Below are 72,089 nucleotides of genomic sequence, written 5' to 3' on the forward strand. Positions count from 1 at the left end.
TTGTTCAAAACATTACAAAGCTCTTGACATCATATTTCATACATTAGATTCAAGTGGGTTATGAACTCCCATTTTACCCCAAATACAGATTGCAGAATCACATCGGTTACACATTCACATTTTTACATAATGCCATATTAGTGAGTTTTCTATTTCTAAGTGAATGATATTTACTTTTTCATTAGTGCAAACTTCTTAAACTATTAGCACCTCAGTTTATTCATTATAAAATGAGGATAATAGGACCAATTTCATAGGCTTATTGTTATAGTTAAAGCTTTGTCCCAGGGTTTCATAAACTGACTTCCAGACCACTCACGTATAATCGAAATCAAGCCTTTATTGAAGCACACTGGTGGCGGCTGACCAGAACATAAGGCTGTTCCCCTGATCAGCCCCGAACAATTGCAAGGGCGCTCCTTATAAGCCTGAAAACCGCAGAAGGGATGTTCAGGGGGTCTAGCCAATGCAAGTAAGACAGGTTACAGAAGTGGGACAGTGCAGTCAAGCAGCGGGAAGCCTAACCAATCACAGTTAGCCCAGTCACCCCAGTTACAGAAACAGAGCCCCGTTACCCTAGTTACAGAAACAATGCCCCATTAGGTAGTTCCGTGTTCTTAAAGGTTTCTATAGCAAAAGGAAAAGAACATTTTGCCCGTCATGACTCTTCTGCTTGGCATGGTTGTTTTATAGGATGAAGTCATAAAACAAAATGGATCACATTTGCTCCTACTATCACATTATCAGAAAGATTGAATTAATACATGTAAGCCCTTCAACAGTTACTATGACATAGCAAATACAGGATAAACACAACTACTGTTGTCAGAGAAAATTTTTACCCTGTGTATAGTAGCCAACCTCCAAGATGGCTCATGACGAGTCTCATCTCCTCTCATTCATGCTCTTGTATAGTTCCTTCCACACTGAATAGGGCTGACTATAACCAATAGGATCTGGAGGACCAGGTAAAGTGTGATAGCTGTAGGTCATGAAGTCATTTCAGCTTCTAACTTGTGCTCTCTGGGATCATTTTGATTCATGCTCCAGCTGCCATATTGTGAGGATACTCAAGCAGCCATGTGGAGAGTCAATTTTCCAGCCATGTGCCTGAACCACCTTGAGAGAGGATCCTTCAGCCCAAGTCAAGCCTTCTGATGAGAACACCTACCCAGGGGGACCTCATTTAGAGAAGATAGGAGAATTTCCATGTGTCATGCTGGAACAATAAACTCTTTCATGTCAAAGAAGACCTGTTTCTTTATGCATCTTCACAGACTCAGGAAGGTGAAAACCTTCCCCAACCCTCCTCCAGGGAGGGTGAATGTGACAAAGTGTGGAACAGGTGAGGACAGTGCACCAAGAAGAGGAACTCACCATCGTTTACCTGTGGCCAGGTACTTTCTCTCTACTCACTAGCCCATGATGTCATTGTCCAGGCAGAGTAAAGACCCAAGCTCTGCCACATCCCCATCTCCATTATATTTTTCTGTGCTAAAGATAGGAAGCATCCTATTTATGGATGTTGTATCAAAAGGGGCTTTTGGTGTGTTTCTACTGTGCCCAGAATCTGTCAAAAGACCTTGCCAGGGTAGACCAGAGGAGGGATTACACGTGGAACTCTTCAGAGACTTCACAACATGGTGGGAGCCTATCCATTGACAGAACACAGCAGATGATGTAGGATTGGGCTTGAACAAGGGAATATGGTGCTTTGGGGGCAGAGAGTTAGGAGTAGTCCATAAAAGAGAAAAGGAGATGTTATAAAATATTCTCAATTGCCACAGTCCGGCTGCAGCAAAATAACCGGGGGCTGACGAACAACTTGTGTACATTGATACAGCAGGAGTGGGAGCCATTTATTGTAGGACAGGAGTGGTATATATACATTCCACACAGCTTATCTTAATTAACATAAAATAGATACAGCAGTCAACCAATAAGGAATCACCACACTTAATGGCTCACTGGCATTACTTCACAAACCACTTCCTCTGGCAAAATGCCAGGTGCCATCCTGACTTGTTTACAGACTCAACACTCAATCATACTGTAAAATCTGTTGTTTTATCCTACATTAATTTCTTAATCTTGCAAGTCTATATTTTCTTACAAGTACCAAGCAGATACTTTCTAAACATTTTGCCCCTTATGTGAATCTTTTCCTAGATGTTGATTTTCTCGATATCTTCAGTCTATATTCTTGTGTTTTCTTAGGTTATAACTCATCTTTTTAAAAAAAATCAATTGCTCAGCTCTCAGTGATTTATTATTGTTCACGTCTTGGGTCTGCTGGAATTTGACTGATCTAGGTGGTCTCAGCTGAGAACTCTGCTTCACACATCATGGCATCTCTGTTGCTCACTACGGGTCTGAGAGCTGATGGGTGCCACCCTACTCCATATGCATTTCATCCTCCTTTGACCAGTGAGCTAGCGTGGGCATGTTTATCTTATAGTGATAGTAGAGGTACCAAATGACAAATGGAAATATGAGCTTAGTGTGCCAGCTCTGAGCCTGTCACTTCTACCTATCATTAGGCCAAAAAATTGCATGGCCAAGCCCAGATTCCAGTTGTATGAAGCTGTGTTCTGCCATTTTGCCCATAGAGATAGTGGGAGGGTCACAAAGCCACTGGGGAAAGGAAGCATAAGGAAGGGATAAAGAAGTGAGCCCTATAATGCAATCACTTGTGGTGGTTCAAAGACAAATATGGATCTAGAAGCTCAGAGTCTGCCTCCAAGGCATCAAGAAAAAGACTGAGAAGGGATATTCAAGAGGAGGAAGGGTTTCGGGAGGAAGAGAGCTGGGCCCCAGGGAACACAGTCTGGCCTCATACTACCCATCTTTCCACTTGCTCCAGGTTTCATCTGATTCTTCAAAGAACTGCTCAGTCTGCTACCATCAGAGCCTCCCACAGAGCATGCCCGGCTCCAGGCCACCAATTCCTGCAAAGAATACCCAGCCAGGTTCATGATTTCCCGGCTAGCCCAACACACGAATAGACCCTCAGTCTGCATATGGACTAGCTCTCTCACATGACTAAGTGTACTTGCAGACTGTGACTTCCTGAAAATGTCACTGCTTTTAATTGCTAGTGCATGCTCACCAACTACTACACAACAGCAAGTCCCTTGAGGGATTCATTACCTTAATAAGCAGAACATTTTGTACAGGATAAAAATAGTTTCCCCTAAGAATGGAGCCCAGCCTCCTTTTAAGGGCTTGGTCTCCAGTCCCAGCTGTCCCAGAGAATGACACAGGATCCTTTGGGCACAAAGATGTTGTGCTGAGTTTTTTAAAGAAAATCAATGTGATACAAGATGGGTGTTAACCTGAGGGAGTCGTGGGGGTGTCATGGAGGAAGAAAATAAAAGGTCATCGTAGTCTGGGGAACTGGCAAACTTTTCTGTAGTAAAGATGTTGGGTATTGTGGGCCATACTGTCTGGTTGCCCTCCATTGTAGCAGGAAAGCAGCTATAAACCATATGCAGACAAATGAACAGGGTGGTGCTTTAATGAAACTTTGTTTACAGAAATAATTGACAGGTCAAATTCAATCCACAGGTTGAGTCAGCTCTACCTGGCTGACCTCTGCTCTGACCTCTCATTTTACAGATGTGGAACCTGACCCTTGGTGGCTGCTTCTCCTGCCAGCATGGATCCTCGTGCAACCTATGTGATGGGAATGGTCTTTGGATATCTTCTCCTGAAAGCCCCAGTACGAGTGTGGTGAGCGGTGGTGTCTGGGCCTCTATGGTTGTGAAACATTTGTAATATCACAGTTGTTTGTTGATATTAAGGGTTTCCCAAAAGACTGAGAGCTCTTTGAGGTTGGAGACCTTGAATCAGCCAACTCCTAACCCCAGTTATTTCCCAGCCCAGCCTCTAAGGCATTGGAAGGACAGCGTAGAAGTGAATAAATGAGGCCCAGAGAGGGGAAGGGTTGGAACAAGGTCACTAGTCTAATTAGCGGTCAGAATCCAAATCAGGACATTGCAACTTCTCTGTTTTCATATACTATAATCTGCCATTGGTTAAATATAAAGCTGTTCAAGGCATTGCAGAATTGTAAGCATGTTACTTAATTCATCAAGGAATACCTATTCAAAGCACCTGCAAGTCAAGAGGCCCCCCACTGAATGCTGTGGGCAGGGAAGGGCTCTGAGCACCGAGCACCATACCATGACTCTGGGAAAATAGGTTTCACCTTTACTTTCCACCTCTCCCTCTCCCACAGATGCATGTGCACACGTTCTCACACACAGAGGCATATGCACAAGCATACATGGACACACACAGAGCAGGACTGTCACTGAAGAGTCAGTCCAGGGCCTTTGAGCTAGATTTCTGGGAATAACCTCCACCCAAACTCCAAGACTTTCTGGAGCATCCATAAATCACACATAAACCCATGTGCCTTTTTTAGATTATTACAACAAACCATGATTTCCCAAAGCTCAACTGTACTCAGAAAGTGACTTAAGATACCCTTCCCGATTTGGGGTGTGCTGTAGTGTATTTGGTGTCTGTTTTAACACTAAGATGACAGGCAATGCCACAGTGCACCAAATAAAAAGAGCGGAAGCAAGTCCTTTTTCTTACAGTGTCCTCTGAGCACCAATGAGGGTCGCTCATTTGACATCAGCTCTCAGGTGTTCAGAGTTGGATCTGTAGGCTCTAGACTGCTTTGGCATCAGGGTTGAACATTTCTGCCACAGAGTGGAAAAAACAGGAACGAGGAACCAAATCTGAAGGCTGATTTCGCCACCTTCCACCAGCTGGGAGCTGTTCTCTAACTTAACCTCCCTCAGATCCCTTCATGCATCTTAGCATCTCGATTCACCTGTCTGCAAAATTAAAACACCTGCCTCACAGACCCCCTGTGAACACTAAATAAATCATGCAAATTTTTAAGGGTCTAGAACAGTCCATGGTAAGTACTCAGTCGGTCTGGCACATTTAGCAGGTATCTAATTAGGTATTCTCTATTCCTCCATTTTTGTTTTTCATGTAAAATAAAATACTTTGCAGAATGAATATTTTGCAGTATACTCCCAGAAGGATTTTTTAAAATTTATTTTGTTTTTGTTTTTTAATTCAGAAGTAGTAAAAGCACAGAGGTGCTCCATGACATCTGTGTCACCCGTCTGCTTTCCCTGGCCTTTGAACAAAGCAAAAAGAGGCAACTACAGAAAAGGGGGGGAAAAATCCAGACTCAAACTGCAAGAAAAAAGCCCAAACCCCAATGTTTCATCAGCTGCCTTCATGTGGAGTTTGGCTGATTCAACAAGACTATTTCATTTTTTTCTTAAAATATTCTCATTCCTAGGAGCACAATTCCATTCAAAAGCACAGTTCACTTGGGAAGTTCACCAACCTGTCACTCAATCCATATCATGCCTTCTTTTTGGAAGGGCCTTTGCAGCCAGGCTGTGAGGCCTGGAGTGACAGTCACACGTCAAGCTCACCTGCACTGCACTTCTCCCAGGCGGGCTCTGCACACACCTTGAGGAGCCCCACCTGGACACCCTGCCCCGTACCAGGCTGGAGACACAGAGCAGGCCGCAGGCTGTCCTTCCAGAGCTGCGTTCCAGTGAGTGGGACAGAGACCAAGCAAGGAAGGATGGCAGAGATGCCAAGGTTTGTAACAGAGGGGTGCAAGACCATGAGGGTACCCAGAAGGGGACACCCCGTCAGGACGTAAAATCGGGGATGGATTCCTGGAGGAAGATCAGCAGGAGCAGGCAAAGCCCCTGGGCCTCTTGTAAGAAGGTGTCTTCTTCCGCAGCCTTTTCACTGCTGCAACCAAAAGACCAACCAGAACAACTGTAGAGGAGGAAAAGGTTTTAGGAGCTCACGGTTTCAGAGGTCTCACTCCCCAGACAGCAGGCTCCACTCCTCAGGGCTCCAGATGAGGCAGGACATCACGGGGGAAGAGTGGGAAGACAGCGGCTCACAGGATGATCAGGAAGCAGAGCGACTCCCCTCGCCACACACAAAATATATACCCCATGGCCACGCCCCCAGTGAACCACCCCTCCAGCCACACCCACCTGCCTCCAGTTACCACTCAGTTAATCCCACCAGGGATCAATTCACTGATTAGGATGAGTCTATAACCCAATCATTTCTCCTCCAAACCTTCTTGCATTGTCTCACACGTGAGCTTTTGGGAGATGCCTCACATCCAAGCCATTACAGAAGGGGAAAAGCAGATGTCCACTAGGCGATGGGCAGCCTGGTCTGGGCTGGCGGGCAGGCTCCTGACGCAGAAAGCTGCTATTACTCTGCAGCTTCCTATCTGGCCAGTCCCCAGAGGATCTGGCAGGGCTCTCCCCACACATGCCCACCAGCATCCAGGGTGGCATATCCAAGAGCCTTCTGGCTTGGGGACAGAGCCATGCTTAGAGACCCATACAGGCAAGTAGGGAACATGGTAGTAGCTGTTCTATAGGCCCCATAGCCCAGAAACCTGGGGTGTGGGAGGCCGCCTGCCCATGAGCTAAGCATCCCCTCTCAGTCTTGAGTAAAGGGGGTGTTGGTCTGGCATCACATGCCACATGCTGTGCAAAGCAGTGACCTTCACCTTTGCTCCGCAGAGAAGATTGCTCTAGCCCTGGGCTTGGGTGTTACTCGATGGGATTGGACAAACCCCCCTCCCCTGAAACCTTATCCCTTGTCTTATTTGGTGAAGAACATCCTATGGAAACTCCTTTGTGTGTCCCCCCCATAAAAATAAAGAGATTCCGGGTGCACGCTCTCTTTTCCAGCGCCTTCCAGGGTGGAAGCTGACCCTTAAGGTCGCAGAGCCATCCTGCCTTGATATGAAAATGACTTCTGTGTCCGGTGCTTTCTCGCTGTTTTCTTAGCTTAATGGTGCAGCCAGCTCTTTTGAACCCAGTTCATCTTCAGCGTGGGTCACTGGCGAGACCAGGGAGTTACAGAGAGTAGCAGGGTCACCTGATGAGACCCACACTGTCACTCCTACTCTAGGCTGTTCTTCCCAGAGCATCAAGGTCCAGACACAAGGCCTCTTCTGGGTCACGAGCAGGCACAGATAGTGATGTTGGAAGTGCCCATAGCTCCAGAGGCCCGAGGAGGGAAGCATGTCCCCCAGCTGTGAGAGCAGGCCCTGAGCCAAGCCACACCTGACAAGCTGCAGAAGCCCTTGCACTCCTGACCCCAAACTTCCCATGAAGAGCGTCTGTCTCGGTGAGGAGGGGGCCGGGGAGGTGCAGAGGGCTCTGCAGCATTCCCAGGTTGGAGTATTTGCCTCCAACAGCACTGGGAAAGGAAAGGCCCTGAGAGCTCTGTCCCTGGGGTGAAGCTTCTAGAGACACAGAACTGAAAAAGAGCAGATGGGGAAAACCGGCCGGGGAAGACAGAGAAAATGCTTTGCTGAACCGTTTCTAGAAAATATGCTAGAAACCACGTGCTATGTTTTGTTAAATATAGTTTATTAAACATATATTTTAAAATAGGAGAACTCTTTTTTTTTTTTTTTTGGCAGGGGGTGAGGGGTGGGTCTTGAACCCAGGGGTGTTCAACCACTGAGCCATTCCCTTGTCCTTTTTTATATTCAGAGAGGGTCTTATTAAGTTCCTGAGGCTGGCTTTGAACTTGTGATCCTCCTGTCTCAGCCTCCTGAGCTGCTGGGATTACAGGCGTGCACCTCAGTGCCCGGCTAGGAGAACTCTGAATGTGATATATTTTTTCACAAGAGAAGATACTAGACCATACTTTGGGAGTTCTATTTGTAAAGTTAGATATTAGTCCATGGTTGACAATATGTTGGGATCCCCCAGGAGGGCAATTTCACTTTAAACTCTGTTCAGGAAGTCCCTAATTCCCAGGGTTAGTCTTTGAGATTCATAACTTCAATTTTGCATTCTGCTTTGGCTTAGCCCCTTGAACACAAGCCAGATTGTGCTGTACAGAGCCTGGACATCCTGTCTGTAGTCTTCTTCCATAGTAACAACTCTCTGGCTGCCTGATTGAGGCTGCTTCTCTGAAGAGTGGAATTGACATATCTCTGACCCACAGCCTGCCAAGTGCAGCCATAGCATCTGCCGAGGAGTATAGAACTTCCCTTGGAAATCCGGCCACTGCTCTCAAAGTCCATCTAATGAGAGCAAAATTTGTAGGCTATGCATCAGAAGAGACATTGTAACAAATTAATTGCAAAAATCACTCGGAAAAGTAATCTGGGATGGTCTCTATTATACACCCTGTCTTTAAAACTTTTCAAACAAGTATCTTTTTCGAAAGTTTCCAAGAATATGAGAAAACCTAGCCAATGCTGTTGCAAACCTATAAGGATCCATTTACTTCATGCAGCAAGCCGTCTAGAAGGAAATTCCTGGTGTGACCACCTAAAGAATGCAAGAAGGAGCCAGGGCGGTGATGCATGCCTGTAATCCCAGCATCTCAGGAGGCTGAGACAGGAGGATCGCAAGTTCAAAGCCAGCCTCAGCAAAAAGAGAGGCACTAAGTGATTCAGTGAGATCCTGTCTCTAAATAAAATACAAAATAGGGCTGGGGATGTAGCTCAGTGGTCGAGTGCCCCTGCATTCAAATCCTGGTACTGCCCCACACACACCCCCCCCAAAAAAAAATAAATGCAAGAAGGACTTACATCCTCTGAATTCTTGTGTCACATGTCCTGTGCAAGCCCAAACAGCCTCCATAGCCACAAGATGGGTGCAGCAATTTCCAGACTTGCAGGAGGAGAAGGATGAAGGGCAAAAGGGCCAAAATGCCTTTTCCACAGCAGCTGTATTTCCTAACACTTTATTTTCACAATATCTTAAACGTATAGTTGAAAGTAATTTATAGGAAACATTTGTATACCCAACACCTGGATTCTATTAATATTTCGACATATCTGTTGAATCACACATCTGTCCAGCTATCCATCATCAATTGTCAGAGACGTTTCAACATAAATTACAGAATCGGTACACTTTCCCCTTACTTAAGCATCCTCATGAGTTTTGCCCTGTCCGAGACACTTTCACATCTCATTGGTCAGAAATGTCAATGGCGAACTGTGCGGACCAGACTCGGCTACCGCAATGGCCACGCAGCTCAACCGAGCAGAGCCAGCGAAGACCGGCAGGATCTTTGGCAGGGAGTCGGCAGCTCCATGGAGAACGAATTCACATATGAAGATTATCAGAAGACCACAGAATGGCTTCTCTCTCGTACCAAGCACCGACCTCAAGTGGCAGTGATCTGTGGTTCTGGCTTAGGGGGCCTGACCAATAAATTAACTGAGGCCCAGTTCTTTGACTATAGTGAGATACCCAACTTTCCCCAAAGCACAGTGCCAGGTCATGCTGGTCGACTGGTGTTTGGGTTCCTGAATGACAAGGCCTGTGTAATGATGCAAGGCAGATTCCACACATATGAAGGCTACCCCCTCTGGAAGGTGACATTCCCTGTGAGGGTTTTCCGGCTTCTGGGTGTGGACACCTTGGTGGTCACCAATGCAGCTGGAGGGCTCAACCCTAATTTCCAGGTTGGAGATATCATGCTGATTCGTGATCACATCAACCTACCTGGTTTGGGTGGTCAGAACCCTCTCAAAGGGCCTAATGATGAAAGGTTTGGAGTTCGTTTCCCTGCCATGTCTGATGCTTATGACCGGAACATGAGGGAGAAGGCTCTCAGTACCTGGAAACTAATGGGAGAGAATCGAGAGCTACAGGAAGGCACCTATGTGATGGTGGCAGGCCCCAGCTTTGAGACTGTGGCAGAGAGTCACCTGCTGCAGCAGCTGGGGGCAGATGCTGTTGGCATGAGCACAGTACCAGAAGTTATAGTTGCATGGCACTGTGGACTTCGAGTCTTTGGCTTCTCCCTTATCACTAACAAGGTCATCATGGATTATGAAAGCCTGGAAAAGACAACTCATGAGGAAGTATTAGAGACTGGAAAACAAGCTGCACAGAAACTGGAAAAGTTTGTCTCCATTCTTATGGCCAGCATTCCCCCCCCCCCCCCCCGACAATGCCATTTGACCAGCCCTGGAGTGGTCCAACCGCTAATGGGATCCAAGTAGTTACTACCTTCTTTGGCCCTTTTCTGGGTCATGTGCCTCTACCCTTCCATAATAGCAGAAAGGAAAGGAGTGGAAGATCCCCGTCCTTCACCTTCTCCACTTTCCCACCAGATACTTCTGGTACTAGAACCTCTTGCTCAATTGTCTTCTCAGAGCAGTTTGTTTTCACCTCCATTCTTTGTAAGAGACAGAGCCCATGCTCTGTCACACCTGGGGATATACCCATGGTTTGACATAGGCCTTTGACTGTCACACAGTAGCTCCTACTACTGCCTCACCTAAAGCACTAGAGACCAAAAAAGACCAGCCCAGAACCTCCTGGAATTTAATTAATATCATAATGTTTTTACAATAAAGAGAGATGAAATAAAAAAAAAAAAAAGAAATGTCAATGGCCATCTTGCTGCAAGGAAGGCTGGGAGATCATGTGTTTTAAGTCGTCTTGGCATTCCAGATAAAACCAGGGTTGTGTGAGTTAAGAAAGAGATGGGCAATGGACATTGGTTGGGCAACCAGCAGGGTCTGCACAAAAGGGGCAGCTCTTTATAAAGTTTAGCCTTACTGGAATTTTTATCGTTCTTAACCTGAAAATGTGCCCAGAGCAGAGAACCAACCCAGCAGCACTGGTGTGCAGCTCTGGAGGCTGAGGCCACATTTGCGATGGCTTAGTTTCACTGTCTGACTTTCACTGGCTGACTTCTCTGGGGACAGGAGCAAACCCGGAACTGGCCCCCCTTTCTCCCTTCCAGCTGCTGGTATACTTTTTGGTCTCTCTCAAAATTTCAACAGAAGACCCAGTTAATGAATATTTATGTAGTAAAACATATCAATCTGTCAGCTATGCTTCCAGAAACTCAGCTGCTCAAAAGGTAGCCATGAACCTGAGTACCACTGTGTGTTTCTACTTTCTGAAAATAAGTTGTTGGGGAAGGGAAGTCCTGGGGTCCAGATTGGGGAATTTAGGTTCTGGTCTTTGTTCTGCTCCCAACTAGCTCACTCCTTTTTGGGCCTCCTTTTCCTCATTTGGGATATAATCTATGCATGCTAACAAACAACCTTTGATGAGCAATCCTACACATGGGGTCTGGAATGATTTCATTAAGAGAAATCCTTTGAGATTTCTCTCAAAGAAATCTCAAAGGTCCCCACCTTTGAGAATGTGATGTCTACTCTCTCTATAGGGCAGGTGGCAGCAACCAGGCACCGTGCAGCAAGAACTGACAGCCCGAGGAGAAAGGAAATCAAAGTATATAAGCCCAGCTACAGAGGGGCGTTTGGTGGGGTGAGGGGTGGGGTAAAAGCTCTGCACCCTCAACCGCCCCACGGACAGAGCACACCTATTCTTGATGATTATGGTGAGTACCCTGACCCATGAAAAGGTCCAAATTAGCTTCTAAGTCTGGGTAAGAAAGCAGAGGTATTTGAAACTCATTTTAGAAATATTTCATAAAATGGTTTAATATTTTAAATGCTATTACCTTTATGTTACCGGATGACTCACACGTTTTATGGTATATACCAACATCACAGGGTCAGACCACGATCTGCTGAATGTGTCCCAGACACAGACTCATAACCACACTCACTCAACTATTTAACAGGAGGCATTCTCCTCTGTGCAAAAGCACTGGGTCCATGAGGGGCACACAAAGGGTGACAGGAAACTAGAGGAGGGTCAGAGAGCCACCTTGAACTTCAAGGAGAAAATGGTCCTTTTTCTACACCTTCTTAAACATCAGGTGCAGAGCATCCAATGGGGAGGCTTTCTGAAACAACAGGCAGAGGGTCCAGGAAAAGGCAACATGCAGGAGAGTGGGATTTGTGGAGACAGAGGAAAGGTGCCAAGTGTTTATTAAGTGATATAGAAAGAAACATGGATGCTCTTGGCAACTAAGAATCTGACCTTTACTTACAGACTATGAACTACCATTGAGGGTCTGACAGGATCAGAGATGTGCCTTTGGAAGAATGTTCTAGAAGCAATGTGTAGGCTGTATTAGTGCAGGGTGAGGCTAGAGACAGCAAGATCCAGCAAGAGGCTACCAAAATCATCTCTTAAAATCACTAAAATGAGCCAGGTGCAGTGGCACAACCCTGTAATCCCAGTGGCTTGGGAGGCTGAGGAGAAAGGATCACAAGTTCAAGTTAAGCTTTGCCTACTCGTAGCCTTTGCCCAATTTTCTGTTGGGGTGTTTGTAGTTTTGTGTTTTTTTTTTTTTTTTGATGCCCTATGTTTTATGTTCTATGTTTTTACATGTTCTGTGTACAAATAATTTATTAGTTTTATGCTGTACGTGTGTCCTTGTAAAGACCACGGCTGCTTCTAAGCTGCTTATGGTATCTTGTACAGAATTTTGATCTGGTCAAAATTACCAGCATTTTCCTTTGTGAAAAAACTAAAGTAAAAGATTAAATAATGAAAATATAATATTAATATTAAATAATGAAATTATAATAATATAATAAGACCTTCATTTTATTTATTTATGTGTGGTGCTGAGAATCGAACCCAGTGCTTCTTACTCTTGGTTTTTGTTTTGTTTTGTTTTGTTTTTATAAGTTATAAGTTGTGGCTCAGTGGTTGAGCATCCCTGAGTTCAATTCCTGGCATTTTTTCAATAATAAAAAATTATTGAAATTAATAACTAATGAAAAGGTCCTTGCAAAGACTGATACACAAATGTTTACAACAACATTAGTCACAATAACCCAAACTGGATATGACCAAATGTGCTTCAAAAGAAGAATGGTTAAACAAATTGTGGTATATCTACACAATGGAATACTACTCAGTAATATAAAGAAATGAACTACTGGTACATGCAACAACATGTCTGAATATCAAGATCATTATGATGTTGTAATAAAGAGGCCATTCCCCCCCGCCCCCGGCCCCGAAAGTATATATTGTTTGATACCATTTGTGCAAAATTACAGAGTTACAAAGTAATCTGTAGTGATAAAAAGGATATCAGTGGTTGGAGAATAGGAGTGGGAGATGAATGGCCAATGGGGTCACAAGGAATCTTTTGGGGCTCATGGAAATTCTTAGGAGGTTTTTCAGTATATAATTCTATCTAAACTAACCAAATTGCTTATTTTAAATGGATGTGCCTTGCTGTATATGAATTATACCAAAATAAAATTTATTTAAAAAGTTAAGATTTTTGGATAAAGATGGTGGGTGGAACTTAACTGTTCTATTCTTTCCTTGCAATAATAAAAGTGTTGTTTTTAAAAGGCACATATCTAAAAGGGCAATAAAATGGAAAGAGAGTCATTAGCAGCAAAATTAGTAGAAGCTAGAAAGGAGCCCAAATAGAGCAGACCTGAGATGATGGGATCCAGATGAAATCTGCTGAAGATTTTCTTTCCCATTAAGTCTCAGGTTTTCTTTCTTTCTTTTTTTTTAAGGCTAGTCATTTTACTACAATTTGCTTTGCTGTTGGGCAAGACCAATAATTGTCAGGCAGTATGTCCTGAAGCTGACGATTCTGGGTCAATATTCTCAGCCACACAAGATAGGTCTTCAATATGTTTTCGAATCTTTTTCTTTCCAGCTTTTGAAAACATTGCTTGAGTGCAGGGTTTTTAATAGTTATTTTTGTTCCTTGTATTGATTTTCCTCTTCTGTTATCTATATCTTGTGTCTTCTTCTCTTAATTTCCAAAATTTGTCACTTTCTTTTTTTCTCACAAATTCTTTTGACATCTTTTTGCAAAACTGTTTTGAAATTTTCTTCCTTTCACTTCCTCTTCATTCCTTCTACTTTACTCCTCATTTCTGAAATTGTCTTTTATTTCTAATTCCTTCTTTCATTTTGTCACCTCATCCCTGAGTTTTTCTAATTTTGTGTTGGTTGTTTTCATATCATGTCATTGTCTGTTGTCTTTTAACCTGTCTTGAAATGGTACATTACAACTTTTGTGAGCTTTTATTCTTTGGGGTAAAAGTTTCATTCTTTGTCATTGCTTATAGGGATGTTATCCTGTTTCTTACTCTTTTTTAAAAAATTTTTTTTTAGTTGTTGATGGACCTTCATTTTATTTATTTATGTATGGTGCTGAGAATCAAACCCAGTGCTGCTTACTCTTGTTTGTTTTTTTTTAATAAGTTTAAACATTCGACCCCAATGTTTCTGATGTTTAATTATATATAACTTTAGTTTTCCTAAACTTTTAGAGAGAAGATTGAGTCAAAGTGCTTTTCTAACTTGATAGCACCAATAACGGGGTGTGTGTGTGTGTGTTAAAAAATATGGTGGCTTGGGCTGGGACATAGTTTAGTGGTAGAGTGCTTATTTGTGCCAGGAATGAGTGAAGCCCTGGTTTCCATCCCCGCTGCATTTTATACACACACACACACACACACACATATTAATATATACAACATATATAGCATTACATATATAATCACACACACACACGCATGAGCACGCACATGGTGGCTTACTTTCCAAGATTTCCTGGCTCTGCCCTCTCAGCAACTTAACTCTAATCTGAACCTTCTCTTTCCCTCTTCGTCCCTATTGCCCTTGTACTACCCACCTTGATTTCAGCCCCAACACTTTTCCTCTGCTGGGCCCTGACTTGAAAGGGAGCCTCACAGGTTCAGTTTTGAGTTCACAGTGGCCAGACTGCAGTGGCCCCTTCAGTGTTATTGCAGTCTCCTGGCTTCCACCTTCCCTGTCCCACCTGTTCAAAATGTCTTTTTTTTTTTTTTTAATCCATCTTTTACAGAGTCAGTCAGCTTTCTTATTTTTTTTTTTAAAGAGAGAGAGAGAATTTTAATATTTTTATTTTTTTTGTTCTCGGCGGGCACAACATCTTTGTTTGTATGTGGTACGGAGGATCGAACCTGGGCCGCACGCATGCCAGACCATGCACGCTACCGCTTGAGCCACATCCCCAGCCCTGTTCAAAATGTCTTGCTGTGCTTTCCTGTGCACACCTGGTGACTCTGTCAAGCTGACTTGGGTCCCTCAGATGCTCTATTGATTTCCGCTATGAAGATGCTAATAGCATTCAGGTCTTGAAGTTGTTGAGTTTCCCCAACCTTTTGAATGTTGGAGTTCATGGTTTAGCTATCTAGTTGCTGGGGGATTTTGTTTTTGTTTTATTTCATCTAAGAAGTATGTTGCCCAAATCACAATCACCTTGTGGATTTCACTAACTTAATGGGTAGTTTAGGGAGATAACAAATACAGCCAAGGAGAGAAGGAGTAGGACAGACACAATGAACAAATTGGTCAACTCTTTCTTTTAACATTTTTTTAGTTGTTGATAGACCTTTATTTTATTTATTTATATGCACTGCTGAGAATTGAACCCAGTGCCTCACACATGCCAGGCGAGTGCTCTACCACTGAGCCCCAGCCCCAGCCCCAACTTTGCTGACTCTTTACGTGTGACAGCAAACGAAAAATATTAATCCTCTAATTTTTTTTTCTATGTAATCCTCACCTCAAGGTCAAATCTGTCAAAATTTAAAAAGTGAGAATTCTTTCGTACAAAGCTAGGTCTTTGGTTCTTAAAATAAAACATCTGTCAAGACTAGACCTCCAGGGCTGGGGATGTGGCTCAAGCGGTAGTGCGCTCACCTGGCATGCGTATGGCCTGGGTTCGATCCTTAGCACCACATACAAACAAAGATGTTATGTCTGCCGAGAAATAAAAAAATAAATATTAAAAAAAAAAAGACTAGACCTCCACACCAACTCTCCCTACTCCACCCTTGTTTTTCATTTATATTATCTGCCTGAAGTTCAGAACCCTACAGTCCAGAGAGAGACAGAGACAGGGTCAAAGAGACAGAGGAGCTGGGGACAAAATATAATCCCCAAGGGCACAGATGAATTAATCCCCTGATGAGATTACAGCTCATCTATAATCATCTCACTTTGAACATTGCTGTGTTGGATAGCATGTCTCCCACACATGAGCTCTTTGGAGGGCATTTCACAACCAAACCATAGCACAGGTTCTTTTCATGTGCCAAAAAGCGTTCCTTATACAAACAGGTGTTAATTCCATGTGTTTATGCTCCAGTTCTGTGAATGATATGCTATTAGGTATCTGCAAAATTAACCAGAGGCAGAACTCCATTGTTACCTCCCCTTGACCACCATTGCTTGCCAATAGAGGCACCCCATTAGGATAAGCTCCAGCTTGGGACAATGAACAGCAGAGGATAGAGATTATTCAAACTGTATCAATGTGAAGATTGCAAGCTTTACATTTTACAACATCAGATACTGTCATTATTTCACCAGGGACATTATTTTTGGCATCATGAAACGTGAAGATAAGTGATGAAATGCATGGGGAAGAGGTTTCAGTAAACAGTCACTATCTTTAACATCCGCCCAAGAGTGATCTAACCTTTGCAAAGCATTCACTGATTTGAGAAGCTCGAACACATTTTCATTGTTAGGTCTCACTGGTAATTCTCTGTTGCATTACATTTTCTGTTTAAAAAATAAATTAAAACAATCTAAGAAGGCAGATAATGTTTAATGGAAAAGGGCAGCAATGGACTAATGGTTGCTTAGCAACCACTAGACATTGTTTTGCTGCTTCATTTTACAGAAGCCAAAATGGCGGCTGTAATCCTTCTGCAGCCCCCTGGACTGTGTATGTGTGACAATTCCCTCTGGGTGAAAATCATTTTATTTTTTTGTCTTGGGCTCTGGATCCTTCTTTTTTTCAACCTCCAAGTGGAGAAAACTCACTGCCTAATATTTGGACATGCTAATGCTTTCATGAACTTCTTAGGGTGACAGTATTGTTTTCAGACCTTCCCCACTTGTTGAGTCCCCCTTCCTGCCACTCTTGATGGGTGATTGGATGAATAACCGGATCCTGGTTACATATATTTTGAGGTGAAGAAAGTTACTTGGTATGGTTTAGTTTTGGAAAGTACCCTCTTGTCTCACCCTCCCTTCTGTTTCCAGAGAGTCTTGACTGCTCAGTTCCCAAAGGCCAAGGGAAGATGCTAATTCTTTGTCAATGGGATTTTTCTCACAACTAGAGGATGGAAGGGTGGACAAATATGGCTACAAAAAGTATATTTAGAATTTTCAGGATTATAATTATGTCCAATAAGACTTAATGAACCTATTTTTAAAAAATAACATTTCTATTAGCTTGTCTTGAAACACAATAAGAAAACCCAAAATATCTGAATTTCTTTAACTTTTTGCTATCCTTATCTCACAAGTAGACTGGAAGTAGGTCTTTTGTGGCCTTGGCTACTATGAAATAGCAACCATGTTGGGGTTGTTCATGATGGCTTGCTGATTTGGGGCAGATACAGGGGAGGTGATTTCTCAGCCACCTCATGGTGGAAACTGTAGTAAAGCAGGCTGGAAATTGGAGTATTTAAGAGGTAGGAAAGTTTTAAGAGGTTTGTGATCTACTGAAACTGTGCTTAGAATGCAGTATGTTCATATGTACATCTTTCTAGAAAGAGGGTCTGTAACCTTCAACAGTTAAAAACCAGGAGCAGAGAGGGAGATGAGGAAATGAAGAGTTTTGTGAAGAATCTTTGCTCACAGAACAATACATTGAGGACAAGCTAGAGCAGAAATATCTTCAAAGGAAAGATGAGAGAAAAGGAGGAATTGTCAAGTTAGTTTTTTAGTTCATTAATTCAGTCAACAGACACCTTTTGGACACTTAACATGTATGAGTCATTGAGAAAGGTCCCAGGAACACATCATGAAAGACAAGGCCTATGGTATGCAGCCTAGGGCACTGAACATTGGCTGAACACATACTGTATGCTGGAGCGTTTGTGCACATTAATAAAATCTTCATGAACAACCATATAAACTTCAAATTATTATATGACCATATTAAACCTCAAAGTGTATATGAACTAAGATCTGACTCCAAAGCCAGTCCTTTACCAACCCCACCCATAGACTCTTAGCTTTGGGGAATTCTTTGGGCAAAATCCAGGAATATATCAAGCTGGGATTTGGGTGATTCCAAAGACAGCAGCTTCCACCTGGAATGTGCACTGTATTGGGGCCTGACTTCCCTAAAGGTCCAGGGAGGGAACAGAAATGTTCTGACTGTGTGCTAAGCACCAAAGGAGAACCAGTGCTAATAACTGAGGCCCTGACTGCATGCCTGGCTCCGTGCTAAACTCTCCACCTGCGTCATTGGAACATCCACCATACGTTGAGGCTTAAAGGGTTTCTGTCACTTTGAAATTCTTTGAAAACGGGAGTTATCAATTACACTTTTGTTTCTTCACATAGACTAGAGTAATAACTCCAGTCAAGCCAACATTTACACGGACACGGGACGCTCAAGAATTGTGAAGGAGCTTAGATTTCGCCCTCCTTGCAAGTTAGCCTGCACTGTTACATGGATGCTGGCAGAAGACCCTAGATTCTTGGGTCCAAGAGATAAAGGACAGTTTACTATTCACCATGAGAGAAGTAGCTATAGTTTCAGTGTTTTGCACTGATTCCTAAAGTGTAATCTTAGGAGGGCCAATGTCACATTGGAGAGGGGCTCTGATATTAGGGAATATCCTGGTGGAAGCACTGCTGCTCTTGCCCGAGTGAGACACCATCTCAATCTTCCAAGATTGTTTATAGTATTTATAAACACCCTTACAAAGATAGTTTGGAACAAAAGGGTAAAGTGCTTCTTGCTTTGCTTGTCAAGATGTGAAAAAAGTCCAAGAATTGTCTGGAGAATCATCTCCTAACAGGCATATTGTGTGCTCCATGTCATAGTCTATTGTAAGTACTTTCATGCTCATTAATTTCTTTAATTCTCACAACCCTATTATCATCTTCATTTTTTTCAGAATAACCTAAGGTACAGGAAGATTAAGCAATCTGCCTGATGTTACACATTCTGCAATCCACCATGCGGCCTGCGCATTGGTTTCATTAATGAGGTTCTTGGCATAAAAGTTAGCTAGCAGAGATGGAAATAAAACACACAGACTCAGTTACCTTTTTCTATGACCAGGTCCGAGACGGCTCCCCTCTCTGGCTCCAACCTCGAACCACCCGTAGGGCAGCAAGGATTACTCAGGGCTAGCAGGAGAGAGCGAGCGAGCACGCCAGGGAGTAGCCTTTTATTGGGGAACAAGAAATTCAGGGGAGAATTCCATCCAATGAAGGTTGAGGGGGGCCGCACTCCAAGGTCAGGGTCAGTGATTGGGCCCCCGGGGTCAGTGGTCAGTCACACCCCCACACAGACGGGTTCTCTCATCAGGAGAGGGCCGGGAAAGCTCCGACACAGGTTTGTCAGAGCGCCTCAGACCCAAACCGGGAGTCGCCCAGTCACGTGTGAGAATGGCTCTCCACACTGCAAGTGTCAGGGCTGAGATTTAAATCTGGGCTATCCCATAGCCCACTGTGATGCGACTTCACCACTTGCATATCTTCTGGAGTCGGCAACATGTCCCTCTGGGCCCCTTGTTATCCATAGCTTATCACCATTGAGAGCACAGTGCTTCTCAACCTGGAGTGCACATCAGAATCCCCAGGGTCTTGTTACAACAGTTCCTCATTCAGGTCCCGTGTGGGGCCTGAGCACTTGCATTTGTCTTTCCCAGGTGATGTCACAATTTTATTATCTGTTCTCCCCACTATAGTACAAACTCTACAAAGTCCAGTATTTTTGTTTTATGCACAGTATCCTCAGTGCTTGCCACAGTACCCAGAACATCACAAGCCTTCAATATGTATTTATTCAAAGAATGAGGAAAGAAAATGGGTATGCGTGTGTGGCGTTTCTTCCAGATTCTCTTATCTGACCTTGAGTTTGGAAAATCTTCTAGTGCCATCCTGGCAGACCATGGAGCAGTCCTCATTGCCTCAAGGCTACAGAGGTAAAGGGACCAGGGCACTGAATCTTGAAGAAGGCAGCCTGCTCCTGAGAGCTGCACAACTGACAAGGTTTTAGACAGCAAGGATTGTTGAAGCCACTTTTGGTAATATATGAATTTCATAAACACACCTTCTGAGGTGCAGAGAAACATCTGAGGACTTTAATTAAGCCCTCCACCGTTGGGAATGGAACTTTCAAGTGCGTGGACTTCGGATTTTTCTTTTTGAACACTGCTGGCAAGAAAGCAAGTATCAAGCAAGGATTCCAATTGAGTTCTTTGACACAGACCCTTTCTTTTCTGCTCTTTTTTGAAAATGAAAAGTGGTTTACCAAGTAGAGCCAGACTGTTTGGGGCTGTGAGCATTATATTAATGCAGTTACTCAGTATTCATACTATATGGTATTCCACCTCCCTATGGTTCGTGGAAAGATGTATGAGTCTCGTTGGCTTGCCTTTCTTTCCTTCTCCATGTAGGAAGGAGGTGTTACTCTACAACAACATGTCATTGTTAGGATGCACTAATCACAGAGGAGTGTATTAAAATACAGACTCCCAGGCCCAGTTCCCCAAGTGGGACCACGAAGTTTATATTTTAGTAAATGATTCTGCTTGCAGGTGGGCATTAATCACACTTTGAGAATCACTTGTCTTACTCAATTTTATGTTACTATAACAAACTATCAGAGACCAGGTTATTAACAAAGCACAGAAGTTTATTTGGCACACAGTTCTAGAGCTGAGAAGTCCCAGAACATGGCACCAGTGATTGCTTGGCATTTGGTGAGGGCTTTCTTACTACAGCCTAACATGGAAGGTGTCACATGATGAAACACAACAAGTGTTAGCCAGTGTGGGTCCCTCTTCCTATTAAGCCACTAATGCCATCATGAGGATTCACCCTCATGAATCCAAATACCTCTCAAAGGTCCCACCTTCAAATACCATTAACATAAGACTTTGGGGATTAAGTTCCCAATACAGGAACTTTCAGGGAACACTTCATAGCAGAATAGGGGGAAAGCGCAAAGGCCTAGCCTTGGTTCTAATGCTGGAGCTTTAATGCTAGATGTATAGCTCTTAAATCTCCTAGCACCTCACTGTCCTCATTTTACAGAACAAAATATAATGCTTGTTGGGCTTCCTTAGAGAGGTCCGCACAAGCACTGTATGCAAACAGTAAAAAAAGAGTCTTCAATTTTTGATTACTAGACATTTACACGATGTTTGTATAAGTAAGGTGTCTCTTTAAGGCAGGAGCATAAATAACAATAAATTCTCAGTGTTTAAAAATTTTTCAGTTGAGGGGCTGGGGTTGTGGCTCAGTGGTAGAATGCCTGCCTACTACTGAGGCACTGGATTTGATCCATAGCACCGAATTAAAAAATAAATAAATAAATGTCCATCCATCCATTCTTTCATCCCATGTAAAAAGCTGGCCTGCGATCCTGTACTGGGTAGCTGAATAGGAATCACTCGAGAGGTAGAAAGCAAAGAACAACAGATCAAGATGGCATGCTTGGAGGCTCAGCAGATCTGGCTGGGTTGGGCTCAGAAATCTATGAGGGTTTTGAGGATGTGATTTCCAACCTAAAGGTCAAGAAAAACCTAGAGGAGTAGGGGACTGTAAATGATCCTTGAATAGTTTCATTTATCCTGGAAGTCAGTAGTCACAATATTTATGACTTCAGCTCCAGCTGCTTCATCCAGCGTATGATTCCACTGAATCATAACCACCAGCTAGAGTGTGCACTATTTAATCCCTTTGACTTCAATTCCCCACCCCATGCTGCCTTGTTTAAACAGATCTCAGCAGAAGAACAGTGACGAGAATGGCTTGTCCTGGCGCACACTGCACTGCCCTCTTCTGTAGTAGGTGCCCAGCTCATGGCTGCCAACTGTTCTCAGCTGTCCCTTTTCTGGATAACTACCCTCCACTGGAGAAAGTCTCTAGGTAGAGGCCCCCTTGCTCTAGGCACTGATAGACTGATTCCAGGTGTAAGGATCGTTCCCTCCATGCAAACAGGAGCGCCCCCACCCCATGCACTGGCTTTATCCTGTTCTGCTATTCCTTTCCCTTGCGGGTTTTTCCTGAAGTGCATTCCTTTATAAATTACTTTCACAAGAGATCTGAGGTACTGCTTCTAGGAAACCCACCTAAGGCACCCTCTACTGTGATCCTGGCTTACATATTGATCTGGCCATGATCCCCAGCACCGCTGGGTGCTCACAGTCACCTCTCTGCCATTCTCTTGCTTGACATCTCAGATGTTGCTGTTGAAGTGCTACCTTTTAAAACTTTCCTCCTCAACCTGTCTTCTGCACAATCTTCCCTTCTGGAAGATTTTGACTCAGCTTTGTCAACACATTCGAGTAAGTCTGACTACACCAAGTTACAAGAAGCAGTTTCTGCTAGTTAAAATCAGAAAAACTTACAGGTACTACTACTTCAAGGTCATGTGTGATTAAGGCAATGTGGCAGGTCTGCTGTTTATGAAAGCTTACTTCCTCTTCTTTCTGGAAGCAGCCAGTCTACATTTCCCAGCCTCCCCTGCAGTTAGGTGTAAAGTGATGAAGTTCTAGCCAGGGCAGTAAGGAGTACTGAGTTCCACTTCTAGGCCAGGCCTGTAACTTCCAGGAGTACTCTTTCCCTGCCAGTGTACTGGGGCAGGGACACCTGGCACAACTAGGAAAAGGTGGCACAGCACCAACAGCCCGGGTATGAATGAGTGTCCAGGGCAAAGGCTCCAGTTGGTAGGATCATCCCTTGTCCCTTGTCTCATACGCAAGCAACAAACTTCTGTGCTTGAGTCATTATATTTTGGGGACACATGTTTGGCAGAAGCTAGCATTACCCTAACGTGGGCAGGCACTGACACCGCCTACCTGAGGACATATTGACACAGTCTAACAAAAGCTCCAGCTTAAGTTACTAGGTGGTGAACAGAACCCAATGTTAATGTTCATTCCTGAGTCACACTCCACCAGCAATCCTCACCTCTAGAGTGAGCACAGGAAGTGAGGCAAAAGTCAGGGTGTCATCCACCCACTCTAACACAAGCACCATGGATCAGTCCCAAGCTTGAGAACAACTGTAGGCAACTGCTCAGCTAGGCAATTCAACGTCCTGCACGCACACATGTAGGTGACTAAAACTGTTAATTTACTGCATGTGAATTATTTCTTTGTATTCAGCAAAGGAAAATCTCACTGATTTTCTTAATAACCCATCTAAAAATCCAGTTGTCCAAAACTTGGTTTATATATATTTTCCATTAGACTGTGCTTATTTATCTTTGGGTGTGCCAGAGTTAGCTCAGTAAATGCCACATGGTTAAAGCTGTTCAGTAAACGCTCCTCAGATATCATGTGGGGAGGAATTCAAAGAAACTCAAAGCTTCATTGTTTGTTTCATTATTTCTTGTGACATTCATAATTACTTCTCCTGGTATCACCCACTTTACAAATGAAAACACCTTTTTTCCTGGGCAGTCATAATTGTATGCTATCCATCAAACAATAAAACTTTGATAGCTGAGACACATTCAGCCTGAAGATGAAGTGATATATTAACTTCTTGACCAAATGCCAGAACTTACAGATGAATATGAAACAGACATCAATAATTACAGCTTGTACTGTAGCTGTTGGTTTCTAAAGCTCTCAGTTCAATGAACAAGTAATGACTGGATGGACACACCCTTCAGAAATGAGAGGTGGGAAAAGATTACCTCATTCCATACCTGTCACCAAGCAGGCCCCCTGCAGCAATTCAGCAAGAAGCAGCCCACGGGCCCATGAGGTGGCACTGGCTGCAGCTGCTAGGGTGGTGCTCAGGAATGGGCACAGAAGGCAAGCTGGCATAGGACCAATAGGAGCCAAGTTTCTCTCAAGCACTGCCCTCCCTCTTTTTTGTTCCTGGGCATTTCTGTTTCCTTAAAAAACAGACCTGGGCATAAAACTAAAAATCAATTTCTTAAAAATGCCATCTCATTTGGGATATTTTTCATGTTTTTCTACTTGAATTTAGAAAGGGATTACTAATACCAATAAAAATATAATTATGCCTCAGATAATTCTTGATTTTACAAGCAGCTCTAGAAACACAGTATACTGCATGGCATTTCATAAACTGTTCCACCAGAGCCTGTCACTGTGTTCCAGGGATCAAAATCACCAGAGCCAGCATAACAGGAAGCTTTTCAGAAGGCACAGCTGTACTTGAAGACACCCGGGCAAAATGAACACCCACCAAACAGCAGGAGGAAGTGCCACTAAGGAAACACTCCACTCCATTCCCACACCATAGCAAAACTGTGACTCCTTTCTAAGTTCCCTTACAGCCACCCTGAGCTGCCACACGCTGCTCTGCTCCTGACCAAAGAACCCCTTCCCCTAAGTGGGTGCTGATGATTGCCACCATGCTAACGTGTGTGTGTGTGTGTGTGTGTGTGTGTGTGTGTGAGGGAATAGTGTGGAGAGAAAAATAAAATAATAAAGTAAAAAAAACGCAGTTCTGCTCACTTGATTAAAAATCTACAGAGAACCTCAACCTCAGAAATATAAAATTGGTCTCACTAAGTGTGCTACAACGGCGAAGAACCACATATCTTCATAAAATGTATCTTGATAGTTCACTGAAACTTATTCTATTGTATTCTGCTTTACAGCATAAGTCTCTCACTTAAGTTTGAAAACTTGGAAACACATTCTAATTGTTTCACAATAAAACTACTTGAACTGTGCTGCTATGAGTTTTACCTTCAACCTTTAAAAGTACTTTCAAGATCTGTTACCAGGTTAGAAGGCACCGATGCCACAGATACCAACCTATGCTCGGTTTTGGAAAAAGATTTTCATGTACACATTTTGTCCAAATATTACTATTTGTTTCATGAAAGTCAGAGCTAAGACTTTAGTAGAGTGTAAATTTTAAGCCAATGAATAAACAGTTGGCTTGACAAAATATTAAATTGACATGCAAAGCACTTGCAACCCTGCCAGATACTAAAAATAAAAGTGACTTCTGCCAACACTGAAAACTTCAATTGTCCCAGTTGGTTCTGAGTTAGATGACTAGGTTTCACTGAGTTAATTTTCCAAAATGGTACTAAACATAACATCGGCCTGTTTCCCCAAACTTTATTCTCTCTTTAAAAAAAAAAAAAAAAAAAACGATGTATAATGGGCATTTTATTTAAATATCAGATTCATACAATATTTTTTGGTAAAACACATTGCTAAAAAAGTAATAATCTTTTAACAAATGAGAATTTAGACATTCTGTAAATTACATCTTCATATTTTGAGTTAAATTCAAACTTCTCTAAGTTGTTAATAAGCTGAGTTATTAAAATATTTAAAAAAGAACACTTTAGACAAAAGGCATAAAGGAAATCAGTAGATTTCAACTGTGATGTTCTAAGTTGTTAACTTGAGATAACATTTTATTCCTGTCCTTGGTCTGCCCCTCCTTAATCTGTCTGCCCCCCAAAATAAGTGTTTAAAATATGGAGTCTGAGATTTATGATCAGTTGCAGAAACCTGTTTAACTACTGATTTACAGTCTTGGCTGAGGTATTTAACTCTGTCATCAGAACTAATTATAGCAAGCCTGAGATTATATATTCAAACTCTCCTTTTGGTGAAGGAAATAGAATGTTCTGCTGAAAATCAGAAACATCCTGAGGGCTCCTACACAAGAATGCACTACCAACTTTACTTCTCAAAACCAGGGCTGTAAAGCTCCAAATTACTGTTCTTTAGTAAGCTGTTTTAGCCTAAAGTACTTAAACAATAAATCATAGTTACATTAATGCCATACCAATGGCTTAAAACATATTAATCTCAGTTAACAATAACTGACATTTACATTACTAATCTAATTCAAGCATTCTGGTAGTAGTACATGCACATGTTGAAGCTTCAGGAACTGAAGTTATTACTGATCCATAAAGAATCCTTATTTTAATGTGATCGGAATGGAGAGCCCTTGGGCAACAGGGGTACTCTAGGAATAATGCTCCCATTTCACTTTATAATGAGTAAAATGTCTAATTTGTATCAAGGCTGATCAAACAAACTGGTCCCAAATAAGGTGCAGGCAGGGCCAACATAAGACACCAGTTCCTTCCTCTCTTGAAAATCCTTCCCTTCCACCCACTCTTTGGCTGAACCAGTGTTTTGAAGCTTTTCACAGCTCATACCCTTAAACGAGTAGGGACATCATAGGAGATAGGGTTCCCTTGTCAAGTGAGTCCCCTATTGCATCTGACCCCACCACCTCTGTATTCCACTCAGTTAAAATGCTCACACAGACATAACCATGAACTGGGGGGCACTGTAGGAGCAGTTGCTAGCACCAAACAGGGGTGAAGAAGGGCTTTTGGAGGCCAGCCTTCATTCAGAGACTCTCAGATCCAACCCTAAAGGAAGCCATTCTGGTGAGGCCTCAGCAGGAGAAGCAAGGTGTGAAGCACCTGTAGGGGTCACTAAATGCCAAAGGAAGCACATATTGGGGTGGGGGAGGCAGGGGCAAGGCAGAGGTCAAAGAGAAATCTTGTCTTGGGGACCTGTGTATGAGAATACCTACACCACCCAGTGCTCAAAGACAGTATTTTTCATACTGCAGACAAAACCAGTGGATTATGTCATGGATACCTCTTCCACAATGGCTTTGTAGAAGAAAGGTTCCTGTGCTCTAAGTTTGTATTGACCCTTTAGGAGTCTAAAATAAATGTTGTAGGTAACTAGTACATGATAATATCTATAAAATGGAACAAGGAATACTATGTTATAAAATATACAGCTTCCCAATATCTGGTCTGAATACTTGTTCATGATAAATTACTAGATGCACAATCTCCTAAATCTTGCTTTCTCTACATCAGCTTTCCTCAACTACACAGAAGCAAGATATGACTTTTGGACTTTTAAATAACAAGCAATTATTCACTTATTCTAGAACATAAAAAAGTTAAATGCAACACCATAAATGAATAAAGTTTTATTACTATTTATAACATAGGTTCAACTGTGGACTTCCTTACCAGCTTATTGTATGATTTCTCAAAGCCCCTTCCCATTAGGACTATGAAACACACATCTAATGAAAACTACTTCCTGTGGGACCATTCCTCTTTTCAGCCTCATTCATACATTCATTCATTCATTCTATCTGTGAAGGAGAAATGGGGAAGAGAATAAAAACAAACCAGTTCTTAGACAATTCAAAGTTATGTTATCTTGAGTTATAATTGTCTGTTTAATATAATTTTACCACTTTCTATTCCAAGAATCATCTCACAATTTAAAGAATGACAAGGTCACGAGATATTTAGGAAAACATTTCTAGGCCGTGCTGAATTTAAACCATCCTCCAAATACTACATTCTAAAGTATTTGCATACCTTCCAATTGAAGGTATGCAAAAATAATCAGAAGGTATGCAAAATATATCAATTGCTTTTAATATGTGACTTTGAAATATCAACTCTAGTGCCTCCAATAAATAAAAAAGTTGTTTTGATGACATCAGGGTAATTAAAGTCATTTGTAAAGACAGCATCAATTGAGACTTACTTGCATTTATAACTAATCCATTATAAACAAAAGCCAATCTTAAAAACACAATTCTAGAAAAAAGTGTAGTTATGCCAAGAACATATAAGCAAGTAAAGTACAAGGACCTCACAGGCTACGCTATACCAAACACATGAAAAGCAAAATTGATTTTATACTGTAGGTCTATACAAATAAATAAATAAAATCCCATTTCTTTTCTTGTATGTATGCTTAGATTCCTTACATAAATAATAAAATGCTTCATTTCATCCACTTCAATAGAAAGAACTCCTTATGAAAAGGCTGAAAAGAGTTGATAATCAACTCCATAGTTTTATGCTTATTTTTTCTACTTCTATCAATTTCCTGATATATTTAACCTAAGTAGGAAAATCTTTTCAGTAAATTTCTGCAAGTGTCTTGAAGAACTCTGACAAATTACATATATCCCATGTTGCTTTTGGTTTCCCATCTCTTCTTTGCTTCAAATCTAAAATGAAGAACATAAAAATTTCAATTTATTTCTAAAATAGAATAATTTGTTAAAGTAACATGTTTACTAAGTGATCAAAGTCAAAACAAATGTAAAAACGACACATACTCCATTGCTTACAAAACAAACATCAAACAGGGTAAAAAAATGCCTCCATATTTATAATCTGATAAACATTCAGCAAAGATACAAACAATAAAGTAAGGAACAGTTCTGTACAAATTGGATTCACAAAATGTATTAGCAGGCTTTCTACAATTCCTATGAGATCAGTAGAATAACTACTAAAAATCTGAAGTGAACTCACCCCCACGCAAGTTTCTTCTTTTTTCGAGCAGCCTGAGAGTTTTCAGCCTCCTTTTTGGCTTTTACAAACTTGTGACAGGCAATTGCTTTGGCAATTTTTACACCAAGCTAAGAATCACAAAGAAGGAAAAAAATGTGAAAATAAATATTCTAGCTAATACAAGAATTATAATACCAATAACTGAAAATGTGTGGGTAAGAAAGCTACATTTTAGAACTGAGAAATCCTATGCTCAGGCCCCTTAAATACACAAGAATGAATACATAGATATGGCCCATATCTCCCTTCCCTCCCAACACTCAACCCTAGCTGTGCCGTCTCCTGGATGGAAATCCTTCCCAAACAGAGGCCCCTTGAGGGTCCACAAAGGTAGTAATGAGGCTCTTCAAGCTACCCTAGCATTTTAGTCAGCGGAACAGGAATTTGTCCTGATAAGGCTGCACAGACTGACAGAGACATCAACTTTCTTTGCTCTGGGCTAGAATTACAGCAACTCAGTACGGTCACACCAGTTATCTCATGCTGATCAGAAGCGTTGATTGGCAGTCACAGATGGGATTAATAAAACATGGGAAAGCTAATTACTACTTCATAAATGCACTCTGCATGATGGGCAACAGCTTTTAAGTATCTGAGAGAGAAAAGAATATAAGGGGTACTAGGAAGTGAAAAGGCTGGACCCCAGGACCCAGGTATTCCCTGGGCAGGGCCCTCTGCGTACCTCCCTAATGTCCAACTGCCAGTCCCACAAGAGTCATTCAAAATTAACCTCCCACCCCCCAAAGTCTTCTCTAATTCATTCTATCACCATTCTTGCTTCTGCATTTTTCCATCCCTTTTCTGGTTTCAGAGCTTTTCCCCACAAAGTATCTCCAGGTCAGGGATGCTGATTTTAAAATGCCCAGCATACACGGAGGGCTCAATCAGATCTGTTGAGAGCCCAGATTAACAATGGAGGTTAAACCTTTCCAGTGTTTGTTTTTTTGTATTCCTTCACTCAACCTAATGCTTATTGGTAGACATGCAGACTAGTGGATGAGAAGAAAGGACCCGGAAGCCACCCTAAAGACAACACATCAAAGCCTAAAACTTTAGGGATCTTCTTGCCAACAGGAAGGCACTGTAGGAGGTTAAGAGCACATGTGTAAGGAAAGAAGCCAAGTTAGGAAAGCAAGGTCTGGCATGCTTGACATGTCTTTCAGCTTATCTTGGAGAACAGTTTCCTTTAGGGCAAAACAGACAAGTGGTAATCAAGCACTGGCTGGCACTTATAAATGGGAGAAAAAAGAGTTTCAGTTAAAAATATGTACATAAAACATAAGCAAATGGAAGGAAGCTGACAATCAAGCCAAGGTGCTGAACCGGTCAACACCAACAGAACAGCCACTGAAGAAGGAATGACTAATCATGACTTGAGAGCTCACTTGAGAAAGCAGACCAAACTTAGTATACACTCAAAACTCAAACCAATGTTAACACTGCTGTTGTCATCTTTTCTACAAGAACACGCTTTTTGACAGCACAAATGCACAATTTTGCCAGGCATGTTCTAGGTGCTGGAGACACAGTACTGAACCAACAAGGCTTGCTTTCAAGCTGTGGGCGAGGAGAGCAAGCGGCCTCAATGAAGGCTTTGTTCTGCTGGTTCTTCTTTTACTCCCAGCTCTTTATTATAGAAAAATTCACCTAAGTCAACCAAAAGAAGGCTTAGAATCAAAGGGTTGTAGCATCATTGTCGAAACTTTGGAAGGATGCTGTGTGTCATTTTTCATTAAGATGGAATTCCTACCCACTGAAAAACCTTCTACTTGTGACACTAGTAAAACCTCAAGTTAGCACCCACTGGGTTAGGCTGGTCACCACTGCAGTACCAAACAAATCCTCAATCTCACTGGCCAAGCTTTTACTTGTTTTGCTTGAAGTCCTTGTGCACAGGCAGGCCTTTCCATCTTGTGCTGCCAGCCCCTCCACACCTGGCCTTCACAGTCAACATGGCACAAGAAGAGGTAGAGGGTCTCATACTGGCTCTTAAATACTTTCATCCCAAAGTGACATACATCATTTCTGCTCACACAGAAATATAAAGGCACAATAGGACACTAGGGGAGCAGTCCGCACACCTAAAAAGCCATCTTCTGCCAAAAAATACAGCTTTCAACCTTAAGTTTATGATGCACAAGAGGCTACCCACATTCACACAGAACCTACAAAGGTAAAACATAAAAATCTATACTTGGGGGCTGGAGTGTGGTTCAGTGGTAGAGCATGGGCTTACCATGTGAAGACCCTGAGCTCTATTCCCAGCATGGAGGGGGAAAATAATCTGTATTTTTCCATAACTCCATTCGTATGTATTTATATATCAAATGCAAATGTGATATATATAATACAGTTTTTCCATACGCTCAAAGGGACTCACTCAGCTAGTTTATCTTATATTTAAATTAAGCCTAGACTTTGGGTAAGAAATAAAAACAATTCAAACCATCTCTGCTATACGCCACTAACCATTTAAGAAAATCATTTTCTAAAACTGTTTTAAATTAAGCTTTATATTTTAAACTTATTGCAATTTCCCAGTATGGGTTTCCTGAATTCAAAAAGACGAACCAAGGTGGATCTCAGTATGTGGACACGCAGCCACTTGACTCCTGTGGGCTCTCCACCTCAACACACTCACCCACTCTGAGAATGGAAACCCCCCATGTCCCAGCAAGGCCACAGCCAAACCCAACACAGTACAGGCTCAGTGCATACAATCTTAACACACAGTATAAACTTGTTAAAAATGACTCATTAGAATGCATTAGAAAGCGTTCACACGAGATGGGTCCATCATTTTGTGAACTAAATAAATACAAGCAGTTATCAGGTGCATAGAAACACTTTCAGACAAACCGACTTGTTCCTGTAAAAAGTATACTCTCTAACTGTACCTTATTACCATAGGTTACGTTAAATGGAATGTTCTTCAACTGATAAACGTTAAATAGAAAACTGTTTTAGCTTGTAATGATGGTGAAAAGTCATAGTCCCTCATGTGCTTAAAAATTAGTGTTTCACTTATTTCTGTGAGGAAAGAAAAAAGAACAAGAACTATCTGGAAACGTAAAAGGATAATAAGGCCTTCAATGGAAAAGACGGTTGAGGGAAAAACGTAGTTTTCCCAGCAAGATGACTACCTCGAGTTCCAGAATATAAAGGAATACTGCGCTGTTTCAGTATTACAAACAAATAAAACAGGCCGACAAGAATCCCCCTTTTGCTTCTATAAAAAGAAAAATGCATCTTCTTGCCCAATGTAAACATCACAAAAGCTTGGTCAATGGTTTTTATATTAAAAAACTGTTTCAGGTCATCAGATAACTACAGCAACACAATGTGGAAAGACATTTTTTTAAATGAATAAAAAAATATACAGAGCTTCTTGTATGTGTAGCCAAAGTATCAGCATTTTCCATATAGAACATCCAATATTTTGCTGCATTTTAATTAAGGTGTCTAAACATTATCACAAAGAACTGCAAATTGGTCAGAGCATGCGGTAAGGAAAATTAAGCTCTAAAGGCTTTTTATCACCATATTTCAGGAACCAAGGGTGTAAAATGTTCTAATTTGGGATATATTAAAAGCCATAAAAGGTCTTTCAAAAAGATTAATGGTACTTTGCTTGGATTTAAGATAAGGGCTTTAGCTGGTTGGAAAAGCAGGGCCCTGGCTGGACCCTTGAGGCATTCATCTTTACAGCCACTTGGAAGATTTGTAAAAGCGTCTGCATAACCTCAAGCAAATGCACGGCGACATTTTTTTAATTCCTTTCAATTTTACAGGTTTAGCATGTGTAAATCATATTGGGTTGTAAAATAGATATAATGGCACATCCTTATAGCACGGTACAGATATTTTAAAGACAAACTTCAAAATAAAGTTAGTTTTGTACAGAAAATATTGTCATTATAAAGTTTGCTGATAATCATTTGAAGCATCTGATTCAAACAGCTTAATCTAGCACAACTATAAACTTCTTATCCATTTCATAAAATATTTTACTCATCTCAAAATTACTAGCTTGTAACAGATTTATGAAGTTTTCCTCCCTTTTGAACACTTTCAAGGCACTTATTTAAAAATACCAATTATCATACTTTAACTTTTTATGGAATAATAGGTCTCTATGAAAAATATTTATGCCATTCTCTTTTGTTCTTTAATTAAATGAAAACAGATGTTTTCTGAAGTAAAGCGGAACCATTACTGGAGTACTTAAAGTGTTAAGGTCTTTAATTTTTATATCAGTTTGGTCGACAATTCCTGATTGTCTTTACTCAAGCTCAACATTAATGTCAAGCAAGTTACCTAGGAGACGAAAGAGATCAAAGAGACAAAAAACCCTCCAATGTCTGATTAATCAAGCCTGCAAACAGCTTATTTCTTTTAGCCTGCATGCAAGTATGAAAATGAGATTCTGGGAGCCGAACATTGTGCAGATTTGTTCATTCTTATCAGAACAAAGCCAGCAGCAGCTTATTTCATGGATCATTGGCACTGTCATCAGTGCTACACAGAACGGGTGACAGCTCCTCATTTTGAGGCTTGAACAAAATTAGCAAAAAGTCGGCACAAATTAGCCTCTCATCTTTTTAGTAATATGACATTATTCATTTACTTTTTATCCAATTTTTAATTTTTTCCTTGTCAGCTATCCCTTTCTAGTGTCTCTCGCATGGCATCGTGAAATGCCTTCTAAAAAATAAGCAAAGAAATAGTCAAAGTTGAAATCACATACAAAGTTCATGAAGCAAATAAGAACAAGCACTTCGAATAACTGGGAATGCTATGTTTTTAAAAACTTAAAAAAAAAAACTTTGCAGTAATAATTGATTTTTTAAAAACAGCCACTTGGAATGCCAAGCAGTTAAGGAGTTTTATAAAATTGGTAGTATACTTCAAGAACATAATGTTGACTAATGGGTTTCACTCATTTCACAACTGAACATGGGATGTGCTCCAGTAAACTCAGATGTCCACATCTGGATTGGGACCTTTCTTCCCAGGATCACACCTGAGATGCCAAACCTCTGATGACAGCAAATAAGCTATGCCACACCTAGTCATTTAACTCTGATTCTAAATCAAGTCATTTTCTCTGTCAGAGGAAATAACTGAATTTCACTGTCATCTTAAAAGGTGCAAAGCAGAGACTGGCATATGTTTGCATCTGTTTGTGCACAACATGAATCTACATGTGTGTACAACTGTGCACAATCCTGACTTTAAAACACATCAAATATATACACATACACATACACACAAACCAAATCTTATATATGGTATAAGCAGATATACACATACATACATGATATAATTCACATATTCAACTTTGATTTAACAGTGAAATAGTTTATATAACACCTGTTTTAATGATGACTATTAAGGCTTCAAGTTATATGTAGATTACAGCATTCCAAAAGACAGAAAAAAGATGCTATACTGTTGAAATTACTCTTGTACACAGACATTTATATTCAAGCAACTTATTCCATTCATAAGAGAAAAAAAGCATTAAAAAATTAACCATAAGCTGTTAGATGCTTTACACAGCCCCCATAAGAAAGACAGTTTTTTAAAAGAACTGTAGTACTGTTTTCAGCAATTTCTTTATCTCTGTTCTTCTAAGAAAGCCTATTAACAAGCTTTGAACTTAAAATCACATTTACAATAATGTGCCATCAACAGTTTTATAAGCTAATTAGAAAAAAGATTAATTAATGACTGGCTGCTAATAAAATGGCAATCATGAAGAAAGAAACCAAGGGTGCTAAGCTTCAACTACCACCAATTAAGAGCTAATTACAAACAAATTATATATGTGTTTTGCTGTGGGCTTTAATTTACTAAAATGGTTTTAATTAAAAGAGAAAACATGCTGATTAATTGAACTGCAGAAAAAATCTACAGTATAAACTGTGCTTTGTCTGTCTCTTTAATTAGACTTGTAACATCTGAAATCTTTTTTTTTAAGGTTAGTTAAAAGCACAGATAAACATAATTAAAAGAGAGCATAAGGCATGCCATTCGAGGTGATCACCCAATCGGACCCCAAAGGTCAGAAGAAAATATCCACAGTGCAATGAGATCTGAGTAAGCAAACCTAAAATCCTGAGAGAAAAGGCCTGTCACTGAGCACCACTCTTACTTTTCTGATGTTAAAATGTTCCAACTTCAAGGCAATGTTTTATGAGAATGAACATATCTTCAGAGTAGATGTGAAGGAATGTACCAGGCCTCCTATGCTGGATAGACACAGCGTATTTTCTATATATTTTATTAAGTGTTCACCTTTAGGTAATGAATGAATTGCTTACAAGAAGTAAGGAGAACAAGGCTTCAAAGAATTAAAATAACCATTTAAGCCCCAGACTATATACCCTGAGTACAAAATGATACATGGAGGAACAGTGAAATTAAAAAGCAGTGAGAGATGACCAAAGTTAATGAAAGGGAATCAGCTCTCAGGATCCCTAGCAGACACACCCGCCTCCGGAAGATGACAGCCCCCACTCCATAGGTGGCTGATGGAGCTACTGAGGAGGAGGAGCCGCAACCTATTCAGTGAGAGGGCTTTTCTTCCCCAGTGTCCTATATTCTTTCCCATTGCAAATCAGTGAAAATTTATCCAAAACAAAATGGTCCTGACCTCTACTGCCTAATTGGCAAGAGAAATAAACAAAAGAAAAGTAAGAAATCAAAGGCAGAGTAGTAAAATTTGAAAGAGACATAAAATATATTTTTCCAGAGTATCTGCAGACATTAGTTGAATCTGCATGAAGTAATTTAAGTAGAAAACAACCATGTGCTTTTAAAGCAAACCTATAGTTGGACTGTATTCACCATATACATTCCAGTAATCACAGCAAAATAATCTCCATTCCATAAAAATACTGAGGTTGAGCTGTTTAAATTCTTAATATATACAAATAAATGATATTCAGTACATTTTTACTGTGTTTAGCCAGTCTTCAGTGGCTAGAAATCACAATAATTAAGACAGCAGAAAGGACCTACCCTTCTTCAGAAAGGTTACAGGTTCCAGTGATAAATTTTTATAACAGCTAATTGGAATATGCTGTTCAGCTTTGTATCTGAGCAAATTGTTTTATTTCAGAAACATGGTTTGTCAAGATTATTTCTATACAAAGAAAGTATTTACAAAAATGGGAACAATGTTGCTCTCTGGCCTATAGAATGAAGGGTTTAGAATTAAAACTTGCTTCACTATGTCTTTTAATTCAGCTTTTTTAAAGCTTTTGTTGTTTTGGTGCAAACATAACTACCATGACTAGAAGTAACTTTAAACTTCTAGTCAGTCTGATAGCATTTCTAGTTTAAACATTTACACAAATGCTTCACGTTAAAACTTTAGATGTGACAACAATCCAGGTGTATGATAGTCTCTCTCTCAAAATCATATTATTTGAGCGGGGCGGGGGGGGGCAGTGTTGGGTTCAAGCTCCTATTCCATAAATCTTACATCTATATCAAACAACTGAAATTAAAGGAATAATTAGTCAAACCCTCTCATGGTAAGCCAAAGCCTAGTAACAAACTGATGTGGAAAACCCCTAATGCTAGAACAAGTGCTTCAGTATGCAGAACACTTGAGAAAGGACTACTTTTTGGATGTTAACATAAAATGCAAAACCTTCTCAAATGTACATGCATAGCTCTGGTTAATGAAAATGCTTTCAGATTTTCTAGGAAATTACTCTAAAAATAAAATATAAGCTACAAATTAACACTCTGCCCCAATTTAGAGAGCATTTAATTCACTCATCTATGGAAGAAGACAATCAATATAAACTTTAATTTTTTTAAAAAGCCATTCTTATCTAAATATTAACAAACTATTAGTACTTTGTTAACTTTAACTGCTTTGCAATCCAAAAATTTAAGTTGTCTATTAATAAAATTAAATTCCTGGTTTAACTCATCCTAGCCATGTAATATTTACTCACATACATAAAGATAATATTAAAATTATATATAGACAGACAGATAGATAAAAATCATATCTACCTGTGGTACTTCAATTAGATTCTAAATGACTATTGTGTTCAACAGCAAGTCATTGCTTTGGGTCCTCAGTTGTTAAATTCAAGAAAATGAACTTTAAAATATGAAATATTTTATCATATCATTTATCTAAATGAAAGGTTTTGGCTTTTGGCCTTGGCCAAAGACGGCAGGGGATTATAACCAAAGTATCCCAGATGTGAATATTAATAAGTTGCAAATCATCAAAAACAACTTGACTCTTTCCAGTTTGCAAAAAACAGTTTAATGCTACAACATGACGTACTGGTGTTTTCAAGGAGTAAATTTACTCGGTGTGGCCTAAGATCATTGTATTTTAGTTACTTTAAGGACATACAAAACAAAGCTCAAATAAAATTTATAGGAACCCCTGCTCATTCCTGCCCTGACACTGTACAGGTAAAAGTGTCACTCACCTGGGTAGCATAGCTAATGTAGGTGTGACAAATTTGTTGGTAAGAACACCTTGTTCTGCCAAACCAATTGTTTATCTCCAGCAGCCAAAACGAAGATCTAAGAAAAAAGTTTTCTTTACAAAATGTGACGTTCAACCTAACTGCTACCTACTTAATTAAATTTAGGCTTTAGCACTTAATTGCAGAATACTAGTTTCTACTGGTTTCTATAAATTGGTATAGATAGTGTGATGAAGACATCAGAAAAGATATTACCAAAGGACCATATCAATAAACAGAATGTACTTCCAAGTCTAAGGTTAAACAAGCCACAAATACAATACTTGTGTTCATACACTTAACAAAAAACCAAGACATTTTATTCAAATTAGAACAGTTTTATCAGTATGACACAACATTAAGTGTATGTCTCCACTTCATTTTTCCTACAAGACTGTTAACAGCAACAAAGTATTCAACCAACAGGAGGGACAGTCTCAAAGCAGCCCATTAAGACATGACAAACCAAGGATGACAGACAAGCCAGGCTTCAAACACATGAACTCAGGCCATTTCCCCAAACTAGACTCTGTATCATCCTTAATGTCATCATTAATTTAAGGGAATGTGTTTCTGGAAAATTATGTGCTTGCTGTGACACAATGATAGCACACTGACAGGCTTATTCTGACACAGTTTTTTTTCTTTGTTTCATTTTGTTTTTTAAGAACTGTTTTCAGGAGTATTCTCTACTTTTGGCTTCATTTTTCTCAAAACTAATGCTGCCCTATTAGTTTCACAGGCTTATAAATGTTAAACATCAAAAATTAGCTTCCCTTATTATGGCTGGAAAAGGCTTTAAGAACTCTGGGATCTGTGCCTCTGAGCAAAGGCTTTATCAGCAGGTCCCAGTCCCCGCTTCTTGAAAAAAGAAAATGGTACTGATTAAAAACCAACATACCTGATTTCCAAAAGGACACCTACCAGGCATGCGGACACTTAGATTCATAAAGAGTTTCTATCCTAAATTTACACTTACTTCTCAAAATCCCATCTCCCGTATCCACAGTGATAGCACCACCAAGATGAATAAGAAAATTTAAAGCTCAAACTAAACTATTCATTCAGGAATTCCATCTTCATCAGTTATTCTTCATGGGTGCTTAATTAATGTGCCCTCAGTATCTTTCTAGTACCTAGGTCTGAATGCCATTTTTCAGATGTCTTGATGTCTTTCCACTTATCCAGGAGAAAGTAGAGGGCCCAAATTATTGTTTTCTCTTTTAATCAGAATTATTTAACACTACACTAAATAACTTTAATTTGACACAACAAAGCATTAAATTTGTATGGAAGTAAAAAGAATAATGTTTCCCATTTTACAAGTGCTGAAAATATGTATTTTTTTTTAAAAAAAAACTCATTTATATTAAAGTGCACCAGGAAGTAACAGCCCTTTAGATGAAAAACACCTTGTTGATATTATTTATAAAAGTTCCATTTCTAAAACAGGATAACAAAATACCAAAAATCCTCAAATAAACACTCCTTCCTGAAGCCTTCAGTACTGCTTCCAGGTATTTTTCCAGGCAGCTTTACACTGTACTCAGCAAGGCCAGTTCACCTGGATGAGTACAGCAGGTGGGGGAGGTCAGTAATGCAATCCAGGTGCGCACAGTGTCAATGGGCAACCCCTTCCCAACCCAGAACATCATATGTAGGAAACTGTCCACATTTACTGATTTAATATGGACACAGAAAAGATTCTATAATTAAATATCTCACTTCAGCCAAATTTTAGATTTGGTTTGCCAAGTAAAGGCAAATCAAATCTAAAAGATCTAAAGTTATTTGGTAATCATCATCAAGCAAGAAAGGAATCAGCAATGGATGTTAAAACTAGAAGGTACAAGTATGAGAAAGAAGATGGCTAAAGTCTCAGACTACCTCCCGTCTCTCCACAGACACTCATTACAAAACAGATTCACCACCCCAATCAAATAATCAAATTAACACCATCAATAAATGGGACAAAGAGATAGCAGGTGCCTCTGAGTAGCTCACATTGAGAAGGACACATGGCCAACTGCTTGATATTTCTGCCCAAAACACACAACCTGAAATTAACCTGAGGAAGCATCAGGCAGACCAAAGTTGAGGGGCATGCCATTGGACAAGTGGCCTCCATTCTTCAAAATTACCAAGGCTCTAAGAAACAGAGTGAGGAATTGCTCCAGATTAAAGACAAAGAAAATCCAACAAAATGAAGGAAACCAAAATTGTTATTGTTATTTAGGAAATTAGTAAGACACCTGGTAAGTTTAAAGTATGCAGAAAAGAGAGAGAAACATACAAATTTCCAACCTTCTCAAAGTCTGAATAATTTTTTTAAAAAAATTAAGGGCTGGGGATGTGGCTCAAGCGGTAACGCGCTCGCCTGGCATGCATGGGGTGCTGGGTTCGATCCTCAGCACCACATTAAAAAAAAAAAAATAAAGATGTTGTGTCCACAGAAAACTGAAAAATAAATATTAAAAAATTCTCTCTTCTCTCTCTCTCTTTAAAGAAAAATTAAGTAAAACATGTTCAACTCAAAGTTTTAGCATTACTAACTCTACTAAAAGGAACCCAACCTACAGTGGGGGTGCCACTGTTAAACAGAAAGAGACCACAAGGAATGGACAGCCATCAGTGGGTCACATGGAGCTCCTATTTTAATGCTGTAGCTTAGGCTTGACTTTATCCTTTTCCTTTCTTCCTTTACCAAGGCCAAAATCTAAGGCCACTGACTGGCCTGGGCACTCTGCTGTCACAGTTGCCATGGTATTTGGAAGAGATTAGATAATATGCAACTCTTGGGTCTTAGAAAAGGAAGGCTGGACAAAGAATGAGGATGGGAGACCAGTTGGCCGAGTCCTATGCTCTTGAACAGACCAGAGAAGAGACAGAAACCCACAATACTCACAGCTGCAGTAGTGCAGCCATACTCTATAGCCCTGCTTGTTTTTTTCCACATGCCTGTATTATGCTTTATTGGAACTATCTAGCTGACTCAAAGACCAACCAGCATCAGAGAGCAACCAGTAACACATTTCTGGAATTTTTAAAGGGATTCAAGAGAAATTTGCTCAACATATAGCCCAACATGAAACATGTCATCATCGGTGATGTATTTAAGTACCAGTTCTCTGATTCTCTGATGGGTTTTGTTCCTGATTCAAAGGACACTGCCACCAGCTTCCATAAATCCCTACTTAACTGTGACATAGTTAAGTGACTGAATATTCTGCCTGTGCTTTCCAGTCCCTGAAAGACCCCTCAGATCTTGAGCCACTCCTCCCTATCCCAATAGGATGCCTTACTATACTGCCCATTGTCAGAGCCACGAACAATATCTACCCACTGGAGTCTCTTCCAGCCACACAAGCATTGCCCCTCCCCACCATTCCCTAATGATTTCATGGTCAGCACTACAAAATCTGGAGATCAGATATATCACTGGTGTAACCTGGCTATCTCATGAGTTATCTACACTCTCAAGCTGACCAAGAAACTAAGCCACTGTTTCTAACAGCACTTCTATGGAAATATAAGTTCCAAGTGCCAAATAGTTTACTTGCTAACAAATAAAAGATGCTATGTTTGTTGAGTGGAATTTTTAAAAGGATATCTTAGGCACAGTTTTCCAGGTAGGGACGAGGTTCCCTATCTTACCCATACTGAAGAAGAACAGTATTCAAACAGATATTAGTACACTTATGTTCACAGCAACATCATTCAGCTGAATGCACAAACAAAACATAACACCCAGAATCTAACAAATACCTGCAGAGTATTGATAAGTCTGAAAAAGGAAGGAAATTCTGACAAATACTGGGATATGGATAGATTCTGAAGATGTTACATCACAAGGACAAGCATGATTCCACTTGTAAGAGGTACCTATGAGTGAGAGTCCCATTCAGAGAGAGAGAGGGGTGTCCAGGGCTGTATGAAGGGGAGAACAGGGAGCCACTGTTTAATGGGTTCAGAGTTTCAGTTCTGCAAGATGAAGAGAGCTCTGGAGATGGACAATGGTGATGGGCTGCACAACAGAGTAGATGTATTTAATGCCAAGGTAAATTTATGTATGTTTTGCTGCAATAAAAATACTTTTTAAAAATGTCAGCTTAGTTTTTGAAAAGCCACATACCTATGATTTATGCTGCTTCTTGTCAGTGTCCCTAAATGAAGTCCACAGCTTTATAATTTCCATGATATCAGACATTAACACATACATATATGCACACAAACTACACAATGGAAGTATTTAAGTAACAAATAATTTTAAAGGGATTAAAGAAAAACATAGTTTTGGAATCTCTAAGGCTCTCTTTTGAACTTTTTTTTTTTAAATTTTTTAATATTTATTTTTCAAGTATCGGCAGACACAACATCTTTGTTTGTATGTGGTGCATGAGGATCGAACCCGGGCCGCACGCATGCCAGGCAAGTGTGCTACCACTTGAGCCACATCCCCAGCCCCTAAACTGTTTTACCTACATGAAAATATAAAATTCACAAGATTCAGCCAAAATTATGAGGAGAAAACACAAAAATCATAATGACTATTAATGGCAGATTTGTTTGTCTTCTGATGAAGAGTACAATAGTATTTCCAAAGAACAGTACACCGAAATAGTAAGTTTATCCCTAGAGTCTCAGTTTAGAAGCAAATATCACCTGCAAGTGAGCTAGAATCTGAACCTGGCCAGCAGTTCACACAGATGGCCCAATAATGCCCAATAATGCCTAAGCACAGGAGCAGTTAGGCTAAGAATGAGTAAGGTTCCAGGCACTAAAAATGAAAACTAGGGTAGAGATTTCTTTTCTAGAAAGAAAAAAACAAAAAACAACCAAACAAAATGCATGCCTCCATGAGCTCTTTAGTCTATATATGAAGTTAATTTTCAGTGGGAGGAATCCCCTTATCTCCAGGGAGTAGGAGTCAGAATTTTCTTGTTGCCTTCTGTAGTTGGGAAAAGAATATTCAAAGTACTTGTTCTTTTATACTATAGACCTCAGGGGGAAAAAGTAGACATTTCTATAGGGCTAAGGGGGCTGTGCAGAGTAAGCAGTAAAAAGGCTATAGAGCAAGGTTTAAGAAAAGGTTGAGGGGTGTGACTTTAGAAGTATGGATGCCCTCAGGAAGAGTTTAAACTTAAAGACACAAGTGGAAAAAGAAAGCTAGTCTTTTAATCATACCTGGGGAAAAACTCTCTAAGTAAGTAAATGTAGGTTTAGATATCAATTTATGGATTATTTCCAGCATAAGTTTCAGTTAATACTGAGCTTATTAAAAATTGCAAAAAGAATGTAGATTCATTTTAGAAAACACTGAAGTGCAATTTGTAATCAGTCTGACTCACCTCTCGAGTAGCAAGCTGGTTGCTGAGTTCTTCAGCCTTCTCAACATCCCATTCCTCCACAGCCTGGTCTATCCTCTTTTCAAGACCTGACTAGAAAAGAAAGAAATCTAAAATTAAGAATACAAATGAAAAGAGTGCATTTGATAGCCAACATTATGTAACAGGACTACACCAAATGTATCAGACATGCAGACCACTTAACTCTCACAATAACATACGGTAGTTGTTACTATTCTATTCATGATTGGAAAGTCTAAGAAACATTACATGACTTATCCAAGATTATATAATTCTTAACTAACAATAAAAAGGAGATTCAAATCGGATTCTTGTGACTCCAAAAACTATACTTTCCCTTAAAACAACATTATTAATAGTAATAACAGTTAAAAATTATGAAGAGCTTATTATGTGGTAGACTCTGGGTTTAGTACTGAGAAGAAAGCTCATTAAACTTTGTAACAACTCCATCGAATAATGCTACCCTTTTTTAAAGATGAAGAAACAGAGCTCCGGACTCCTTAATTTAGCCAAACTTAAGTTACATGAATAAAAGGTTTATTCAGACCCTGCAAGGCCTACACTTCTAGCTCAAGATTTTCACTCAACAGCCCTTCATCATATTTGACAAAGAAGATTTAAGTTGAATATTAAATATGGGAGTTAATCACATTTTATTTGCTTATGGCAATGTCTTAATTTACTAAAGATGCTACAAAAATTTGTAATTATAATTTTCATGGGATTACCTGACTAGGTAGGACTCAGCATACATTTATGGAAAGATGTCTTAACAAAAATGAGTTCTGAGTTGTGAAAATAATTACTAAAAAAAATAATTTTTTAAAAAGAAATGGTCTAACACCTTAAATTATACTACAGAGCCACAGTAATAAAAATAGTGTGGAACTGGCACGAAAACAGATATGTAGACCAATGGTACAGAACAGAAGACACAGCGTAAAACACCCACATAAATACAATATCTCATACTAGACAAAGGTGCCAAAATCATACATTGGAGAAAAGTTAGCCTCTTCAACAAGTGGTGCTGGGGAAACTGAAAACCCATATGTATCAAAATGAAATCAAACCCCCCTCTTTCACCCTGCACAGGAATCAACTTAAAATGGATCAAGGACTTACGCATTAGAACAGAGACCTTGCACCTAATAGAAGAAAAAGTAGGCCCAAATATGCACCACGTTGGCTTAGGAACTGACTTCTAAAGTGCAAAAAGTAACATCAAGAATCAATAAATGGAATGGAATCAAACTAAAAAGCTTCCTCACTGCAAAGGAAACAATTAGTAGCGTGAAGAGAGAGCCTACAGAATAGGAGAAAATCTTTACCACACACTCCTCAGATAGAGCATTAATCTCCAGGACATATAAAGAACTCAAAAACCAACATCAAAAAAACAAATAACCCAATCAATAAATGGGTAAGGAACTAAGTTGTATTTCACAGAAGAAGAAATACAATTGATCATCAAATACATGAAAAAAATGTTCAACATCTCTAGCAATTAGAGAAATGCAAATCCATCTGGAGAGTGAGATTCCATCTCACTCCAGTCAGAATGGCAACTGTCAAGAATACAAGCAAAAATAAATGTTGGTGAGAATGTGGGGGGAAAGGTACACTCATACATAGCTGGTGGGACTACAAGTTGGTGTAACCACTCTGGAAAGCAGTATAAAGATTCCTCAGAAAACTTGGAATGGACCAAGCTATCATTTGACCCAGCTACCCCAATCCTTGGTATATACTCAAAGGACTTAAAGTCAACATACTACAGTGACACAGCCACATCCATGTTTATAGCAGCTCAATTCACAATAGCTAAACTATGGAACCAACCTAGGTGCCCTTCAACAGATGAATGGATAAAGAAATTATGATACACACACACACACACACACACACACACACACACTAGAATATTACTCAGCCTTACATAAGAACGAAATTATGGCATTTACCAGTAAATGTATGGAACTGGAGAATTTCATGCTAAGCGAAATAAGCCAATCTCAAAGAACCAAAGGTCCAATGTTTTCTTTGATATGTCATTGCTAATTCACATTAAGGGGTTGGGGGTATAGGGGAGAATAGACATACTTTGGATTAGACAGAGGGGAGTGAAAGAAGGGGAGGGGATATGGGATAAGAATGATAGTAGAATGAATCAGACATTATTAATATATAAAATATAATTACTCCTTAAAAATGTGCATATATGATTACATGACCTGTGTAACTCTATATCATGTACAACCAGAAATAAGAAGTTAGACTCCATTTACGTATGATGTATCAAAATGTGTTCTACTGTCATGTGTAGAACTAATTAGTACCCCCCAAATGGTCTAACATATGCTTCTTGTAAGAAAATCTTATTCTAACGATGATTTCCCTACTGTATCCTTAAACAAGCACATATTCAGTTAATATTACCATATAGACTTCTCCCTCTTTATGTAACAACAGAAGTCCTAAGAACATCTCTTCCATCAGTATACTGCTTGATTATTCCAGTCAACCGAGAGAAAATTTGTTCCTATGCAGCCTTGTTGAAATGAGACTTAAAAAACAACATAATCTGTTTAAAAAGTCTGGAGAAACAGCCCAGTGAGGTCATCACCAATGTCTATCAGAGTGAAGCCTGTCCTTTCTCACAAACCCTTCCAAAGGACTGGGAGCCAACAGGCTTTCTCACTTGCTCCAAACAGGAGTTAGAGACCTTCATCAATGGCCCTTCATAATCTTTGACCCTAAAAAGGCCACATGGCTCTCATGCCCTCTTCCCACTCTTGTCTAATCTCCAAATATTTCCCTTCTGGTATTTCTGCAGAACTCTTCCATGACCCAGACACCCTGGACTCACTTTTTCAGAATCCTTCTTTTTCAGGAAGCTCTAACCCTGCTCACCTCAGAAGCCGAGGGCAGTGCCACTCCAACTGTGGTCTACGTTGTGGTCCACTTGTGGTCTGTGAATAGTGTCAATCCATGAACTGTTTCAGTCCAAGCAAAGCTAAGGAACTTGTGTCAGAATGCAAATGAACTTCATGACTAACACAACTTTGTCTGGATGACTTAAGTTTTCTCAGCCCATCTTTGGTAATGCTATGCTTCCTAATCTATGGCCACATTTACCATTTGATCAATGTTCTCATGCCTCTGATGTGCTTCCCTTTGAACATTCTTTCAATCTTACATCAAATGTTACCTTTTCTATGGCCCTACATAACTTCTGAGTCTTCAGTCCTGTCCCTGTACCCCGCCAGCAGGCTCATCACTCTGCTGCGGATGCACCTCCTCCCTTCAGCACGTACTCATCTCACATGCTGTCTTCCTTTCTTGGGCTCTATGCTCAGTAAGGACAAACTCTGTGTGTCACTGGCTTGGTATGTCCCCAAATCCAGCCAGTTCCTCCCATGTAAGAGGCACTCACTCACTGACAGAATATTCACAGTGAAGTAATCAAAACTTTGCATCCATACTGCAGGACCCACCCATGCTGGGGACATGCTTTGAGATGGCCACTGCTTTGAGACGGCCCCAAGAGAATTTTGCAATAGTAATACTCAAGTAATAATGCCCCTATGATTAAAATAAGGTGTGGGGGAGTCACATGTTATAACATTTGTTTATACAAAAATCTATCTAGCTATTAAAATATATATTCCCTGAGGACATGTGAAATATGCCCATCTTGGGCTCCAGGAGTTTAGTTTACCTGCATCTAGAACTTCATATTTATTATTTAACTTAGAATGGAAATAAAGTCATTTTAAAAATGTTGACAGCTTCTCCTTCCTGGCAGAATATTAATTATCTCCTCAAATGCCACTTAGATAGATGAAACAAAACATCAATATCAAATTCAATCATCCTTACATCACAAATTCTAGGTAATCTGACACCTCAACTCAGAATTCACCCAATCAATCAACAAACCCAGGTTTGCTCCAATCTTTCACCTCAGCAACCTGGTTAGGAATCCATTCTTAAACTGCCTTGCTTGTTCCTTTTAGTTCCTTTAAGTTTTTGTTTTTGATTTTTCTTAATTTCAACCAAGTTTTGCTAGATAAAACTGTTTCTTCCTTTCCTTTTGTCTGATTAATTTATTAAAGCAAAATATAATTACTCCTTAAAAAATTTCTAGTTCCACGTGGACGCCCAAGTTTTCTGTTTGTGTAATAATACAGCAACATTCCAAATACATTCAAAATGTTTATATTAATAAAAAATACATTCACCTGTAAAATATCTTCTTAAGACTCTAAGTTCACAGTAGTTTACAAAGAGCACAGGTCAGGAGGTGAGACCTGGGCTCAGATATCAGCTCCTCCACCTATGAACTGAGCAATCCTGGGTGAGTTTCTAACCTGTGTGAGCTATAATAAAACCACTCTCTCTGAAAGGTTATGGTCAGAATCAAAGAAGATACATGTAAAATATCTAGCCACGCCTGAAATCTCTTTGGCTCGGGAGGTTAAGACAGGAGGATTGTGAGTCCAAAGCCAGCCTCAGCAAAATCGAGGCACTAAGCAACTCTCTTTTATTTAGAGCTGGGGATGTAGCTCAGTGGTGGAGTGCCCCTGAGTTTAATCCCCAGTAACCACCCCCCAAAAATCTAGCCACATTTTCAGAATATAAATGATCACTATTCATTCATTAAGTTGCTCCTATATCTAAATATCCAGATACCACAATGCAAAGAGAGGGCTTTTCTTTCTATGACCATAGACCTTGTCATAGTTCTTCAAGCACTCACATCCAATCAGAGACCCAAGAATTCAATTTTGAGTCAGTAAATAGTCCCATGAAATAAGATTTCAGCATTAAAGCTTTTTAAAAAAAGTCTTAAACTGGACCTAAGAGGAACCTATATTATTTAACTTGTTCAGGGCATCTTCCACACCAGAGATCAGACAAGAAGTAGAGCACTGCTGGTAATGGTGATGCTTGGTGGGTTTCTAACCTTGCCTTTTGGCAAGAATGAAAATTCAGATCAAGATATATATATCAACACAGACAGATCAACTTAGGAATGGCAATTTGGCCACAGATGGAAAATTCATCTAAGGGCAATACCTAACAGGTTCCCATGAGGCAATAACCAACCTCTAATTAATAAAGTTTTGCTGCAGATGCCAAGAAGGTATGGCTACGCACACAAGAAATTTATGGGTACCAAAATGCCCAAATATGCATTTGCAGAATATCTTTTATTGTATGATTAAAGGTTGTTAAGTCAAACTGTATCGCAATATATTTCTATGAATTTTTTTTTACTAGATATTTATTTTGATACTACATTTAATTTCTGAAGCATGATAACAAATGAATTTCATGCTTTATTATGATTGGACTCAAATATCTAGAAACAATGAGGTAATTTCTCCATAAACAAGGGGGGGAACAACCTTTATATAAAACATATATCATATAATTACAAATGATACTTATGATTTTATTGTCTTTATATCTAAATTATATTCACTTAAATCAGTTGAATCAAGAAAAGCAAAAACTAAATTCAGCTGTTATTTCAGAAAAATCTAGATTTGGGACCAAATGACTTGGTTTTAAACTCATTTCACTAAGAAGTTTCTGCTTTGTTTGTTTTGTAGGCAAATTATATTGTGCTTCAGTTTCTTCATCTATATTAGGAGAATAACACTGGCCCTGCCTACCTACCCCACAGGGATCACACAGGGATCAAGAGAGAATGCTTTGTAATTGATACCAGGGGAGCTTCCTGGTACCACCACAACACTCCCACACCCTTCCTGCTCCCTCCTGCCCAATAGAGGCAACCCAAGCTTTTATATGATCTATGCACTGCAGTTCCACATAAGAGCTGGGATGGAAAAGTGTGAAAAAGCTCTACTACACAATAGGAGTTTCCTCTCACGAACACCTTTAAAAAACCATCAGACACTGTACAATTACTATAAAAATTATTAAAAGAGTATCCATAGACACATAGAAAACTACTTCAATAATGACTGCTGGCTGATCAAATTGATTCAACTAGAATACTTGAGACATTTTTAATGAAATTGATGAGTGAAATTATTCTATAGAAATTCCCACATAGATTGAAAATAATTATGTTACAATTACATAATTATTAGCAAGTCTGAAACACAATTATAGCTGTGTTTAATACAAAGAATATTTTGAAACAGCTTTGGATATTAGGAAGATTGCATTTAAAAAATGCAAGCCTCCTTGTATTGTCTGGCAAGCAGGTGACAGCAGTGCTGTAGACACACATTCTAGGCTGAGCAACAGTATCAGCTTGGCAATATTCCAAAAACAAAACACTGTGGGATAGATGCAAGATTAAGAAATTTGTTTTGCTTTACCGTTACTGAGGGCTGAGTGAATATAAAATTAAAAGACTCTCTGAGATACGGTGACAGATCAGCCTCTGCTCCAGAGAAATAAAATAATGGACTGAAAATCCATGCTGGTCCATCCATGCTACATCAGGTTTTCATGATCCTCAAGAGATTTCATGAGCAGCAGCTACTATCTCCTGAACTTACATTTACTCATAGCTTTTATCTTGGTGCTTCCAATGTGGACATTCTCTAAAGTTTATTTACTCTGTTGGATTCACAGCAGAGACTTCAGCACCACAGCAAAGGGGGTGACACATAAAACCACAATCCCAAATCAAAGAACGAGCATGGACTTACTGGCATGCAATTACACTGAAACTCCCAAGAGAACATGAAATAATTTGGCTTCACTAAATCCTTCCTTCCCTTTTATGTTTGCATTTATTTGTAGAATATGAAGTGCTGGCAAAATCCTGGCCAGCATCAGTTTCCTTGTTTAGAAAACTGTCATAACTTTCTTAGCCAGCTGCCACACAGAGGAATGTCTGCATTAAGAAAACCCAGATTTATAAAATAGATCAACGGGTAATTACAACAGGATTTACAGCAATTTCCCTTAAACAGAAGATCTCATTTTTAAAATGGTGTTTGACTTATAATTTTCTTCTAGAACATAGCTAATGCATAATGTGAAATAGAACACCAGTCCCTGAAACTGAATTATTTAAAAGATTTTTGTACAAAGAATTTTAGAATCCTATACTAAAGTAACTTCACATAAATTACAAATTCTAGACGATGAATAAGAGCTAGTATACCTAACCAGGATTAAGATAGTACAATCTCATATGTAATTTCTAAGATAAATTCTAGAAAATATCTCTAAATTTCTATTTTTTAAGAATGCCTAAAAAGTTCATTTTGTGGCTTTAATTCCACTAAAACAATTTAGATAACCTAATCAATAATTGTAAGGAAACATAACAAACACTTTCAATTGCAAATCACATCATTCATCAGTAAAACTTCAAAAAAAAATGCCTGGTAGAACCAATATTTAACCATTTATTTCTTAATGAACAATCCAATCATCAGCTGGGACTCCAAATCTGCCAGAGATGGCATTTAGACCAAAGTGCTCAGTACCATTCTCCTCCCTTACACTTTAAAATAGATCTGGTACAATCAAGAGCATCCCTCTTTACATAGCCCCTTCTCCAAGTCCTCCAGAATTTCAAGGGTCAGAGGCATGGCAATGACACTGGCAAACAGTCACCATCAGTTCTAGAGTGAACCCAGGGAACTAAGAATGGGTCATGAAACCTGAGTTTTACTTTTAAAACTACTAGTGATCTTTCTTTGCCAGAAATTTTAGCATTTTTGCATCATGGTTAAAGAAGACTGCTCAGTAACAAAAAGTAATCTTAGTTTCAATTACCCAGTGTTCTAGGGACTATTTTTGGATAATAAAAAATTCTTTACAAAGTTGAAATAAAAAATTCACATGTAAAATTCTGTTCTGACAATTGCTTGATATATGTGCTCTCAATGACACAAAACCACCCAATGATGGATTTAAACCAGAGGATTTTTCACAAGAAATACCAACTGATCAAAATGGCAAAGGTTTCCAAATACACACAGTAGCCTACACAGCAATGATTCATGTAAGAGGCATCTATCTACACTATATACAGGAGACATTGCACTTGGGCTTCAACTACTAGCTCCCTATCATTCAGTACTTGATTTTCATATTCCTAGAGCCTGCCAACATCCCCCTAGGTGAATACGTGAGTTACTTTCATTCAAGCCTTTACTAAGTTCTATAGACTGACAACTCAAAATGTGTACTTCAATCTCAGGCTCTTCTCCAAGCCTTCTATCTCATTTTTTTAGTCACCTACTCTATTCCTGTTTCCCAGTTAATATCCATGCTCCAAACTGAATTCTGAATAGGCTCCACTATAAATCTTTTCCCCTCCAAACTTTCTCGTCTTCATAACTAGCATTATTGTGCACACCGCTGCATAAGGCAAAACCTTGAATGGTTTCCTCTTCCTCCTTATTCTTCAGCACCTTACGAGAAATGCAGAGGCAAACACTGTCAATTCTACTTCTATACTATGCCTCAGATACTATACCCACCCACTTTTCTCCATCCTCAGCAGCACCATTCTTGTTCAATTCACCATCACCTCATGCCTAGAAATTTCTGAACTATTCTGTTCTCGTCTACTTCTGTTGCCTCATAATTGATTCTCCAATAAGAGTTGGGGCAATCTTTTTAAACTAAAATTAGATCACATCACACTTTTGACTTAAAACCCTTTAAGGAGGCTCAACTGCACTGTAAATAAAACCCATTTCATGACATGCTCTCTGAGGTCCTACCCAGTTTGATCCCTGTCCATCAGTCTCTATAATCTTATCTTAGGCCACTGTTCTCCATGCTGATGACACTTCAGCCAGGCTGGTGTTCTTACAGTTACTTAACAGTCTCTGATGACCCTTCCCTAGATCTTTACCCACATTATTGCCTCTGCATGATCACTCTTTGATCTTTTCAGACTCTTCAGGTCTTGCTGAAATAGCATCTTCTAAGAAAGGCTTTTCCATCAGGCACAGTGGAGCATGATTATAATCCCAGTGGCTTGGGAGGCTGAGGCAGGAGGACCTTGAGTTCAAAGCCAGTCTCATCAGAAAGTGAGGCAGTAAGCAACTCAGTGAGACCCTGTCTCTAAATAAAATACGAAAAATAGGGCCGGGGATGTGGCTCAGTAGTGGAGTGCCCCTGAGTTCAATCCCTGGTACCGCTCCCCTCAAAAAAATACACAAAAAAGGACTTTCCCTCACCTCTAAAGCTAAAGTGAGGCCTCTGTTTTAATATTTGTTACTATAGTCTGTTCTTTTCCTTCTTAACACTTATTAAAAAATGATTTTATAATTATATCTACTTGTTTATGTATGTCTTTTTGGTACAAAATAGGTACACATTTTTAAAATTTATTCTTATCTGTTATATTATGACAGCAGAATGTAATTCAATTCATATTGTACATATAGAGCACAACTTTTCATGTCTCTGGTTGTACACAAAGTAAAGTCACACCATTTGTGTCTTCATACATGTACTTAGGGTAATTATGTCTATCTTATTCCACCATCTTTCCCATCCCCATTCACCCTCCCTTCCCCACCCTGCCCTATCTAAAGTTCGTCTATTCCTCCCATGCTACCCCTGCAATCCCCATTATGAATCATCATCCTTATATCAAAGAAAACATTGGATATTTGTTTTTTTGGGGGGATTGGCTTAATTCACTTAGCATTATGTTCTCCAACTCCATCCATTTACCTGAAAATGCCATTATTTTATTCTCTTTCAATGCTGAGTAATATTCCACTGTGTATATATACCACATTTTCTTTGTCCATTCATCTGGCACATTCACTTTTTAACTGGATGAACTAATGGACAAGTACCTTAGACAGATTAATAAAAAATATATCCTGGTAGCTAACATAAGATAATAAAAGATCTTACCTTTTCAACTTTTTTCTTTTTAACAGGGGGTTCAAATCTATCATTGGCTCCAAAGTACTGAGTAAGCTCCTTCCATTGGGTTTCATTTAAAGGCTGTTCACTACAAAAAGACAAAAAGTCCTTTTAATCATTTTTATTTTTTCTATTTTTTAATTGGTTACTACAATTACTAGATTTTATGTTTCATCAAGATCACAGATTAGTAGTTGAGCTATTTGGACAAGTTCTACAAATACTGCCTAGAATAATTATTTTAAATCCTACTTACCTATGAGATTCTTTTTCATTCTTCAATTTATCTGAAAAGAATTTACAAAGCATTAATACTTAAGTATTTGGTATTATTTCAAAATCATGTTTTCAAAAAATTATTTAATTAGTCACAATTTAGCACCGACACTATGGACAATGTGAACATAAATCAAAAAACAAAACAAAAAAACCTTTTCTGGAGCGTTTTCTCTTTTTCCCTCTGAATCTTGAGGTTGAGATTTTCTGTTCAGAATGCTTTTTATGCAATTCTTGAAATTTCTATATGAAAGTGAAAATAAGAAAAAAAAAAGATACTGAGAAACAAATATATTTTGAAGAAAAACATGCATTTAAAAATCTAAATGTGTTAAGTAATAAAAATATTTATATTCTGGCATTTATAAAGATGCCAACTCAATGAAAACAGAGCTCTTGAGATACTGTACTCCCTGAAGATACAACCTGAGTTTTGAAGTTCATTTGTTTTGATAAAAACTGTTGAATAATTGAGACTGAAAAGCTTGATAACTCATAGATAGATTAAAATGAAGTTAGAAACTCCTCATATACCACATCAGGCAAAATAGTTAATTCCTTCCTCTTTTTATGAAAAACAAAGTAAAAATGAAAAGCACCTAAATGGCTGATTACTCAAAGGACAGTAAAAGCACTCAGAGCCCACCTTCCCTGTCTGCTTCATCATAACATTCACACTGACCAGGCAGAGACACTGAACACACTCGTGCACACACAGGCTTTCAGGTGAGCACATTAGGAAAACACCTACATTCCACAAATTTAAGGGAATTCCAGAAGGGCATTCTTCATATGCATCTATATTGGCCTCTGTTTCTGTTTTTGGTCCATCTGCTGAGAAACTTGAGATTTCTGTGTCTCTATTAGTCCCATCCTCTTTATTTTCCTGTAAGTCGAGTTCAGACTTCTCCAGTGTGGCTTCATCTTCAGAATTTGACTCAACATCACTTTCATTTAGGCCAGGAGGCAGCAGTCCACTCCACATCTTTTCTTCTAGAAGAAAAAAAATAAATTTAGAAATAAAAAGTAGCCATGGAAACAATTATAAAATCATTTTAAAAGACACTCCTGAAGCCTAAGAAGTCTACCAATGGTCGGAGAACAGTCGGCCTAAACTTTTTTAAAATCTAAAATGTAATGCACCTTCCATATTAAAATAACTAAAACCTTCACTTGGGTAAGTTAAAAGAAAAGTTTTAAAAGTAGTTGAAACTAGTTTGTTACAGCATACATTTAAAGGAAATAAGACCTCGATTTGCTAATATATAGATAATTTTATCTTGAAAAATGAAATTCAGGAAAGAAATAATTGCTCAAGAATGTGAAAAGTCCAATGACATATATTCTACGAGAAATTTAAGAATTCAAGTATTATATACCAAACTATATAGATCAACTATAGTAAAAGAAAGATGGAAGTTTCACCCATGTTTGAATGCATAAAACTTTTAGGGGAATTACTGATTAAGGAGCAGGGAAAGAATAATTTAAAGGATAATTTAATATGATTAAGCAGTTTGAAGAAGGTATAATAGAAAAAGGATACCACAGTTTTCCATTTTAAAGCACTTGCTAAACTGACAATAAATGAAATATAATTCTAACAGCTTAACAAAACATAACAGCTTTTTTGAGTAACAATACTATATTTGGAAAACTAAAGTTAAAGTTCAGGATAATATTTAGCATTAGTTGTCTACTAATTGGTAGAGAGAATCACTCGTAGAGAGAACATACGCCATTGGTAGAGAGAATCATTATCTAAGTTTAATAAACATCATTTCTTAAAAAAATCAGAGTTGTAATCATTTGCTAAAATCATGATAATTGAGTACATTTTCATCATTCATTTCCATGACAGACTATTTTTACGTATGTTCTGAGCCAAAACCGGTACACTCAAAATTAAGTCTAAAATAGAGAAGCTGATTATACTGTTCATAATTTACTATAAATCAAAAGAAATAAAATAGAAGGGCAGAAATCTGTTTTGCTGAGTTTTCTGTCAATTGTCATTAACCTAGCAAGATAATCAAAAAGACATCAGGGGATTTGGCATTAATCTCAATAATTTTCTTTAAAGCATCTCCTCTTGGACCCAAAGAATCAGATCTTATTTGTGTGTGTGTGTGTGGGGGGGGGGGGGTTAGTACAGACTCATCAGTTTCTGGTTTTCTGAAACATCTTCACTAAAATACTCTTGTTTTTTTAAGAGGAAGGACTCTATTACCTAACTGCTCCAACTAGACTCCTAATTCTACCACTCACTAGTGGTACAAGCAAATCATTTACAATCTCTGACCATGAGTTTCTTTATCTGTAACACAAGGATAATTATACTGCTTATAAGTTATTCTGAGGATTAAATGAGATAAGCCACTCAACATAGTATTTAGGAGGTTCTGGGGCTTAATAAATAGTAAGTTCCTTTTGCTATTATTATTTCTGCGGCTATGTATTACATTTTTATCATTTCTATAAATGGAAGGATTCAGAAGATAGTTTTGAAGTTTCTAATATTTGTGGTACATTCACTTAGCAATGAATGCAAATTGTTTATTTCTGATTTACACAGTATTGGAAAGTTTTAAATTAAAAAATATGGCAGCTGGTTTTTTTGAATGGAGCAATAAGAGGCAAATTATCAGGAAGACAACAGAGCTTAAGTTTCAAGGCTCCTCATTTGCATAGGTCTTTCCAAAGCATTGAATTTAAATTTTTTATTCAGAATTTACATTTTTTGTTGTTGTTGTTGTTTTAGCAGGCCCATAAGACCTGTATCCATCTATTAATAGGGCCTATAGATGTTAAAGGCTGGGATTGAGTACTCTTGAGATACTTTAATAGCACAAAGGATATCATCCAAAAATATGACAATATTGGAAAACAGCTGTTATATTATTAATAAAAATATTTCTACTACTCTGAGGAGCAAGGGGAGGAAAGCAATAATAAACTCCAGCAAACTTTTTTGTCCCTGGCATAAAATAAACCTGTAGGTTCGCTATCCATTTAAGAAGAGTAAGAGATTTCAGATTTAGATTTCTTAACAGCTTATGTTAGGAAAGCACTGTTTCTTTTCTAGTCCACAGAATCTTTTGCATACTCATCTTCTGCCAGGTACTCCTCCAGACCTTGAAAACATAAGTATTCAAAACAAGCCAAGAATCCTAAACTCATGGAGCAACATATCTATATAAATGGCAAGTTTCTATTGATCAGCAGCCAAGTGTCACTCAGCTTGGCACCTTAAATGGTATGTGCCTCCCCAAGAAACAGTGGCAAGGTCTCCCACTAAACCTCTGTTGTAGCAGGTAAGCAGGAGCGTACATGCTTTTCCTCAACAGATTTTCAAACAGCTATCCATTTTTTATGACTCTAGGTCCTTCTGATATGGCATTAAGAACTGTCTTCACAGTTATTTATTTATTATGTTAGATATTTGCCTAACATAATCTGAGTGTACCTAAAGAAAATCAATTTTAAAAAAATGCAAATCTGGGGCTGAGGTCTGGCTCAGTGGTAGAGCGCTTGCCTAGCGTGTGTGAGGCACTGGGTTCAATTCTCAGCACCACATATAAATAAATGAAATAAAGACCCATTGACAACTAAAGAATATTTTTTAAAAAGTACAAATCTACCTGCAAATCCATAAAATAAGGCAAAATTCAAAAAAGGTATGTTTTTAAGATAGTTCTTTAAACTCTTTAACATCGCATGCCCTTTTCCTGTGACTTTAAAATAAAAAAAAAAAAGCAAGTATGTTCTGATAAACACAGAAAACTGTTGCCCCTCACTATGAAGCCTGTAATAGGGAATTGCTTCTGTGAGATGCAGCTCAACTAACTGTAAATCAGCCAATATGAAGTGGCTGCTCAGTAACTTCTGCTGTGGGCTCATGTTTGAAAACACCATCTTCTATTCATAACACAAATGTCAGTCATGCATTTTCTAACTGGCACCATGTCTGGCCTCCTATTATTCCCATTGTGGCTGTTCTGGAGGATGACTCTCTCTTCATTAAAGTATCTCTTACCCATGCCTTTCAAAGTATATTTCTTTATTTTAAGGCAGACCATTCCAAATTTCCCTTTAACTGAGAAAATTCACTTGGCCATTCTCAAGAGATGTGGAGTACCAGAGAAGTAGAAATTTAATTTTTTTTTTCATGTACATTGTAGCCAGGTCCATCTAATAGCCAATGCATTCATTAATAAGCTTTTAGTTTTCAGCCCAAAACCCATATAATTTTAAATTTAATCATTTTGGTCCCAAGGAAACTGTAACAGAATCAGAATCTCCTTTTTCTCAATGGGTTTGAATATCATCTTCAACATTTCATACATCTGGAGTTAAGATTTATGCCATCTACAATTATTCTACAAAACATTCTGTGTATACTATGCCAAATACATCTCATTCTTGCTGACACAATTTACTATGAACTGATAATATTTCTGTATTGCTCTAGTTTGAGTAGCTGAGTTTTCTTTTGCCCTTGAGAACCAACCATATATATTATTTACTACACTTGGGCAGAAAACAATGTATCAAGAACAGGCAGAATTTAGTGGTTCCCATTCTATGTTTTTTTTATCTGAGTTTTATCATGACAGTAAAAGGGGTCACTAAGTTATTTTCAATATTTTAAAAAACCCAAGATATCAGTCACCTTTAGGTAAGGAATCACAAAGTCCATGTTCACCAGAAATGCTGACTGATAGCTATTGAGCTGAATTTTATTAGAAAAACAATGAATGGGTATAGTTTAATATACATAATCTTTCGAAATAGAGAACTCACAGAGATATCAAAACATAGTAAGAAGTTCTAGACTGTGCAAAGATTGAGAACTACTGGTTATAGGGGCAAAAACACTGTCTTAAAAGTCAGAAAATTATTTCTAGTCCTGAGCAGGCCACTGTATTTGTCTGGGTCCCCATTTTTAAGTCTTAAAATGAAGTTTGGTCAGATGATCTTTGAGATGTCTTGCAGCTCTAAAATGTTTTCCTCTGATCTTAATATTATAAGTGGCACAAATGCCCAGAGCCCACCTCACTCACTCCTCACTCCTTGGTATAATACTCCGTTCTCAACCAGTCATATCCAATCCTGATTAAAACCAAGTAGATAAGATTTCTATCTGCCAACTGGCCACCAAGATTACAAGCTTTCAGAGAGACTTTGCACCTCAGGTTGCTAATAAAGGAAACCCCAGTTAAAACAGAAAACAGAACAGAAAGAAAGAGGCATACAAGCAATGTGGCAGGTGCTGGTTTACCATTAATCTTCACAACTCTTCCAGGAGGAATTACTACCCAGGCCCTTTTTACAGATGAGGAAACTGACTTCCCTCATGCATTGAGATCCACTTATTTTACAAAATGATGAACTCTTAAATTATAAACTTTCAGAGAGCAGAGTTGAATGGTGTAAAATATTCTCAGAGGCAAAGATTTGAGAGTAGGTGTGAAGAATGATTGTATATACAGACTTGCTAAAATTTGGTTAGGAAGAATTATTTTTCTGTAGTTTTTAAACACAAAAAGCTACATAAAATGTTATACTAAACCACATAAGTGAAAGTCACAGAGATTAGAATAATTCAAATATATCATTAAAATTAATATAAAAGTTAATAATATTATTCAAATTAATATTTCTTGAAAGACCAGGCAGCTGCTTAAAAATCAAAACCCAAAAGACATAACTGCTGAGCAGCTCAACGAATGTTTACTGTCTAATAAGCCTGAATTTAAATTCCATTCTCACCAAATAAAGCTCTTATGTTCTATATTTTGTATTCAATTGGAAATAATCACAGAAATCTAAATCCTTCCTAAATTTAATCATACTTGTGAAATAGCCATGAACCATCATCCACTAATCCGAAAGATCTTGTTAAATAACTACATAATAATCAGTTACTGTGTTTTAAAATTAGTTGCCTAATTAAAATATTTGTACGCAGGTAATATTGACTTCAATGTACAAGTATTTTAAACTTTTCTAAAATAAATGTGTTCCCTTTTCTCAAAAAGTTACAGAAAGTGCAACTGAATCATAGGCCTGAGTTCAGATTAAAGTTGCCAATCCGCTTATCCAGATAAACTATTTACTTAACAGGGTTTTGCATGTATGCGTGTGCTAATTAACGAGGGTGTGAGTTTAGTCGGGACCTGGAAAACACTTCCCCAGACCTTTGACCTTGCACGGAAAGATTATCAATGAACCAGTCACATTGAGGCTCATTTTAAGGCGACGCCGGCGAAAATACTTACAGGGTTGGAGACAGCACGGAGCTCCGCGGGCTCACGGACGGCGGTGTCACGGCCAGGTCCCCAAGCCGGCAGAACCCCGTCCGGGCATGGAACTGACCGCCGCGGGCTCCGGCGCCCAAGTCCAGCCTGCCGGCGTTCGCACTACCTGGCGCTGTTTTCCGGGACACTGCAGTGTAAATAGGAGCCTGCCTCCTCCTCCGAAAGCCCCCTCACCCCTTCTCACTTTGGCCCGGCTGGGACCGAGAAACGCACTAACAAGCTGAGGAAGGCGCCGCAATGACCCCGCCAGGGCTCCCGTGGGCCTGTTTCAGGTGCCCCGGGCAAGGAACCGTCGGGCCGCAGAGCCTGGCTCCTCCGCTGCCCTCCCGCGGCCCTCTCGGACCCGTCGCCGCAGAGCCCGAGCCAGCCAGGAACCAGCCCAGCGATGAGCCCTACTCACCGGTCAGGAAGCGGCTGCCCGGCGTCCATCTTAAGACCCCGTCAACATCGCGCCTTCTCATTGGCTCCTGCGCCTCAGCCAATGGGCTGCGGCCGTTCTGGCTCCAAGATCGCCATGGCAACGGCTTCGCTTGGCTTCCCTCTGCGTTGGCCTGAAAGAGGCAATTGGCGTCTCTCGTCTCTTCCCCACCCCCTCCTTTTTCTCACCGTTTTTCTTTCTCTCGAGTGTTCTTTAAGGCTTTGTTCTCTCGCATTCCCTGCCTTACGCCGATGGGTCTGGGTGAGGAAAGTGCTGACTTCGACACCAAACTGAGTTCGCTCCTGGAGAGAGAATGGTCTCGGATGCTCCGTGCCTTCTGGGACGTTTTCTTTCATCCATCCTTTCCCCTTCCCTCTCTTTCCTTCCTCCCTTTTCTTTCCCCTCGCTTTCTGCACCTCTTGATCTGTGTGTGCTGTGTTCCAGGCACCACGCCACTCAATGGCTAGCGGAAAACCGCCCAGCTCCTGCTTTGGGGCGCTCCCCAGCTGGGGCTGGGCCGAGCTGCGCCACCCGCCCGCCGCGCCGCCTCGGCCAAAAGTTTAGGAACTCCTTTTGGTGGAGAACACTGTGTAGGGCCCTGAAGAGGGTCTCGGAGGAGCATAGGAAACAAGGGAAAAGCAAAAGAGAAAAAAGGCACTGTGACGAAAATAGAAAGGGCAATGTGACTGCTTCTAGAAATGCTTCTATTTTTCGAAATAGTGTTCTGTGGTAATATTAAGAATACCTTCCTATTTTCTAGTGTTGTGTGATGGCTATATAATAAAACACACACACAGCCTTCAACCCGTTAAAAGAAAAACTTTAGACAGATTAAATTTAGCAGTTTCTTTGAGCAAATAATTGATTCATGAATGGAATAGCTCCTGAACCAGTAAAGGTTAAGAGAGCTTCATCCCTGGACGGGTAGTCATTATAGACTTTCTTTTCTTTTCTTTTCTTTTCTTTCTTTTTTTTTAAGAAGGAGGAAGAAAAGGAGGTGGAGGTGATGCAGAGAAACAGCTTGATTGATTATAGCTGAGCATTTGCCTTATAAATGGACATGGTCTGATTGGTTGGCAGACATTGAAGCTCAAGAGGTTGTGATTCACTGAGACTTTATATAAAATTATACTCAAGTTATGTTGCAGTTGAAGCTATATAGTTATTCAAATTAAGGAGTCTACTTTAGTCCAAATTTAAATTAAACACATTACTTGTCCCAGAGTAATTTTTAGTCTTAGCTATTTGTTGTTAGTTAACAATAATGCCTTTAAAAAAAAAGCATTCTAAAGATGCATAAAAATTTTGCATTGCACTCAGTAATATATCTCAAGTTAGCATAAAGAGACAGTTAAGCCTATTACTTTTAGAACGATCTGGGAGTTATAGAAACTACTCCTTAACTTGGTCTATCTTTTGGAAGATCTTGGAGGTCAGATGGGGTATTGGTGTGTTTTTGTGGCTAAGGTCCATTGTTATGCTCATATTCCCTGATTCTAGAGTACAAGCAAAGCTGAATAACTTAATGATCTGTATGAAACTCTTTTGGACAAACGTATCCATCTTCTCTATGGGGTTCTTCTTTGATTCCAAACTCTTTAAAATATTAAGTAGTTAAAAAATTATGTATATGAAACTGCTGTTGTAACTGTTCACATTGAGCCTCTTAATTGCAAGTCTGCTTGGGCCGCTATAACAAAATACTACAGACTGGGTAACTTAAATAACAAATTTATTTCTCAGCTACTAGATGCTGGGAGGGTTTACCAGAAAAAAAATATATTTTATTCTGAAGCCTCTCTTTTTGGCTTGTGGGTAGCTGCCATATCTCTGTGCTTATATGATCTCTTTATGAGCTCAGGTCAGGGAAACTCTCTGGTGTCTCTTCCTGCTACTTACAAGGACACTAATTCTACAGGATCAGGGATCATTCATTGACTTTATTTAACCTTAATTACTTCCGGGTCCCATCTTCGAATACAGCCACATTGTGGATTAAAACTTCCACATAAGAGTTTTGAGGGTACCCAACCCATAACAATTGCCAATGGGGAGATGTGACCAGAACCGGGATAGAAAGGGCAGAGGGAGAAAAACTGTGGCCTGGATGGGAATGTAGTAATGTTGGCAGGTGGAAGAATTATCTGGATTACTTCTAGATCTTTTCCATTAACAAGTGCTCATTATTTAGTTTTTATAATTATGCAATGGACATAGGTGGAATAAGTACTCCAAAGATTTATGAACACGAAATTTCATATCAAAGGTTTTGGAAAGTCATATATGTATCTAAATATTAAGTTCCTCAGTGTTAATTTGAGATTTCTCAAGGATCTGATTGTGAGATGATTGGGTTCCTATTATAAAGGTAAATAATAGCTTAGATTTTTCTTCTGGTTTGAGTTGTAAGACTTTCAGTTTCTGAATTTTTTTTTTGCCAGTTTTCTAAGGGAAATGTTAGTCATTTGATTTATTTGGATCAATAAATTTACCTTCTCTCCAGCAAATTCCTGCCCTGGAGACCTGCCAAGCCATGCATTTTGTGAATGAAATATTTGTATTTTTGAGATTTCTATGAAACAGAATTGTTGAATGCCTTTTACTAAATCATAGTGAAATACCTGATGCAGCTAGTGATTTGTGCTTGAATTGTGTTGCATCTGGCACTAATTTGAAGCATGTAAGTTTCATTTAAATTATCCACCATATCTTTAAAAACACAAAGCAGTTTTTCTTTGCCAAGAAATATGAAAGTCTATGAATAGTTTTCCCTTATATTTAATAATTTTTCACAGTGTAGAGATTATAAGTCACACCCATGTTGTAAAAGATTAATCAATCGTGGAATTCTTTTTGGTGGCTGCTAAATCTGATTGATGAAAAATTTCTCCAAATATAATGAAATACTTTAAAATATTTCTCAGTTGGAAAAAAATGAATACAGTTTCATTGAACATATAATAAATGTGCTTCTTATTGAAACTGAGAAAGAGTATAATTAATTTCCTTCCATACAAAATGCCTCTTTTTCAACATTGAAGTAAAAAATGGTCTAGTCACTTGGCTAAAAGAATTGAAACCAGGGAGCTCTGACTTTCAGAAATTGTATTGATGCTCTTCACAACAAAGGAAGGATAGTTTATCTAGAGTAATTTTTAGGTTCACAGTCTGAAATATCCATACACAATGTTAATCTTCCAGGAATATGTTGAACAACTAACATTATGACAAAAGTTGACATTTAAGGAAAGAAAATTTTGGTATAGGATGTTGCCAAGCATATATTATTATTGTACCTTATTACGTCTATATTATTGGCCATGTCTAGTATTTTCAAATTCTTCAGGTCCAATGAGTTGTATGTAGAGAGAGGGGGAAAACAGAAGAGGGAGCTTCTACATCCCAAGTTTTATGAGTCTAATATCTTATGTAATTCTATGAAGTAGCTATTGTGCATCCATTTCACAGATAAGGAAATCAAGAGTTTAAGGAACTTAACCTAATGTGTCACATGTAGTAACGTGCAGAACCAGGGTGGGAAGTTCACTGGATTTGAAAACTACTGGTCGCCCCACGGGACCTCGTAAGAAGAGGCAGTACAGTGCCATCAAAGTAGAACACCATTACTGCCACATGGAATGGGACATCCAGTGGAAGCGCATGAAAAGAACGGTTATGAAGCAAAATGTCTTTTTTCCCTCCTTCCTCAGTACCAAGGGAGGGATCAGATCCCATCAGAGCCATCCTTTTCAATCATTCCTGTTTGCTACTTTGAAATCTTTGCTAGTCTCCCTTTTCCTAATACCTTTATTTTTCAACACCCCCCCGCGCCCCCACCACTGTCTGCTTAATCCCTCTAAATGAAGGAACACATGTAAGCTTTAATACAGAGCATGGCAAAAAAGAAAAGAAAAGAAACCAAATCAGAGCATGGCATAAAGGTCGATAGTAAATATTAGTGTCCCTTTTCCTGACATGTGAAAAATAAAGAAGCAGATGAATATTGATAGATTGCCAGATTGATCCGCCAATATCTTTGAGGTCTTTACTATATGTCCAGTGCTTAGCACTGTGCTAAGGTTTAAGGATTCAAAACAGTATATGAACTGGTCTGTCAAAAAGTTTGTAGTCTGAGATATGTAATGTGTTTATAAATGATATACTCTATCCTACTAAAATTGTGAGGTTCATAAAAAAAGTATGAATATGGAAGTCCTAAGAATAGGAAAGTAAACTAGATGGAATTTGGCACATATTATTTCCTTTGCCTAGAATGCTTTTTTTTTTTTTTAAATACCTGTAGAACTTCTTTACATCCTTCAAAACCTAGGTCGAATATTACCTCCTGGCTTAAACCTTTCCTGATCCATGAAGTTCACGCCTTTCTTCTCTGAGCCTTTATGATAGTTGGTACATAGCACTGTGGGATTTTTCAGATTGAAATACAATTAGTTGCCATGGGTTGGTCTCCTCTGATAGATTTCGAGTTCCTCTTTGTCAGGTAGTATGTAGTGTTTGTGGAGAGAATGGCAGGATGGCAGAAGTGGAAGATGCCCAGGCATGGGGTGAAAAGAAATGGGGAATGTGGTTCCCAAGCATCCTGTGAACAGACCAGAGAGGGAGGAATGCCATGGTTTAAGGAAGACATGAAAAATCAGCTTGGGCCAGACTTTGGAGCCTCCCTAAGGCAAGCGGACAAGTTCTAATTGATATAGTGGAAGGAATTATAGGATTTTGATCAAGAGGGTGACATGATGAAGCAGGTGCTTCAGGGAGATTAATGGTATAGTCATGTGAATTTGAAAGATGGATTTGGAGATAGTTGAACCAATGTAAAAGCCAGAAAGCCATTGTGGAATAAATGATTAGCATCTAGACAAAGGCAATGGGAATACGGGATAAGGGGCAGTTCTGAGGATCAAGCCTAATATTTCCCCCATTTATTCAGCCCCACCCCTTCTGGTCCTCATGCTATTGCTCTTATCATTGCTCCCTGCTTTCCACCCACTCATGTTCTGTGTTCAGTTTTATGAATTCAGCCCAGCCTTCAGGGTTGCCTCCTTTGCTATGGACTTCTATAAAACATTTTTAATTAACTCTGACTTTCAGATGCTCTCCACAGCCAGCCTCCTTTCCACCCTCAGCACCACATCCTCAATTTATTCTAAACACCAACGAAGTTGATCCAGACCCTGAAGGTGGCCTCCTGTTGTTCCTCTTGGGACTGAACCAACACTTTTCTTCTAGGTGTAGAGAGAACCTTAAAAGTGCTCCCTGCCTCTCCTGGGATTCTTATAGCTCAGAATATAATGTCAGCTAACCTCCTCCTACAGGTATGGGATGGCACCTGGAAACCTCTTTGCTAGCCAAGGAACTTCAGTGTCTTGTTGTCCATCTTTTTATGACCCACAAAACAATAGTACCTACCCCATTAATCCTTACTGCCAAGCACAGAGGATGGAGGACCTGTGAAGAAAAGGAAAGGTGAAAGTTTAAAGTGAAAGGAAGGACTCATTTAAGTATTAGCATCTCCCCTCCAAAGTGACTAGAAGACTCCTTCAAAATCTTTTCCAAAGTTTCCTTTCCCCACATAGAGAATAATAATTTCCTATTCAGTGTTATTTAATGTTTGGTGTCTATTGCAGTGTGGCATTATCTTCTTTGGCCTGGAAATCTAATCATCACCCAGAACATGGTCTTTAAAGAAATCACTATTTTGAATGTCCTATAATTATTTAGAGATACATATTTTAAATATTTGCTCTATTGAGGATATCTTGATGATCTGTCTCACACCATCTAAACCTTACTATGTTCTGTCTTTGAAATTTCTTCAAATTGCCTTCTGTGTTAGTCAGCTTCCTGTCACTATAACAAAATGCCTGAGGTAATTACCTTATAAAGGTTTATTTTGGCTCATGACTGGTTGGCCTCATTGCTTTGGGTCAACAGCAAGGCAGTAGGACATCAAGGCAGGAGCATGAGGCAAAGCAAAACCACTCACCTCCTCATAAGCAAGAAGTAAAAGAAGGAATGAGGAAGGAGCTGGATTCACTGTCCCCTCCATGGGCACACTTCCAGTGACCTATTGACCTCACATAAAGTACCATCTCCAACAGGCTTCACCACCTCTCAAAAGCACTAACCTGGGGACCAAATCTTTAACATGTGGTCCTTTGGGGGACATTCAATATCCAAAATACAGCACTTCCTAGATTTAAACCTCCACACACCCCAGCTCCTGGAAATCACTGAGACGGTCTCTACCCTCATAGTTTTGACATTGCTGAATGGAATCATGTACATGAAATCTATTAGCACGTGGACTTTTGAGTCTAGCCTAATTTATTCAGTGACTAAAAGACCTGATAAGAATAATTTTAGGGAAGAAAAAAGTTTATTTAGAGACTCATGGTTTCAGAGGCCTCAGTCCATAGTCAGCCAGCTCCATTCCTTGGGGCTCAAGCTGAGGCAGAACATCATTGCAGAGGAGTGTGGCAAAGGGAACCAGCTCACAGGGTGATCAGGAAATAGACCCCACACACCAGATACCAAATATATACCCCCAAAGCTACGCCCCTAGTGACCCACCTTCTCCAGCCACACCCTACCTGCCTTCAGTTACCACTCAATTAATCCCACCAGGGGACTCGTTCACTGATTGGGTTAAATCAGAGCCCAGTCATTTGTCCTCCAAACCTCCTTGAATTGTCTCACCTCACATCCAAACCATAACAGATGAGTCTACTTAAAAATGAATTTCAGTTAAGAAAAGCACAGGCCACTTTATGATCTTGAATTCCTGAATTGTAGATATGTGCTCAGCCTTCACCACCTTGCCCTCCACGCTCCCAGCCCTGAGCCTTTGCCTTCCCTTAGAGCACTGGCTTCTCAGGCTCACTCACTGGCCCTTTCTAGAATTTCACTCCGATTTATACATTGGGTGTATAAATATATATAGGGTGTATACCCCTTGGGTTTATTTTTTATTTTGGTCACTCCAGGGATTACACTGTCCAGCTGAACTTTTTAAGTCTACTTAGAGTTAATATCTTAACAGTTCTTGGAAAATGGAGAAATCTTAGAACCATACTGGCTCTTGACCCATCCTTGGTGATGTCATATATACTACATCCACACTGTAACGCTCACATGAAAGTGGTTTTTGCATTAATATATGTGCTTTTCAAGAAGAAAAAGATAGACTTTTAGGCATTCACCAGCATAGTTACTCCTTCCAATGCTTTTCATTCTACTCCATATCATTCTATGAGTTTACATCTGCTTTAATTTATCTTTATTCTATAAAATTCCTTCAGCATGTCATGTAGTATAGGTTTACTGGCAACAGAGTTTTCAATTTTTCTTTTATCTGAAAGTATATTCTATCTTCTTTTTAAAAAAATCAGACACCAGGATATGATGTACACATGAATTCATGCCTTATAATTTGTATACTATGAGACTTATATAGTCATGTAAACCCTACCACAATCAACATACAGAAGATTGTCATCAGCTGGAGTTGACTTGGCCACACACCCCAGCTCCTGGAAGTCACTGAGACGGTCTCTACCCTCATAGTTTTGACATGTCCTGAATGGAATCATGTACATGAAATATATTAGCACGTGGACTTTTGAGTCTAGCCTAATTTATTCAGCTTAATGTATGTTAAGGATCATTCCTGTTACGTGCATCAGCAGTCTATTGCTTAGCAGCTTTGCCTTGTGAAGCTGTAACATAGTCTATTCACCATTGAAGGCTACTTGGATTGTTTTTAATTTGTAGCAATTATAAATTATATGAACAGAGATGTTAAAAATATTCACATACAGGTTTTTGCAAAATGACTTAATTTCTCTTGGATGAACACCCACATGTGGGATAGCTGGGTTGTATCTAGTTTATATTTAACTAGATAAGAAACTACTAAAATGTTTTCCAAAGTGGTTGTACCATTGTGCATTCCCAATGGCAATTCATAAGAGTTCCAGTTGCTTCACATTCTTGGTATGGCCATAAACAAAATTTAAAATAAACGGTTTAAATTACATGTATTCGTAGCTCATTGTGGTGTCAATTTTAATTTCTCTGATCATTTTTGACATTTCCAAATTGTCTTTTGATTTTCACACTTTCAAAGAGCAAAGGTTTTTTATTTTAATGAAGTTCAATTTTTCTTTGATGGTTTTTCCTTTTTGTATTAGGTCTAGGAAATGTTTGCCTTATCCAAGTTCATAAGTTTTTTTCTGTTTTATTCTGAACATTTTTTATAGTTTTAAGTTTTCGGTCTGTGTTTCATTTGGGGCCAATTATGTTCATGGTATAAAGTATAAGTCAAATTTATCTTTTGGCACCTGATGCCTAATTGTTCCACATAATTTGTTGAAACTCCTTCTTCTATTGAATCAGTTTTGTATCTTTTTTGCAAATCAAATTGACCATACAGTTGTAAATATGTGTTCTGAACCCCTCGGTTCTCTTCTGTTGGTCTATGTGTATATCCTTTCTCTATATCACACTGTCTTAATGATAGTGCTTTTATGATACATTTTTAAATCATGTAGATGAGTCTTCCAACCAAATTATTTTTGTTTTCAAAATATTTTTATGGTTCTAGCTTGTCTCTTTTTATGCAAATGTTTAGTTTTTCAACTTCTAAAAAATACTGCAAGACTTTGAGAATACATTATAGATTAGAAAGAACTGATACCTTAACCTTATTGAGTCTTGTACTAGATTTTTTCCTAGATTTACTTAGCTCTACTTTTCTTTCATGAACATTTCATGCTTTTCGGCATATAGATAAAGCCCACATTTAGATGTGATTTGTGCTCACCTTCTCTGTCTCTTCTTTCTAAAATTTTCTCTTTCTATCAATTGCTATGGACCAGAATCCTTCCCAAGTAAAACTCGATTTCTATCCACTTTCTGCCTCCTTCTGCAAGTGGCTGGCTGTGGCTCTCCCTCAGCATGAGAACCGAAAGCCCATGTTAATCATGTCCCTTACTGTCCCCTTCTTCAAGTATCAGGACTCTCCAGGCCTGCCTGCTTTAGTTTCTTCTCCATGTTTTTGCATAGTTACTTTGCTTCTTTTACGGTCTACAGTTATTATCTGGAAAGTCTGGTCAGATAGGAGTTTATTTGGCTATGAAAGTAAAATATATGATATGGAAATATTTTTAAATTCAGGCAGGTGCATACATATCTTCTTAAACATCCCTTGTGTTTCTCATGAAATCATTTTGTTGTTATTGTTTGAATTTATTCCTTTTAGCTTATATTTTAAGATCGAGGACTGATTACCTTTTATGTTCAGTAACACCTGGACAGTTGCATTATCCATAGTGCTGGACACTGGGAATTGATAAATCTCTAAGTGATAAATAATGAGTAAAACTATCCAAAGTTTTCCATACTGTGCATATTTTTGTTGAGAAAAATTATTCCATGCAAGATCTCCTAGTTAATAATGGCTATTCTTCATACAAATTACCACTAGAACTAAATAAAACCTCAAATTTCTTACAAAAATGCAGAATTCTTCTTCTCTTTTAAAAGAGAATTTTAATTCAATTTATTCAACATTGATTTCATATCTATTAGATGCAAAACACTGAGAAGCACTGTTTGGGGATGAAAGGGAAGGATGATCAAATAAGATAAGACATGGTCCCTGCTACCCAAGAATCCAGGTAGATGCAAATATTCCCAATAAGGCAGACAATGGTAAATGCTGTGTTGAGATCGGAGCAAAATGTCGTAATTGTAGCAAATAAAGACCAAGGAAATCAGACTGGGTTTTCAGGAGAGCCTCTTAGTAAAGGTGGATATACAATGGCCATAGGAGGAGGTAAAGAGTTTAATAGGTGCATATGATACAGAAATTCATTAAAGGAAAATTTGGGAATTATAGGCTGTTTCAAGAAGAGCTGCATGATTTAATGATAAGATCTTGAACTTTGAAGTCACAAAGGCATGTCTGACTATATTCAACTACCTGAAGTTCCCCAAACCCAAGTTTCATCATCATAAGAGTGGAGCCCCTCAAGAGAGGTTTATAGAGGCATATAGATTGGAGTGAGGAAGCCTGTTAGTTGGCTGTTGTGATATTCTAAGTGAAAAGTATTGGCCATAGAGCTGAATCCATTTCAATCACAGATTCGAGGTGAGGGACTTTAGAAGAGGGCACACATACAAAGGACTTGGCAATTGATCCTATGGAGGAAGGAAAGATGTGAAACTCAGTTTAGAAACAAATCTTTTAAAAACATGCTCTAAAACGATCATTGTAAAGATTATATATTATTATTTTAGTATGGCATATACCCAGGGTTCATTCTTTTCTGACATAAAGGCAACTATCTGATATATTTTAATATAATCATAAACTGTTGTACCTAGTAATAAGACTCAAAAAATACTGAGAAAAATAATTTTCAAAGTTAGTTCATTTTTTAATTAAATAGAAACTCAAGGAACTTTCTTCATAATTTTGCTTATTTATAGAATTTCTATATTTTCTATTTCTGTTAGTCTTCTTAACATGTACTTCACATTTTCCAAATATTAAATTTTCTTAATAGCAACAGCCCACTCACTAGCATCTGCTTAGTACTTCATTGAAATTCTTCTGCAAATGATGCCACTGTGTTTTTTATTTCTTTATTTGTTCTGGATGGTAGGAAAGCATTTAAATCAAGGAAATGGCATTTAAATTTCAGAAAGTTGGAAACTTACTACTTAAATGTGAAGAAGCTGACATCCATATTTAGTTAAGTAACTGTAACAGACTATTTAATATGTAGAAAATTGTACAGCTGCATTTAAACCTATGTATATGTTTTGACTTTACTAACATCAATAATAGTAATTCACTAATCATTCATTAGTGTGTCTGCTAAGCCTAACAGACACATTCTCTTCTTAATTTTCACAAAAATATGAGGTAGTTTTCTATCCCCTTTTTCATGCTAATGGAAGTTCAGGAAGGTTTGTGCACAGGATCATGTGGTAGCAAATGAATTTAAGTCCAGGAACACCCGACCCCCAGGCACATTTCTGCTCTTCCATGCTATATTGTCTTCTCCAAGAAATGAGAAGAAAATCCGAAAACTGAACTGAGTGAGCTGAGTCATTCCTGCATGTCAGCGCTGTTCCAAGTGCTTCTACACATTTAATCCTCACAGCAATCATTGTGGGGGGGGTTTCTCATTGTCTCCATTTTGTACATGAGTAAACTATATGGAGAATGAAGAGAGAGAGGAGGAAAAGTAGGAAGAGATGAAAAAGAAAAAAGATGGAGGAAAAGGAGGAGGGGAGAAGAAGGAAGGAAGAGTGTCACAGGGACCAGGAAAGGAGCCTGATCTTGCACAAGACACTCGACAATTCTCCAAGGCCTTGAACAATCGAGAGCAGTGACCGAGTCCCATCACTGGATGGCCCTGGGAACATTTTCCTGGTCTCTAAATGTTTTCTCTCAGATTTGTCCCTGGCAAAAGGAAATCAATATTGGGATGAGACCAAACAGCCAACGCCCCAGCAATGCGACCAGAGGCCAGCTGGGTTCAGGAAGGAGGGTTTTAGGGTTGAGGGATGAGCTGGAGGACTAGCAGGCCACAGCACCCAGGAAGGGGTCCTGGAAAGAGGAAGGAAGGAGACACCCCTGAGACTGGTTGAGGTCCAGAAAGCCGACCTCGCCCACTTCACCTTGTTCTGGGCTTGGTCTTGCTAGAATCCAACTCACACTTGAGATTCACACCTGGAGATGAGACAATTGGATAAACACACTGTGTTCCACAGCGGAGGCTGAGTCAAAGGATACTTAATTCCTATTTCAGAACATATTGCACTTTGAGGGAGGTTATGTGTCACGAGCTGTCCATCTGGCCCTGCCAAACATTAACTCAGGTTAATTGTAGGCTGCTAGGTCTGTCATCCACATGATGGTTTCAGATTTTAAGATGATGGATTACTTTGTTCCTCTAATATCCTATCATATATCAAATGCCATTTGCCATCCTAACTGCATGGGTGTGTACCACTGTGAGTGACCCTGAGGCAAAAAAGGAAGAGCCAGCCTCCTGCAAAGGACTGGGGGTTCAAACCCCGCTGCCCTCAGCGTGATGCTGAATTAAGGGTATCCGCGGGTATTTTCCTAACCGTGGACTGAAAAATCTCATTCCCAAGAAGTTGTTTTGACTTCTAAGCAGAGGATACTCTGAAAGGTAGACTATTATAAACTCTTCTGAAGCAAAATATTTGCTTTATGTAAATAGCCTTCTCAAAGTAATAAATAATTAAGGGACCTCAAAATAAAATAATGTATGAAGCTCTGAATTTCTAACCAAAAAGGTTTCCAGAGATTTACCTTTGAAATGATCTGCCTTTAAGGAGAAATACAGAAAACACAACCAAGTGCCCAGAGCTCCGAAGTCATAAGTGACAATTAAGGGCAAGAATTCAAATGGAGAGGGTGAGTCCAGGAGCCACAAAGACCTTTGTGTTAATCCCTCTCTCCAGGCAGGTTTGTCACCTGCTGGACCTTAGATGATCACATCAGTGGAGCAAGAACAACAGCACCTGCTAGGCGTTTAGAATAGAAATTCCCACCAAGGAGCTGACACCATTAAAAAGGGTTAAGTGGGAGACTCAGGGGCAAACAGGGCAGGCACCCTATGTGAGCTCCAGTTGGAATGGTTAAGAGAGACCAGTGATTTTGTTGTCATCTTAAAAGAGTATTTCTAAATAGAAAACTAGTCTGTGAAAATAGATGCCAGACCCATCCTGGGCTATCACTGGGTGGTAGGACTCTTGGTGGGAATACGTGCAATATTTATTTATATTTTTAATCTATATTTTCTTATTCTCCTATAATGAGAATGTGTCACTTTCACAATAAAAATGTTATGTCTGTAAAAAGCAAATGCAGGTTTTAAATTTCACATTCAATGTTAAAGAGCCACCC

General features: G+C 39.2%; 2 protein-coding genes across 5 annotated transcripts; one reads left to right on the top strand and one right to left on the bottom strand.

Annotated features, from left to right (window-relative positions):
• Positions 1–9,049: 9,049 nt before the first annotated feature.
• On the top strand, positions 9,050–10,439 carry LOC124096420 (purine nucleoside phosphorylase-like). Its single transcript, XM_046450272.2, has one exon. It carries the CDS (start codon positions 9,149–9,151, stop codon positions 10,064–10,066), a length of 918 nt encoding a protein of 305 aa, XP_046306228.1. The 5' UTR covers positions 9,050–9,148; the 3' UTR covers positions 10,067–10,439.
• A 16,476-nt stretch (positions 10,440–26,915) lies between these two features.
• On the bottom strand, positions 26,916–59,257 carry Fam204a (family with sequence similarity 204 member A). Of its 4 annotated transcripts, XM_046450399.2 has the most exons (9): positions 59,102–59,226; positions 58,663–58,813; positions 53,133–53,374; positions 52,537–52,624; positions 52,362–52,392; positions 52,094–52,193; positions 42,185–42,274; positions 28,288–28,394; positions 26,916–27,977 (listed from the first exon to the last, which is right to left on the bottom strand). In XM_046450399.2, the coding sequence occupies exons 3-9, from the start codon at positions 53,364–53,366 to the stop codon at positions 27,926–27,928; spliced, it is 702 nt and encodes a 233-aa protein (XP_046306355.1). In that variant the 5' UTR covers positions 53,367–53,374; positions 58,663–58,813; positions 59,102–59,226; the 3' UTR covers positions 26,916–27,925. The 4 variants fall into 4 exon arrangements, with proteins under 4 accessions (XP_046306355.1, XP_046306354.1, XP_046306356.2 ...); XM_046450398.2 differs by lacking the exon at positions 58,663–58,813 and having other exon boundaries at positions 59,102–59,257; XM_046450400.2 differs by lacking the exon at positions 58,663–58,813 and having other exon boundaries at positions 53,133–53,371; positions 59,102–59,252.
• Positions 59,258–72,089: the final 12,832 nt, after the last annotated feature.

The sequence above is a fragment of the Marmota monax genome, unplaced genomic scaffold, assembly GCF_021218885.2.
Source record: "Marmota monax isolate L192 unplaced genomic scaffold, Marmota_monax_Labrador192_F-V1.1 WCK01_AAM20220418_F8-fsc00004, whole genome shotgun sequence".
Taxonomy (NCBI): domain Eukaryota; kingdom Metazoa; phylum Chordata; class Mammalia; order Rodentia; family Sciuridae; genus Marmota; species Marmota monax.

What these genes read in the sequence shown, in the direction of transcription:
- Fam204a (XM_046450398.2), bottom strand. Translation starts at nt 59,162, where the DNA reads ATGAGAAGGCGCGATGTTGACGGGGTCTTAAGATGGACGCCGGGCAGC. An exon ending in GGGCAGCCGCTTCCTGACCG is followed by an intron (nt 53,375 to 59,101) that starts GTGAGTAGGGCT and finishes TTTTTCTTCTAG; the next exon opens with AAGAAAAGATGTGGAGTGGA. An exon ending in AAAAGAAAAAAGTTGAAAAG is followed by an intron (nt 42,275 to 52,093) that starts GTAAGATCTTTT and finishes TTTCTTTTCTAG; the next exon opens with TCAGGTCTTGAAAAGAGGAT.
- LOC124096420 (XM_046450272.2), top strand. Translation starts at nt 9,149, where the DNA reads ATGGAGAACGAATTCACATATGAAGATTATCAGAAGACCACAGAATGG.